At 50.0% G+C, this 70,946-nt stretch overlaps 2 protein-coding genes across 2 annotated transcripts in view; both read left to right on the top strand.

Moving 5' to 3' along the window:
- The first annotated feature begins 3,934 nt into the window (after positions 1-3,934).
- On the top strand, positions 3,935-15,467 carry LOC120404796 (maestro heat-like repeat family member 5). Its single transcript, XM_039537792.1, has 12 exons — positions 3,935-3,964; positions 5,041-5,231; positions 5,645-5,782; positions 5,944-6,061; positions 6,520-6,663; positions 7,055-7,231; positions 9,512-9,667; positions 10,737-10,859; positions 11,232-11,334; positions 11,839-11,913; positions 12,729-12,882; positions 14,408-15,467. Exons 2-11 carry the CDS (start codon positions 5,044-5,046, stop codon positions 12,839-12,841), a joined length of 1,335 nt encoding a protein of 444 aa, XP_039393726.1. The 5' UTR covers positions 3,935-3,964; positions 5,041-5,043; the 3' UTR covers positions 12,842-12,882; positions 14,408-15,467.
- Positions 15,468-70,161: 54,694 nt separating this feature from the next.
- The window catches only part of LOC120404793 (zinc finger protein 850-like), a gene marked incomplete at its 5' end in the record, with an annotated part of 508,632 nt that continues 507,847 nt past the window's right edge, over positions 70,162-70,946 (top strand). The window contains 2 exons of the mRNA XM_039537789.1: positions 70,162-70,657; positions 70,742-70,946. The exon at positions 70,742-70,946 is cut by the window's right edge and continues 799 nt beyond it. Coding sequence (XP_039393723.1) covers positions 70,162-70,657; positions 70,742-70,946 — 701 coding nt within the window. The remainder of the gene's footprint in view (positions 70,658-70,741) is intronic.

The following is a 70,946-nucleotide window of genomic DNA, read 5'->3' on the forward strand; positions in this document are numbered from 1 at the left end:
CTCAGACATGCTGCGGGGCCTTGTTTTTCCAGCTGAAGGATCAGGAGGAATTTGGCTTTGCACTTTTCTCTCTCTCTCTCCCTAGCTCTGATCCTGTTGCCCATCCCCACAGCATTTAATTCCCCCCCCCCCCCGTGAATTAGATTGGCCTAGGGAGGTTTCTGGCAGACTTCATTTCTACATCCCCTGGGTAGGAGGCTCTCAGAGTCATTATTCCCTCTGATTAATGAAGCTCCACCGCCCTCCTGGGAGGTAGGAATTCAACCCATTTGACACCTGGGGAAACTGAAGCCCAGAGAGCTCCTTGACTTGCCCAAGCCTGTGCAGGTGGGGTTATCGAGAAAGGAATCAGCGTTCACATTCCCTACAGGCCTTTAAATGTTGCCTTCAGTCGCTCGGCCTGGAAATAGGTGACATTCCTGCCCTTCCCCAGATACCACCTGCCCATGGCACGTAGGTGCAGACTTATTCCCCTCCTGGGCTTTGGCTTTCCTGGAAACTCAGAGACTAATAAACGAACACAATCCTCAGCCTGAGCTTCCTCCCCAAACCTGCCTGTTCCTGGGGTTTCCTGCAGGTCGTCCCTGTCTCTGGCCGAGTTCCCTGTTTCCAGCAGGTCCCAGCGGGAAGTTAACAAGTGGCCCCTCAATCAGCAGATTGATTTGTGCAGGGCTCTAACTCCTGCTAGCAGAACAGGGCATCAGAATCCAGCCACCCGGGTTGGAGATCCTGCTCCTTGTTCGAGAGAGGAAAAAGCAATGACCAATTCCTCATGGAAGAGCCGTAGGGGGCGGCTTGTCCCTTTCAGGTCTGTCTACCCTGTGCTGCAAACTCTGCAGCAGGAGCCGTAAAGCCTGGCCCTACGGACTTGGGCTCCCAGGGCTGGCACTGTGGGGCCAAACGGCAATGCAGCCTCTTCTGGGCTTGGGCTGGAACTTGAGCCATAGCCTGAGCCTCAGGTTAGAGACCCAGCTCTGAGATTTGTTACGGCAGGTTTTAAAATCCTGCGGTGTAGAGGTTCTCCTTAGGGCTGGGGCCTGGAGCTGGCTAGCCCCTTCCAACTAGTCCTGCCTGCCATCTCTGGGATGGGCTCTGGGGTACATCAGTAGAACCAGCTGGGTCTGGAGCAGCGCTTCTCTACCTGGGACATCCTCAGGGCCAAGCAGGTGGTATTGGATGTGCCCCACACAACACATCTGGGGCCCACAATGGAAACTAGGTTGAGAAGCACTGGCCTGGAGGAACTGATTGTGCTAGAAAGAGCAAGAGGAAGTTGCAGAGATGGAGGAAAGGCTCCTGCAGAGAAGCCCTTTAGAGCAGGACTGAGAGCAGTTTGCTAAGGCAGGGAAGGCCCTGGGACATCAGAGGAGTTTGGGCTGTGCCCACGGTAAGGTTTTGGGGAAGGCTTTTGTGTGTGTTTCTGAGCTTTAAGGTGCTAAACCAGACCTCAGGAAGACTGGGGTTCCTGGACTTGTCAAAGCCTCTTTCTTGAGATTATGGAGGAGCCAAGATGGGCAACCGAGGTGAGAGGCGGCTTGCAGGGCTGCCAGGAGGGGTTACCTGGGAGGAGGCCACTCATTGATAAATCCATCCCTCAATTTTCTGGCATTCTTCCAGGTTCGAGATGTCGTGGGACGTATCTTAATCTGGCTGGACAACGTCTGTGATCCCAGAGCCAGAAAAGCAGCGCTGAGGGCCACGGCCTTGCTGGCTCGTTCCCACCCCCAGGACGTGGTTCTGAGCTGTGTGGCGCACACGCTGTCATCGGACAGGTAGGGAGTAGCTCTGTTATCACCTCAGGCCATTATTTCTCTTCCTGCTCCTACTGACAGGCCACAGTCCGGGAAGGGTCCGTCGGGCTCACACAGTTGGAGAGAGTTTCCTGCTGTGCAGAGAGCTGTCCATGCTCACTAAGAGGAGATGCCCAGGCCCAACCACTGAGGAGCCAACCCTCCTCCTGCACTCCCCAGGATGGAGAAGTGCCAGTTTTCTGGAGAATTCCAGCATTGTCCTGATTTCTATGGGTCACCCCACTTCCTCTCCCATCCAGTACAGGGCCAATAAATGACTTTGGGGCTCATTCCACATCCTTGGGTCATGAGGTCTGGCTGATCCCTATTGTGTGAGAGAAGGGAGAGATGGAAAAGGCCCATGAGGTCCATCTGTCTGTCCCCTGGGGACCAGTGCAGGATTGGTACCTGTAGACAGTTCCCTATTTATTCCATGGCTGAGGAAGTGGTGAAAAAACACACTCATCCTTATGGAGCTGCACAGCAGAGGTAAATCTCTTAAGACAGAAAGTTCCAGCCCTAATTGTTGCAAAATAAATAAATAAATAAAGAATCCACACATGACCAGAGCGTAAATGCAGTGCAGCCTGCCTGAGTCTGCAGACAGCCAGCAATAACAGCTCTGAGAGGGGTGAGTGCCTCTTTTCATCTCAAGATGTTGTGAACCCTGAGTCCTGCTGGTTATTGCCGATCACTTTGCAGAGTCATCCAGCTGAGGTGTTTATAACACAGTCCCCATGTGCCTAGGGGCCGTGAAACCCAACTGGACCCTCGCCAGAGGTCAAAACTCTGGCTTTCCTCAGCATCCTCTGCAATGCAGTTCTGCACTGACCATAGACAAATCTGTGTCACACTGGAGAGCAAATTGAAGAGCAGCATGAAAGAAACTGAATTTCTTACCCAGTTCAGTTACCAGAGGAATACAGTGTTGGTTTTCATATTGATTTGTGTTTGAATTGTAAACCTTTCAGGTTTGAATTCCTTGAAGCAGCCCCAGTGCTTTGCAGGGTCTGTGCTCAGAAGCTACAGAAACCCAGCAGCGTTGGCACAGAATTTCAGTCAAGCTTCTGGAACACCTTAAATCCAGACCATTTGCTCTTGGTTTGTCCAACCTAGTTCTCAGTGTCCCCAGGGCTTGACCACCATGTCCGACCTTCCTCACCAAACTTGGAAGTCAAATGACTGGAAGCCTTTTGGATCTATCTGCAGTCTTCCTCTGCAGATGCCTGGGGGGACCAGCAGTGCTTAGATCAGCAAGAATGGAGAGAAGAGAGGAGGGGGATTTCAGTACTAGTTTCCTTCCAGTTCTGTCACACTGGGCAGTACAATCTCCCCTTCCAAGCTCCCGAATCCTCTCCTGTCAGGGCATGTTCTGATTCAGTGTCCGACAGTAGCATTGAGCTGCTGAGAGAAACTTGGCCAAATGCTGGGTCTCAGTTACACCCCCAAATAGCCAGAGTAACTCCAATGAGGTCAGGCAAGTTCCTTGGAACTGACCCTAGTGTAGCAGAGCAGAATGTTGCACAGTCTGGTGGTCACAGTGTGGTGGTCACTCTGTGGTCAGTGCATGGTCACTGTCCTGGAAACAGCGGTGCTAGCTTCAGGAACAATAACCCATTAGGGGAAAGGAATAAATACAACCTTCTCTGACGGGACTTGCCCTGCCTCAGCCTCCCTGCACCAATCGGTGTCTCCTCTGAGAGACGCCTTTCCTGACCACTTTCCAAGCCTCTCCCTGGGGAGGGCAAGATTTGGCCAAGCAGGGAAGGTCTGATTTCTCTTTCTGAATCTGCAGATGTGCCATTGAGCTGTGGAAGGCCTTGGGTGAAGAACCACAGCTCCCCAGGGAGGTGCTGCAGCAGCTGCTGGACAAGCTCCAGCAGAGACGCCGGGAGGAGAAGAGCGGCAATCAGGGGCAGCTCCTGGCCCCAGCACGCCAAGCGCCATGCCTGCGGAGGGTCCGCTGGTCCCGCGGCTTCGGTGGAGCATCCGCAGGCGTGCCTGCGGGAGGTACACCCGAGCCGCAGGACCAGCAGACCCTCCGCAGGCACGTCTGCAGGAGGTCCACCAGAGCCGCGGGACCAGCGACCGGCAGAACGCCCCCCGTCACGTGCCGCCGTGCTTGGGGCGGCGAAATTGCTAGAGCCGCCCCTGGCGGCAATGTGTCTCTGGCTGTAAGTGAGATTTGAGATGTCACTTTGAGAACCCGCCACCACAGGGAGGATGGTGCATCTGGGTGTGTTGGCGGGGGGAGCTTCACCCGTTCTTAACTTCAGGCCACGGCTCCACTACACAATAAAGCCGACCTGCGTTACCTCAGCATACAGCCGCCACAGCAATTCCATCCCTTGTGTGTGTCTTCACTTTGCTGCTTGTGTCGGCAGTGCACGTCCTCAGCAGAAGCGCTCGTCTCGATTGTACGGTCAGGGTGGGGCATTGTGGGAAGGCTCCTGAAAGCCAGTTGATGTACGCGACGTTGTGTCTACACTGACACTGCATCGTCGTAACTGCATCGACCTGGACTCTCTGCCACTTGTGGAGGTGAAATTATGAATTTGGCACCAAGGGGCAGTTCTGCCAATGGGGAGGAAATTCCATAGTTAGGGTGATGCTGGGTGAGGGGCCTTGCATTGACATAACTCTGTAATGCAGACCAGGCCTTAGTGTGTCCTGGCCACCTCCTAGCAAACCCAAGAGGTGTAAATAAAGTTTCACCCAGGAAAAGTTACGGATCTGAAGTGGTTTATCTGCTGGTACCCTGGCTCTGTTGTCTTCTGCTCTAGGTGGCGCTTTAGTGAGCAGGTGCAGTTCGGGTGTCCCTTGGAAGTATCCAGGTTTCTGGCTCTGTACATTGTGACTAGAAATCTTCCCACCAGGGGATCATGAGCTGTCCGGTACTTTTGACTGGGCCAGAAACACTGGGGCTATGAGAACGGATCTCCTCAGGATGGTTTCAGCCCGTCCAGTCATGGCTGGAAAGCCAAAGCACAGGGTCTGCACCATTAAGAGAAATAATGCGGAATAACATCACCCATACTCTTCTGACCTTTCCGTAGGGCTCCATCCTGCTTCCGTTCCAGGAATGGGTGAAGGTTCAGGACCCTCCCAATGTCTCCTCCCCTCTGAGGAGCCAATCCTGTTTTGTAATAGGCTGGGGAGGAAATGAGACATGACAAAAGGACAATAGCGAATGGCAATGGGGGCAGGTGGCAGATTGGGATAGTTGAGTGAAATTCTTTCCCCCCTCCAGGCAATGAGGATCATTTACGAGGTCCTTTTCCTATGGGGATACCGAGAAGCCATCCTGGAAATGTATCCCCAGATGCTCATCCTCTGCGTCAGGCAAGTGCAGTATGTGATGGATCTGCACTTGCCAGGGACCTACATGGCCAGCACGACATCCAGCCCCGAGGAGGGATCCAGCCGCCTCGACCCCCTAAGGTAATGACTGAAAGGAAAAGGAAGAACAGATTTGTTCTGCTAAACACATGTGGTCTGTTCATGGCCATCATTTGTTTGGGTGCTATAGTTAGCCCAGGCTCGCTTACACCAACTAAGGATCTGGTCCCACATGCCCGCTTGAGTCCTGTTACCTGTCACAGTAAAGAATCAAGTATTCAACTGCATTGAGTGATGACATCAACCATCTTAAGAAGCTACAGTGTCACTAACTGGTTACAAACTCAATGAAACTGCAGTGTCGACAGGGCCCATTGGGCAGGGAAGCACCATGATATCACACTGGATCTATCCTCGGAGGCTAGCTCCTGCTGTCCATGCTGTGTGTGCCAGGACTTGTGCAGATTTGCCATGCTTGGGGCTCGTTATCTGACACTGGTATTTTTTATCTTTAGCATGTCGGTGGAGGCTGTGAAGACTCTCTTTTCAATGCCCGGATACTGGAAGGAATTTGCCAGCATCCAATTTCAGCAGGGTTGGGACATGATATCTTCACGATATTACTACTCGCAGGGTGTTGTCCTGATTGCAAGGTAGGAGCCCAAAGTTTCCTCTTCATTGGGTCTCTCTCTTGGGAATGGGATTGCCGTGTGAAATGTTCCTCTGTTCCAGGCTGCCATCTCAGCCCAGCAACTAGAGAGGAACTCTCTCTCCCCCTTGATAACCACAAGGGACTTTCTGCTTCATGTTCCAGAGCCATGATCGAGTTTGAGAACCCTCAGCTCCCTGCAGTCTTCAGAGAGGCCGTCACCATTGTCCAGAGTGAGAAGGAGGAGGAGCAGAGAAATATTGCCATGACTTTCTGCACTGAGGTGAGATTCATTAGTTGACAGGCACAAGACAGCCTTACAGCCAGCTAGCTCCTCTCCACACATGGATGGTCGTGGGGCATGGCAAAGAGAGGGTGAGATCGCTCTGGCTGGATTTGCCTAGATAGGATCATGTGACAAGAGGAGATGTTTCTCCCGTGCCCCAAGGCCATGCTTCTCTCCTCCCCTTTTCCTGGGGTTCTGCTTTCTTCTGCCCCAGGGGTCGCTCCATGGCACTCAATGGGGCCTGGAGATTCCCCTTTCCCTGGGGGTTTATTTGTGACTTGTGCATTAGTCTAAGTTCTGGGAATGAACCAACTGAAAGAGCAGCACCTGGTTCCCTACACACCACAGACTTTGTATGGGAGTAAGTGGCCATTTGGTCAAGATGAGTGTCCAGGGAACACACCTCACAGGAAGATCTCTGCTCCTCAACTGGATGTTGATTTGGCTCTTTCCAGTTTCTCCAGAGTCCTTCCATTGAGACAATACTGACAAAATCAGAGCTCCAGGCGCAGCTCATGGAATGGACCCAAGATAAAAATCCAGTTGTACGTCGGCTCAGTCTGCGAGGCCTTGGCAGTATTGTGCTCCAACCAAAAAAGGTGAGAGGTGTGGATTGCCTGGGGGACCGAGGAAGCCGATGTCTATTGAATAGCTCAGAAATGAGAGCAAGATCCCCACACAAGCCTTGTTGTTTAACGCACAGCACTCAAATGTTGGAGGTGCTTTAGTGAGCAAATCAAGGCACGACGTGGTCCCTGCTCCCGTGAGCTGGTGCAATGGGGGAGGTGCAATGGGGTGCAATGGGGGAGGCGGGTGAGCAAAGACAAAGGTTACAGTAAGCAGCAGGCAGAGAGTGACAGGAGAAGGACTTTGTGCCCCGTTGGGGGGCTGTGCCAGCCGTGGTTTCTCATAGGTGAGAGTGGGATGGGCCAGCATATGCCCCAGGGTGTCACCCAGGATAGTAATGAGCTGCCTTCTTCATTCCTGCAGGTGCAATCGTTACGAGCCCAGCTGCCAGCGATCATGGACATGTTCTGTGACAGGGATGGAGTGTGTGTCATGGGGGCCATGCATAAAGCTGGAGACATCATCTACCTCCTGGATGGGGAGGGGCTTGGCTCCATCTCCCAGGACATTGCAGTCAGCCTTCGCCCCTTCATTGATGACGTAAGGCTGGGAAACACAGGAGAACCCCATTCCCCCTTGTCAAGGTTTCGTCCCCCACTTTGAACTTTAGAGTACAAATGTGGGGACCTGCATGAACACTTCTAAGCTTAATTCCTAGCTTAGATTTGGTAACACTGCCACCAGCCAGAAATCAGTGTCTGGCACACTTACTGTCCCCCCAAAACCTTCCCTGGGGAACACAGATCCAAACCCCTTGGATCTTAAATCAAGGAGAAATTAACCATCCCCCCTCACCAATCCCTGGTGAGTTCAGACCCAATCCCCTTGGATATTAAAACAAGGAAAAATCAATCAGGTTCTTATAAAAGAAAGCTTGTAATTAAAGAAACAGAAAGGTAAGAACATAAGAACATAAGAACATAAGAAAGGCCGTACCGGGTCAGATCAAAGGTCCATCTAGCCCAGTATCTGTCTACCGACAGTGGCCAATGCCAGGTGCCCCTGAGGGAGTGAACCTAACAGGCAATGATCAAATGATCTCTCTCCTGCCATCCATCTCCATCCTCTGACGAACAGAGGCTAGGGACACCATTCTTACCCATCCTGGCTAATAGCCATTTATGGACTTAGCCACCATGAATTTATCCAGTCCCCTTTTAAACATTGTTATAGTCCTAGCCTTCACAACCTCCTCAGGTAAGGAGTTCCACAAGTTGACTGTGCGCTGCGTGAAGAAGAACTTCCTTTTATTTGTTTTAAACCTGCTGCCTATTAATTTCATTTGGTGACCCCTAGTTCTTGTATTATGGGAATAAGTAAATAACTTTTCCTTATCCACTTTCTCAACATCACTCATGATTTTATATACCTCTATCATGTCCCCCCTTAGTCTTCTCTTTTCCAAACTGAAGAGTCCTAGCCTCTTTAATCTTTCCTCATATGGGACCTTCTCTAAACCCCTAATCATTTTAGTTGCTCTTTTCTGAACCTTTTCTAGTGCTAGAATATATTTTTTGAGGTGAGGAGACCACATCTGTACACAGTATTCGAGATGTGGGCGTACCATGGATTTATATAAGGGCAATAATATATTCTCAGTCTTATTCTCTATCCCCTTTTTAATGATTCCTAACATCCTGTTTGCTTTTTTGACCGCCTCTGCACACTGCATGGACAGGTAAAAATCATCTCTGTAAAATCAGGATGGAAAATGCTTTACAGGGTACTTAGATTTATATAGCCCAGAGGAAACCCCCTCTAGCCTCAGATTCAAAGCAAACAGCAAACAGAGGTAAAAATCCTTCCAGCAAAAAGAAACATTTACAGGTTGAGAAAACAAACATAAGACTAACACGCCTTGCCTGTGCTACTTACAAGTTTGAACATGAGAGACTGATTCAGAAAGATTTGGAGAGCCTGGATTGATGTCTGGTCCCTCTCAGTCCCGAGAACGAACAACCCCCAAAACAAAGAACACAAACAAAGAATTCCCTCCACCAAGATTTGAAAGTATCTTGTCCCCTTATTGGTCCTCTGATCAGGTGTCAGCCAGGTTTACTGAGCTTCTTAACCCTTTACAGGTAAAAGAGACATTAACCCTTAACTATCTGTTTATGACACCCCCCACTCTGCCTGTCTCTGGTGCCCTTGTCGCTCTCTCCCCATCCCCTTTCCTCCCACCCCTCAGCCCTGCCATGGAGCCTCCAAGGGGTGCCCCTGCCATGGGTGGGGAATCTCCTGCTCAGCCACCTCCCTTTCAGAGCTCTTCTCCGCAAACCTCAACCCCAGCGCCGTGCTCCCAGCCCCTGCTGCAGCCTGGCCTGGGGGAGAGGGGCCTGGCACTGGGCAGATGACCAGCTGTCTGGAGAACACCGGCGCCTAAAGAGATGGAGATTCTCAGCAGGAAAGAGGTGGGTCGGGAATGGCCCAGCTCTCAGGGGCACCAAAGAGCAAAAGAACTGCTGTGTTTTGTAGCAGCACCTCCCTGAAAGGCTCCAGCAGCTGCTCCTCCCCTTCCCCAGACCGGTCTCCAGCAGCCTTCCCTCCCTCTCCCCTCATCGTCTAGGGGTCTAGGATTCTGTGCTCTCCAGACAGACATTGCGTCTAGGACACCATGGGACTGCAGTCCTGCACAGCGTCTCAGGCTCTGTTCTGTACAAGATGTCTATGGCGCTGGCCTGATGGCCTCACAGCTCCCACGAGCCAAGTCAGTTAACACGGGGCAACCGGAGCAGCGTGCGGATTATGACTCTGTCGCGTTATGCTCTGATCCTGCCTGGTTTTAACCGGGCTTCCCCACTCCCTGTGTGTCATTGCCAGGAGAGGGGCAGTGTGCGCTCCGCTGCCATTTTACTGCTTGGCAACGTGGTGAGCAGCGTGAAGGACCCGGACAAACCCATGGTGCAGCAGGAAATGATCCACTGCTTGCTCCCGCTGCTGCTGCATCTTGAAGACCAGGATGAGAGTGTGACACTGGTAAGTGCCACGGTCATGATTTTCTTAAGCCGCAAAGAGCCAGAATCCCCTGGGGCCCCCACTCCATTCATGGCCAGAGCCCCTTACCCAAATAGAGTCTTCTCCTCCCTGCTTCACTCCATGCTGGGGCCTAGTGTCTCACCCATTCTCACAGCACACAGCACAATTTGGAAGAAAAGCCTTCTTCTGGGAAAGAGTCCTGACAGGCCTCAGGTCTTTGGGCTGCTGCATCCAAAGGTTCACAACAAGAGGCAGCAAAAGAAAAGGGAGCATAGATCTGTAAGTGCCCTTCAGTTCAGGGAGCTGATATCTGCCCACAGCCTTCTGGAAAGTGGGTGCAGCTGCCCTGACTTCTTCCCTGGAGCTCCTGAGAGACCTTCTCCAGGTCCCAGCTTCCCAGACTGCACCGGACGTTGCCCTCTTTCATTGGGCCAACTGGGATGTGGAGGGAAGCCTGATCTGGGGCCCCTTTGCTCCGACTCTTTGGGATCCCAAAGCTGACTCACGCTCTCATGCAGTCTCTTTGCGCCTAAGGACTGAGCTGTGGAGATCTCTTATGAATCTTTCCAGGGCCATCCATAGAGGTACACAGGGCCTGGAACAACACACCCTACTCTGCCCTAAGCCCCACCCTCACTCCATCCCTTCCCCCAAGTGCCACCCCACCTCTTCCCACCCCTGCTCCACCCCCCGCTCCATCCCTATTCCTCCCCTCCCCCCAACCCCTCACCCCCTCATTTCCCAAATGATGCTGGGAGCTGGTGAGGTGGGGCATAACATAGTGGGACTGGAAGTTCTGCTCCTGGCCCCAGCATGGCCCACGTCCTGTATCCCCCTGAAATGCAGGGCCCCCCAAAGTGCAGGGTGCTGATCAACCACCCCAAACCATCCAAAGACCATCTGACTCTCTCCAGCCAATTCCCTCTCCTGAGCACACTCCTGTATACAACAAATGACAGGAATCTCCACTAGCAGGAAAAGCAGGAGAACAAGGGACGGGGAAGGTCCCATGTCCCCCAGACTATCCCTCTCTCAGTGAGAACCCTCTTGGTCTCACCTTCTCTTGCAGAGATGCAAACTGACGCTTTTCCGCTGCGCAGTGTTTCTCAGGTGGGTTCATTTGAAGACGCTGTTCCGCAGCATGGCCTGGGATGGCTCCTCACAGCTCCTGAAGTGTGCCTGGAAGTGCTTGGTAGGTCAATTCCTTGTGCCTTGAGAGTGGTGAATGGGGACTTGAGGGATACCTTTCTAACCCCACACCCTGAGTATCCATCCGCTTCCGTCGGGTGGGAGGACTCTATTCCAGGCTCTCTGCTGGTTCATTTCTGCAGGAATTTTTGAAATTTTTCTCCTCAACTGTCAGTCCTGCAAACTTTTGTCTTTAAAAATGAAAGCTGAGATTCTGGAGAACACAATAGTAGCTCCAGAGAGGTGCTGCTATGGTGTATGGGCTCATACTGGCTGTTGCCATGCCATGGCTCTATGCTTTGGCTTCCCTGGACTAGTCGTTGTGGGAAGAACATGTCATTTGTATATTGTGCGTTTCTTCCTTCTTTCTTCCTAGATGCAGAACAACAAAAGCCACATCCCCAAATTCCTGTTCCAGGCTTTAGAGTACCTGGAAAGCTCACAGACAACAATCAGACATTCTGCAGCCCTGTTCATTGGTAAGCTGAGCAACTTCACTTGATCTTTTTTGAACTGCTTCCTTCAAAGCCCTTTTTAAGACTGCTGCTCTGTTCCCTCCGACAGCCCCAGAATCCTGAAAGTAAGTGTGTGTGTGTGTGTGTGTGTGTGTGTGTGTGTGTGTGTGTGTGTGTGTGTGTGTGTGTGAGAGAGAGAGAGAGAGAGAGAGAGAGAGAGAGAGAGAGAGAGAGAGAGAGAAATTAACATGACTTCCAAGATGAAGGGAGCAACTTAACTGTATCGACCGCACCAACTTCCCCTGCCCACAACTCCTCTTTGGCTGCGCCTTAGGGAAACCAGCATGATGTGAATTCAATCTCCTTTGGAAATCAGTCTCTCAGTGACTTCTAGGCTTCTGATGCTTTATCTAATGTGCTTTAGATAAATGTATTTAATTTCCCAAGGGCGGTCTTGGGAGAAAGGCTGCATCTTTTGCAGTTTTCAGAGAAGGATTTGAAAAGTAATGAGATTCATTATCTGTCTAGGAAATACCATCCATCATTACTGCGACTTGTTGTCTGAAACAGTGAATGAAGATGGCATCTCCCGCCTGTATGAAGGTAAGGAAATACCTCTGTGTGTTTGTGCCTCTGTGGGAAGTACAGGGGTGCAGCACAGGGCCTGAACACAGGTTTGAATGTGTCCCTCTCTGTCTAAGGACAGTGTTTAAGGAAGAAGGATGGTCACGCGAGCTTTCATTGAGGTGCCACAATATGTGTATGGGAGTAGGGGAATTCCATCCCTAGCTCCTAGAATAGACGTAGCCTTAGAGCTGTGTGGGGAGACTGTCTTCATAAAGGTCAGAACGTCTCTAAAGGAAGGCCTGACTGAATTGAAAAGGGCTGTTGTTATTATTAAGGATGATGATGATGATGACAATTACCCTCTGTAGGGAAAGATTCATCACTTGCCCTCCCTGTAATGGAGAGATTTCAGGCCAGGGAACCAGGAAATCCCCTGAGTGCACATTGGAAACATCTTTTCCTGTGACCTCTTAAGGAACGAAGGCACAGGGCCACAAAGGATTTCAGTAGATGCTAGGAGTCTAAATCCCTTTGCGGATCTGTGCGTAAATGTTGGATCATCTAACAGCTCTGCTGTTGTCACTTTTCTGTTCCATCCCAAGAACAGTTGCCCCCACCTGCCTGTGTTTTAGCGTGTGGAGGTGTGTATGCTGGGGGAGGGGGAAGTTACGCACGGAATGGGGTCTCCTCTCTGTCCAGGGCTATTTTGGGAGTAGCAGAGTTGTTGTTTCTTGCCCCCAGACTCTTGGGTAGCTAATAGCATGTGGCAATGGCCATCTGAAGGGGAGGTTTCCTAGGCATCAGTCACATCAGCACCATGGGGCTTTCAACCTGTTTCCTTTTTGTTTCAGCTTTTCAGGAAGCGCCTTTGACATCTGACAGGACCACAGGGCACATCCTCAATAGATATTACAAATGGCTGCAGAAGCTTGGAAATCTCGTGTCGGGTTCCACATTTGACTAGGGAAGCGGGACCGACACAGAAGACCTCTTTGTCCTGCTATGGTACGTACAACAGTGTCTTTGGAACAGGGACTGAACAACGAGGTGGATATCGGCAGATGACAGAAAATTATGTAGGTCAGTGAGGCGTAGAGAAGACTTTGAAGAAGTTGAAAGGGATCTAATAAAGCCATGTGACTGGGCAGCACAATGGCAGATGAAAACCAGAGCTGACAAAAGCAGGGCCATATGCATGGAAAGCAGTGAGGTGAACGAGTCCTGCATATCACTGGTGTCGGACACCAAAGCACGGATGGTTGGGCCCAGTGGCTGGAGTAGTGGGGGTGGGGCCTAGTGGTCAGGGTGGTGGAGGTCGAGCCGAGGGGAGCCAAGGGTTGGAGCCGGAGTCAGGAGTCAAGAGCAGGATTGGAACAGGCTAGGACAGAGATCGGCAATCTTTCAGAAGTGGTTTGCCGAATCTTCATTTACTCACTCTAATTTAGGATTTTGCGTGCCGGTAATACATTTTAAAGTTTTTAGAAAGTCTATTTCTAGAAGTCTATAATATAGAACTAAACTATTGTTGTATGTAAAGTAAATAAGGTTTTTAAAATGTTTAAGCAGCTTCATTTAAAATTAAATTAAAATGCAGAGCCCCCAGACTGCTGGCCAGGACCCAGGCAGCGTGAGTGCCACTGAAAACCACCTTGTGTGCTGCCTTCAGCACCCATGCCATAGGTTGCCTACCCGTGGGCTAGGAATAGGGCCAGGGCAGGATTAATGATTCCCAGCCAATGGGAGCTGTAGCCTACAGACAAGAGAAGCTCATAGACAATCACTATCAGGGTTGGAAGAGTCCTCAGGAGGTCATTTAGTCCAATCCACTGCTCAACACAAGAGCGATCACCAACTAAATCCCCAAATGGCCCCCTCAAGGGTTGAGCTCGACAATGCTCAAACCACTGAGCTATCTCCCAGGACAGAGACTCCTGGTGTGGTGCTTGTCGTGGTGTCGCGGCTGGGGGGCAGGGGGAGGAACGGCAGCACGCGGAGCTGCCTCACCCCACCCCAGCCAGGCAGAGCCGGCCTGGCTGGAATGCAGCACGCAGGGGCTTTAGTGCCTGTACCACGGGGCCCCCCTTAGCCCTACTCCTTTCATGAGTGCATCACTGCCCCACTTCTGCCCCATCCCCACACCTGTTTACAGGGCAGAACCTGTAGCTGAGCTCTGAAATCTCTCTCACTTTAATGAAGTTACTGCAGTCAGTTACCCCACCTTTGGGCTCCATGTCTGACATCTCTTCCCACTGCACAGAGCCCTACATTCACAGAGCTTCTCGCATGTGATTCCCTCACTCATCAGAGCCAGGCGGAGAGAGGAGAAATTCTCCCAGACTCCTTTATCCATTGCCAGCCCACAGGGTAGCGGAGGTGGTGGGGGTTGGGTTCTCTCTTTACGCAATGCCAGCTCTCAGGGAAGTTACAAATGAGCATTACCATAGTGGGTTGGTTTTGTGCTGTGGAAAACTACCCTGCTTGAAAGGTTTGTTCTTCTGATTTGTGTTCCTGCCCTTTCTCCCTCTTACAGACATCTAGAGGCTAACAGGAGCCAACTGAGCCCACCACTGATCACATCTCTTGGGAGACGCCAAAGCAGCTGTTGCATGGGAAGGAGGAGACAGAAGAGTCAGAGCAGGATGTGCCGGGGTGCACCAGTCACACATAACCCCACAGTCTAGGCGGAAGAAGCCAAGCCCCTCCCCAGCCCTGCCAGACATGCTACACCAGTGTGAAAGGGAGCAGCTCAGCTCAGTCTAGACAGATGCCAAAAATGGAGGATGCACATTGTAGGCTCCAGTCCAGAAGCAGCTGAAGCCCCTGACTGCAGAGCCCCGAGGTGCCGAGACCCAACCCCATCCCCGGGTGCCTGCAGACGTGCAAGGGAGCTCGCAGTCTCTGGGAGTTTCCCACGCCGGGAGCCCAGAGACCCCCAGCCCCATGGCCTAGAGACATCTCGTAGGAAGTAACCTGGGAGAACTAGCCTCTGTCATGCTGAGTGACATCAGATGTTCTGGTTGGATCCCCACTGACCTAATGCCAAACACATTGGCCATGGACAAGGCCCTGGGCTAGGACCCGGGAGGGAGTAACAAGGGCCTGGGTCCCCCTGCCCCGGCCACCATCCATCCTTGGGTGGCAGCCCACCTCCTCAACGTGCCACTAGACTATACAGTCCCAAGAAGAGGGGCAGCCATCTTGTCTCTGAACTCTCAGCCAAACAACCCTGCGCTGAAGGGCAGCGATATTGACTCTGGCCGTTGCACTGAGGGAGAGAGCAGCCATATTTTCTGTAGCCATCGGGCCACACAGGCATGAGAGACAGGATAGCAGCACAGACTCTGGTCTCTGGGCTACACAGCCCCACCGGAGAGGACAAACGCACGGACTCTGGTCGTTGGGCCACACAGCCCCGATGGAGAGGGCGGCCGCACTGACTCTGGTCGCTGGGCTACACAGCTCTGAGTGGGAGGGCGGCCGCACTGACTCTGGTCGTTGGGCCACACAGCCCCGACGGAGCGGGCGGCCGCACGGACTCTGGTCTTTGGGCCCCACTGCCCCGACGGAGAGGGTGGCCGCACGGACTCTGGTCGTTGGGCCACACAGCCCCAACAGAGAGGGCGGCCGCACGGACTCTGGTCGTTGGGCCACACAGCCCCGACGGAGAGGGTGGCCACTTGTACTCTGGTCGTTGGGCCACACAGCCCCGACGGAGAGGGCAGCCGCATGGACTCTGGTCGCTGGGCCACACAGCCCCGACGGAGCGGGCGGCCGCACGGACTCTGGTCTTTGGGCCACACAGCCCCGACGGAGCAGGTGGCCGCACGGACTCTGGTCGCTGGGCCACACAGCCCCGACGGAGAGGGCGGCCGCACGGACTCTGGTCGTTGGGCCACACAGCCCCAACAGAGAGGGCGGCCGCACGGACTCTGGTCGTTGGGCCACACAGCCCCGACGGAGAGGGCGGCCACTTGTACTCTGGTCGTTGGGCCACACAGCCCCGACGGAGAGGGCGGCCGCATGGACTCTGGTCGTTGGGCCACATAGCCCCGACGGAGAGGGCAGCTGCATGGACTCTGGTCGCTGGGCCACACAGCCCCAACAGAGAGGGCAGCCGCACGGACTCTGGTCGTTGGGCCACACAGCCCCGACGGAGAGGGCGGCCGCACGGACTCTGGTCGTTGGGCCTACAGCCCCAACAGAGAGGGTGGCCGCACGGACTCTGGTCGTTGGGCCACACAGCCCCGACAGAGAGGGCGGCCACTTGTACTCTGGTCGTTGGGCCACACAGCCCCGACGGAGAGGGCGGCCGCACGGACTCTGGTCGTTGGGCCACATAGCCCTGACGGAGAGGACAAACGCACGGACTCTGGTCGCTGGGCCACACACCCCCGACGGAGAGGGCAGCCGCATGGACTCTGGTCGCTGGGCCACATACCCCTGAGTGGGAGGGCGGCCACATGGACTCTGGTCATTGGGCCACACAGCCCCGATGGAGAGGGTGGCTGCATGGACTCTGGTCGTTGGGCCACAAAGCCCCGATGGAGAGGGCCGCCATTTTGACTCTGGCCATTAGGCCAAACCACACTGAGGCTAAGGGCAGTTATTTGGTTTCAGCCATGGGACCTCACCCCTTGACCACTAAGGCATCGCTCGTCTGTCTCCATGAGAATGACCCCATGACATGAGACTTTCGGGGTGAAGATGCAAACATGAGCAGAAGCAAGGAGTGGCACGTGATCCCTCTAAGAGCTCCTCCCACTCTACCATTCTGGGAGTGTTTTATTGCCATCAGTCTGGATTAGGAATGGATTTGAGCAATGGGGGGAAGTTCTGGGGCAGAGTGACCCATCCGGAAGTGGGTCATGTGACCCCTCCAAGAACTCACCCCAGTTGGGGTGGGCCTCATCCCCTTAGGACCAGCCAGAGAGGGGATTTCACCAGATAGGGTAAGTGCCGTGGTGGGGTGACCTGCCCGTAAGAGGGGCCCATCACCCCTCCATGAAATCCCCCCACTGTCCTCTACTAATCGGTCAGGGTTTCACACTCACCCCTTAGGCCATCCCAGAAGGGAAACGTACCAATCAGAATAAGTAGCACCTGAAGGCCTAGGCCAGAAGCCGCTGATCTCCGGAGCTCCATGTTTGCGTGGCTGGCAGCATCGTCCTGAAAGTTGCAACCCAACACTGCAGGGAAGAGGCTGTCTCGTTCCAAGGATGTGTTTTGTGGAAATCATGGCCTAGACCTTCGAGCTATATCTGTTCTGATTGGTACATGTTTCCCTTGTGTGATGGCCCAAGGTGGGAGTGAAACCGTTGCCAATTGGTAGAGGATGGTGGTGGTGTGGGGACTTTTTAGAGGGACCACGGGATCCTGTTGTGGGCAGGTCACTCTGCTACATCACTTCCGTGTTTGGTCAAATCCCCTCTCGGGGTGGTCCTACAGGGCTGATGCCCACTTTAATTGGAGAGGACAGAGGGAGGAGTTCTCAGAGGAGATACACAAACCCTTTCTGGATGAGTCACCCTGTCCCGGAACATCCCCCGATCGGTCAAATCCAGTCTCCGGGTTGTAAAATGCTGGTTGCCCCTGCCAAATTTTAGTAAAAGAAGGGAAGAAAGGCATCAATGTTTTGGGTTATCTAAAGGGGGCCATCTTGGACTTGGGAAAATAATGTGGTGACCTTTTGCCATGTGCTCTGTTCTTTTGGGTTGGGAAGCACACTCCCACGCACAGATTGAATCCGGGTAGATAGGGTCTAACATCCAGGCAGAGACGACGCAAAGAGGGATAGGGAGGGGATTTAGTTAGGTCTACTCACCCGTTCCTGTGTCCATCATCAAAGTCTGTCCCTGACATCCAATGTCAAAAGAGCAGCAGTCATCCATCGCTGCCCCTGCATGAGTAGAGAGAGAATATCAACATTACTTCATGGGTGTAACTGTTATTGAGAGTGGAGCATTTCCAGAGATTTGTTTTGTTAATCTGCCCCTTCTCTATCCTATCCTAGCCCTTTTCCCCGTAGTAAATAAAGTCTTGTTTGTGTGGTTACTACTGCATGGCCTTATTTTCTTGTGCTAAGGGAAGCTCCGATAGACGGGCTTTACAAAGGGGACCATGTGGGAACAGTTTATTGTAAGATTCCATGTATCTTCTGAATGGGGTTTGGGTTCTGCCCTCTTTAAAGGAAGGAAAAATCCTTACAGGTGATCCCATGGGGCTGAAACCTACTGTGATTAGTAATCTGTCCTATTCACCATGATGTTTATGACCCTGTGTATCACAGGGAAGTAGCGCACTGGGCATTATGAATTCTCTGATTTAAAATGGACACTTGTGGAGTACAGACGAAGAAGGACAACTTTTCAAATCCAACGTGCACCGAGATTGTATCTGACGAAGTGGGTATTCACCCACGGAAGCTCATGCTCCAAGATGTCTATAAGGTGCCACGGGACTCTTTGCTGCTTTTGCAGATCCAGACTAACACAGCTACCCCTCTGAAACGAGATTGTATGGACACTGAACATATTGAGTACAATGCTTTTATCTGTAATCAGTTCATTAAACAAAGCCAAAGGAGCAGGGTTGGGAGGCTGGGCACTGACTTCCCCAGGATCATTCCTCTCCTTGTAATTCCCATTACAAATCTCCAGTCAAGGAAGAGCCTGAGGAAGTGTGATCAGTGGGACTACCCAGAGCACCAGAGAAATCAGGGCCCTGAGCTGAGAAAAAACAAGCCTCAGCCAGTTCACATTCATTCCCTGTCCTCAGCACAGAAAGCCCAGAGGCACCTGAGGGTTACTGGAAAGGTTTTGAGAGGGCTGGCTCTGCAGAGCTAGAGATGAAGCCTATTACGGCTGGTAAATCAATGACAAGATGGAAAGACACAGGGACACACAGTTCTCTGGTTAAGTCGAGTGTGTTTCCAAAATGTGACCCGTTGCCTGGCGCAATGGCAGAGCTTGTGTTAAGAAGACGATCTAGGAGTTTTGTCCCTTTAGCCATGGTGCACACAGAAGATGATGGTTTACAAAGTGATTGACAAGTGGGGACGGTGGACGACTTCCCCGCTGACATGCTTATTGGGAATACTTTTTTTATGTGGCTAAGGGTGTGGATGTGGTCACCCGCAGCAAAAATGCATCTTTTGTTGAGATCGCAGGAAGAAGGGGGGAAATCCCAGAAGCTACTAAGGGAGACAGAGAAAGTCTCTCTGACACCCCGGCAGTCGAGAGAAGCGGCGTGTCTCCAGCAGCAAAGGGGGGTGCGGAGATGAACTCCTGCCGCGCAGCAGAAGGCAGCCTGCCCAGTGCCCTCAGAGACAAAGGGGTCGAAGAGGCACCTGTCACTGAACAAGCTGTTCCAATTGTTCACAGCCAGAGTTTTGCAGGTGAGGAAAGCCTAGACCTGGCCCTAGAGAGCACCAGGGATGGCGGCTGAGAGGGGCCTCCAGGAAAGGAAAATAGGGAAAGGCCTTTTGAAGAAGATGGAAAATGTCTAGGAAAGCTCCAGTGGGATAGAACCAAAGCCCTGAGCAATTCTCTCAGCAGGTGAGTGTGCCCAGCAGCACCCTGGGGAAGTCATGTGATTAGCACAGGAACACCCTCATGCCGGTCACTTGGGGATGGACACCCCACACAGAGGGGCTGACTCAACCTCTCCCTGCCCCCAACACTCCCCCAGGCCACCAGCCTGGAACTCAGCCTCAGAGAGTGAACTGTGTAGCTGACTTTTCGGAGGAAAGCAGTCACACAGCCAACCCCTCGGGGACATGGGGTGGTGGCAGACGGGCCCTCCCTCCAGGCCCCAGAGCATATGTCCCATTTTACCCTGCTGGGCTCAGGCACATCTGATCCCCAGGGGGAGCGGGAGTTGGGATTCACCATTTTGACATACTACTTGTGGAAAAGGATGGTATCTCTTTAAGGCAAAATTTAAGGCCTCTGTAACAGCCAAGGATTTGAATCCAAGGAGCCTTCATGTGTGTGAAGCTGGAAATGACCCTGTTACCAGATTTGCCCATTACTTTGGGGTATGCTCATTTATTCGGGTTACTCTTCTGGAGAAGGGGACTCTGTAATTCTATCAATGTACTGCTTGCGTCCCTTGTGTTTTCATATGGAGCTCTACTCCCTTCTGCAAGTCCCCTCCCAATGGAGCTATCCTGCAGGACCTAGGTTCCCCAGGGCTGGCTTCCTTCAGCCCCAGAACCGGATGAACATCCACCCACCCACACATACATTAACAGAGCAAGTCTGAGCGGACCGGGTCAATCAGCACTGTCAAGCTGACCCCTTATATGTCTCTGGACTCACTGGGCTGGATGAAGCAGCACTTTCAAGCTGCCTCTCCTTATCTGCCCCTGGGCTCCATGGACTGGGTCAAGCAGCACTTTCAAGCTGTTACCCTTATGCATCCCAGATTCAGCATGTCCCTATCCCCACTCTCACATCACACTTGTACTGGCAGTAACCTACCTGATGAGCAAACCCCACAGGATTTGGGGCACTGCAGGGATCTTTAGCTTAGGTGAAAGAAGCGTTGCTGTAGAGTGAATGGGGGAAGCTAAAAACACAAAAGAGTAAAGTTCAGCAAGAGAGAGAGAAGCAACCAACTTCACCATACTGACCCTGCCAGCAGGTAGGGGATCTTGGGGGACAACTACTGCACTGGTGGGGTGCAAAATAAACTTTATTAAGAAAATGCAAAAACAGGGAAAATTCAATAGTGAGGGGTATGGGGTTTGTTAAGGTAGACAATTGGGGAGGGGTTTCTTTTAGTAAATAGTATAGGGGGTTTCAATAGTGGAGTACAATACAGTGGGGTACAATACAGTTGGTAACCAATTAACACTGAAGTATAAATGTAACAGGTAGCTAACAATTTCTATGTAAAGGGTGTGTCACAGCAGCATATAACCAACTAACAGTTATGGGTAAAATGTGTTAAATAACCAACAACTCTAGGTAAAAATGTGTTACAGTGGTGTAAATGTAAAATGTGAGGTGTGTCAGAGAGAAAGAGGGTAACCAATGGGGCTTTATGCTAGATTTCAGCAATACAATTGAGGTTTGGCAGCAGTAGGAATGGGGTGAACACGTGGGGGAAGGGATTAAAAGAGAGAGAGAGAGAGAAAGGCAGTGGTAGAGGAATGAGGTTGGGGGATGGGGGAAGAGGAGCACGTGGTGGAGCAGAGACCAAAGGCAGAGGCGCTGCGGAGGGAGATTTAAACTCAGGGAGACACAGAGAGCAGACAGGCTGCAAGTTTAAACAGCAGAGGGACTGCAACGAGTGACTGGGGAGCTCGTGGGGAGACACGGGCAAGCTCGGGGGGGGGGGTTAGGGCAGCGGGAAGACAGACTTAACCACAATTATACAGAACACAGCAAAATCTTATCTATGATCTAACTTAACCAAGACTACACAAATTAGCAAGCAACAGAACACAATGCAACAATTTTTTAAACTTAACTTACAGAGCACAATACCAACAATTCTTTAAACCTAACTTAACCACAGCTATGCAAAATGAAATTACAACTTATCTAGACTAAGAACCTGATTTTAATAGGTGCACCTTACACTATGCCGATTCTTTGATCGGGAGGGGGAGCAGTTCCAGAGGGCAGAGTGTTGTGTGCCCAGGGTACAGCCCCCCCGGGGGGGCGGGGGTTAACTAGTGGTGGCTGCAGCAGTGGGGCAGCTGCAAGCCGGCAGCCCAGGATACAGTCCAGGAAGGCACAGCTTAGCAGCGGCACAGGCTTATTTTTAGCAGCAAAGGCGCTGTGGAGCAAGAAACAGATTACAGATACAGACCAAGGAGTTAGCTTGGGTCTGTCTGCTGGGGAAACAAGGCCAGCAGCTAGGACAGGGGGAGTTTGCAAGAGGGAGTTCTTACCAATCCCCAGGACAGCAGCAAGCACAGAGGCAGGAACAGCAGTAGCATCGGAGGATGGAGAGAGGACTCGATTCGCTTACAGTAATCAGGAGATCTCCAGGCACAAATTCGTTGTTCATGGGAGGGGAGTTTAAAAACGGGGGTACACTCAAAAACAAATGAGAGCAGGGAGAGGGCCCCCCAAAGGCCCCTAGCTGATCAGACCAGGTGGCAAAGCAAGGACGTTCTCTGAGGTCTGATCAGAAAATGTCCGGCTTGAAAGGCAAACTTAGGCAGTTTCCCACCAGTACTTTTGATTGGCTCCTCTTGATACAGGGGAGGAGAGAAGGCAGGGAAAGGCTGCAGGTAAGCATAGGCATGCCTGGGCATGTTCTGAGCCATAGGTATGACTCATATGCTTAATTAGTTGGCCACTTCAGGTCTTGCATTTCTGGGCAGCGCCCCCCACACCGAGCCCGGGTCTGAACAAAGGAGCCAAACAAAGAAGCAAGAAGCCCCCTCCCTAGGCAGAGCAATGGCTCCAGTTAGTCTGTACAGGCCATTCCTATGAATAGGGCTGTGACTTTAGTTAGCACAATGGCTGGGAGGGGCGGCCACACAGGACAAACAGAAAGGAGAGGGGAAGTAAAAGGAATGCAGCAGGGGGACAGCTGTAACAGACACATACAAGTTATTTATTGAATACTAATGATAACTACACAAGGAGGCTAAGCCAACACAACCTACATTATTAAAGGTTAATACCTATGGTAGAAAGGAAAATGAAGAGAGAGAGAGAGAGAAAAGGAGAAGTAGATCTCACTGCTCCCTGAAGCTTGAACTGGTCGGGGTTCCCAGATGATAGTGGTAGCTCAGGGTCCTGAGGGCAGGAGACAGGCAGAGTCCCCAGCACGATCAGTCAGGAGAAGATGGAGTTCCAGTGGAACCGATGCCTAGTTTGGATCTAAGGGTATGGCTACACTTGAGATTTGCAATGCTGTGAGTTACAGCGCTGGTCGTACAGCTGTGTAGGGAAAGCGCTGGTGTGTGGCCACAGTGACAGGTACCAGTGCTGCAGTGTGGCCACATTTGCAGCATTTGCAGCACTGTATTGAGAGGTGCATTGTGGGCAGCTATCCCACAGAGCACCTCGTCCCATTTTGGCGCTGAGTATTGTGGGAAGGGGAAGGAAGGGTGTGGGTCATTCAGCTTCCTGTCCCAACACCCCATGGTGCATCGCTTCACATCCTAGCAGTCACAGTTTTCCTGTCCACATTTCTTGCCATTGTGAGTTCAGCGCGATTTCTGTGTGAAATGGAGCCTGAGCTGCTGAGGACTTTGCTCATGAGGGTCGCCAGCACATCACGTTTGGCAGTTGAGCTATTCCTTCAGCTCCAAAGTGACAGTGAGGAGTCCGACGATGATCTGGAGTCGCCTGACGCGTGTGACATGAAATTGCTTGTGGCGGCAATGGAAATGCTCAGCACCGTGGAATGCCACTTTTGGGCTCGGGAAACAAGCACTGAGTGGTGGGATCACATCGTCATGGAAGTCTGGGATGACGAGCAGTGGCTGCAGAACTTTCGCATGAGAAAAGCCACTTTCATGGGACTGTGTGCTGAGCTCGCCCCCACCCTGCGGTGCAAGGACACGAGATTGAGAGCTGCCCTGACAGTGGAGAAGCATGTGGCTATTGCAATCTGGAAGCTGGCAACTCCAGACAGCTACCAATGGGTCGTGAACCAGTTTGGAGTGGGAAAGTCGACCGTTGGAATCGTTTTGATGCAAGTTTGCAGGGCCATTAATCGCATCCTGCTAAGGAGAACCGTGACTCTGGGGAACGTGCAGGACATTGTGGATGGCTTTGCAGAAATGGGTTTCCCTAACTGTGGAGGGGCGATAGATGGGACGCATATTCCTATTCTGGCACCACCCCACCTAGCTTCCGAGTACATTAATCGGAAGGGGTATTTCTCTATGGTTCTCCAGGCACTTGTGGATCACCATGGGCGTTTCATTGACATTTACACGGGCTGGCCTGGAAAGGTGCATGATGCACGCATCTTTCGGAACAGTGGCCTGTTCAGGAAGCTGCAGGACGGGACATTTTTCCCAGACCGGAAGATCACAGTAGGGGACATTGAAATGCCCATTGTGATCCTTGGGGACCCCGCTTACCCGTTAATGCCTTGGCTCATGAAACCCTATACAGGGAAGCTGGACAGGAGCAAGGACCGTTTCAACTACAGGCTGAGCCGGTGCCGAATGACTGTGGAGCGTGCTTTCGGCCATTTAAAAGGACGCTGGAGAGCGCTTTATGGGAAGCTAGATGTGACGTTATTGATATAAATTGGGACCATATAGAACATGGGTTGCAACCAAGATCCTGTAGTGGCACCAAATCTTAGGTAAAGGGGGTCATATAAGGTGTCTAAGATCAGGTTATGGGTTTGCTGGTTATTATTATGCTGTCTGTGTGCATGTATCATTTTTAGTTGAAGTTATGTATATTGGCTCTATACTGTCTGTATTTCAAGTTGGTGATGTGCTTCTGGGTGATATCCCAGACAAGTTGGTGTTAGCTCTGCTTAGCCTGCTTGATGGCCCATTAAGGACCATCAGCTACACAGTTGACCCATGGAGAGAAGGCAAACACGCCTTATGACTCAGCGAAGTATGCAGGGACTGGCCCATGTGACTCCAAACTCCATTTTGCTGTAATTTTCCACAGTAAGGACAATGAGGTTCTTACACCTGGAAAAGCCTATATAAGGCTGATGCATCATCTCCATCTGGTCTTCAGTCCTGCTTCTTACCTCTGGAGGGACTTTGCTACAACCTGAAGCTCTGCACAAAGGACTGAATGACCCATCCCAGTGGGGGATGTTCCAGAGACTTGATTTGAACCTGCAGTTTATTCCATCACTGCTGCAAGCCTGAACTAAGAACTTTGCCATTACTGTATGTAATTGATTCTATTTAACCAATTCTACCTCTCATCTCTACCTTTTTCCCTTCGTAAATAAACCTTTAGATTTTAGATTCTAAAGGATTGGCAACAGTGTGATTTGTGGATAAGATCTGATGTGTATATTGACCTGGGTCTGGGGCTTGGTCCTTTGGGATCGAGAGAACCTTTTTCTTTTATTGGGGTGTTGGTTTTCATAACCATTCATCCCCGGGACGAGTGCACTGGTGGTGATACTGGGAGACTGGGGTGTCTACGGAAATTGCTTGTGTGACTTGTGGTTAGCCAGTGGGGTGAAACCGAAGTCCTTTTTGTCTGGCTGGTTTGGTTTGCCTTAGAGATGGAAAAACCCCAGCCTAGGGATCTGACTGCCCTGTTTGAGTGATTTGTCCTGAATTGGCACTCTCAGTTGGGTCCCGCCAGAACCGCACCGTCACACTAGACTTGGGGGAAAGCAGCATCCCTGCAGTTATATCCGCGTGCTGTACCCTCCATAATAATTGTGAAGGGAAGGGTGAAACATTCAGCCAGGCATGGACCAACGAGGTACAAGTCCTGGAGACTGAATTTGCACAGCCAGAGAGCAGGGCTACTAGAGATGCCCACAACAGGGCTACAAGGATTAGGGATGCCTTGAGGGAGGAATTTGAGGCTGAAAGCCAACAGTAATGGTTTTTGCCTTAAACGGGAGTGAAGTGCAGTGGGTACAGTGATTTTAAGTGCCTGTGTTTTCCTTGGGGTTTGTTATCTTTCACTTTATGCAAAAATAAAAACTGTTTCATATGCCAAGAAATCATTTATTTATTTAAAAAAAAAGTAAAAGGGCAGGGGGGTTGGTTGTTGAACTGTACATTCATAGGTTTGCAAATGTACTGCCAGGAGTGCTGTGCACTTCAGGATTATAATGCTGCATGGTGATGGGGGTTCAGTGCAGAGGGTAAGGGTCGTAGTTCTCTGGGCTCATAGGTGACCGTACAGGTGTCGGGGGCAGCTGGTGGTGGTGTAGGTAAGAACCTGGATGCTGGGGAACGAGGTTTGGAGCTGACATTGGTGCACAAGGGCAAGAGGTTGGGGAAGGTTGGCACGGTAGTGCTCTGCCTGCATGGCTATCAGTGACTGGATACAGTCCGCTTGGTGCGCCATGAGGCTTATAAGCTGCCTTGTGGTTTTCTTCAGCGACAACTCCTTTCTCCTGGTTTGTGTTTCCTTCCACTGCTGAATTTTGTCTCTCCATTCCTGCATAGTTTTACTATCTCTGGCACACTGATTCATAACTGCCTTCACCAAATCTTCCTTGCTTTTTTTAGGTTTCCTTCTTAGGTTTTGAAGCTTTTTTTCAGTCTCTGATAAGGCCGGTCCATTTCTAGGACTAGTCAAGGACACTAAAAAATACAACAAATGATACATTTTAAGAGAGCCAGCATTGTGTATAATCTCAGTGAGGTAGTTTCCAGTCTCACACTGTAGCATTCCTCACACATTCAAAACACAACTCAGAGAATTCACAGCCTCGCAGACATGGTGAGTAAGGGTAAAACATTAGTGCAGAAGTTCATAAATCCTGGAAGATATGTTCCTGCCGCGGGTTGCCTGGGAAGGGGGGCTGATTGGTTCAGGGCTGCACTGGTGTTTGTGCTTTGGGAAAAGCAGAAAGCTGCTAGTGGGACCTGCAATGAACACTGTACCTCCATTTCCCACAGGAGTTAATCCTTGAAGATATCTCCCTGCTGCAGGTTACCTGGGAAGCAAGGGAGGGTCTTCTACAACAATGCGGATTCTGCCCTGGCCACTATGCAGCTTGCCTGTGTGCAGCAATGGTCCCCCCACCCCTCCTAGAACAGTGGCGCGGACGCATTAGCCTGACTGGGACAGGGACCACACTGGCTCTCCCTTTAAACTTGCTCAAGCGCATTGCCCATGCTCTTGCTGAAACTTTTGAAGAGATTACCGAGGCCAATTACCGCGACATGATAGACCACATCAATGGGATATTCCACGTCTAGGCATGCATGCAGCCATACCCTCCCCCCTCCTCTCCCAAAACATTTCCATTGCAATAAAAGCTGCTTACCTGGGACCTGCTCCTGTGATTCTTCTTCACCAAGTTCCAGGTGCTGCGACTGGCTAGCTTCCTCCTGGCTTGAGAAGAGCTCCTGACTGCATGCCTCCTGGGACTCCGGGGTGTCTCCCCCCACGCCAGTACCCTCACTGTCTATTTCACTCCCACCCTCCACCTCCCTCTCCTCTCCCTGCTCTGAACTGTCCATCATGGTCCTCGGATTTACAGTGGGGTCACCCCCATAAATCGCGTCCAGCTCCTTGTAAAAACGGCAGGTCGTGGGGGCAGCGCTGGAGCGGCGGTTTCCCTCGCGTGCTTTGCAATAGGCACTCCGCAGCTCCTTTACTTTAACCCTGCACTGCAGTGCGTCCTGGTCATGGCCCCTTTCCAGCATGGCCTTTGATACCTGGGCAAAGGTATCATAATTCTTATGGCTAGAGCGCAGCTGTGCCTGCACAGATTCCTCACCAAAAACACTGATGAGGTCCATCAGCTCACCATTGCTCCATGCTGGGGCTCGTTTGGCACGTGGAGGCATGGTCACCTGGAAGGATTCACTGATTGCACTCCACACCTGGCTGAGCAAACAGGAAGTGGATTTTTAAAATTCCCGGGGCATTTAAAGGGCGGGTCACCTGAGGCCAGGGCAGTAGAGTCCGAGCTGATGAGCAGAGTGGCTGAACAGGCATTCTGGGATATATCCTTATACCCTGGAGGCCAACAACGCTGGGGTGTGGCCACACTTTACGACCAGCGCTGCAGCACCAGCGTTGCAATACTTATTCCCCAAGCAGACCCAGGTGTACGGCCAGCGCTGCAGCCAGGGAGTTGCAGCGCTGGATGTACCCTGCAGGTGTGGACAGTTACTAATTGCAGCGCTGGAAAGCCTCCACCAGCGCTGCAAATCTCAAGTGAAGCCATACCCTAAGCATCAGAAGAACTGATTGGAGGGTGAATGGGGATTTTTGTAGAGAAATTACAATGATTGAAAGGAGAACACTAGATTTGTTTAGAGGTAAGATGATGAGTCAAGGGGTTTTTTTAGGCTAGACAACAGGAGCTGATCACTCTTGGCTATGGGTGTTGTTTTCTTCCAGGGCGCTCACAATGCAACTAGGCTGCTTCACTATTTGGGTATCAGTTAAGGATTCATGTCTAGAATTGGTCTGATAATTGCTGAGCTGGGTGTGGGCAGACATAGGTTCATTAGCATCTGGAGCAGAGATTCCCATGATGCAGTGCTTCCCTGCTTTTTCTGGTCCCAGAGTTCAGCGTGGTTCTCTGTTCTCCATTCTTTATGTAAATTGAGATGGCTTCCTGTCCCATCTTCCATGCAGATGAGTCTGGGGGAGTTCTCTGTTCTTCATTCTGTATGCTAATGGAGATGTCTTAATTTTGTCACCCTTGTCAGGAGGGGTCTAGGTGTGTCTCCCAATGCCCTTCACCGCTCTCTGCGAGTTTTCTCCTCTAATGGGTTTTGGTTTAAGCAGAGGTGGCTGGGGGAGGGGTGTCTTTCCTGAGTCAGGCTGGATACTGCACCCTGGTTGTCCAAGAACACAGAGGTGTCTGGTATTAACCCTCCTGGCTGGGGGGGTGTCTTCCCCCTGTCTGGCAGCACAAAGGAAGCAGCGGAAATATTGCTGCTGGTGTTAGGGACACCTGGACAGAGGGAGGATTTTCTTAACCCCCAGGCCCACGTCACAGCCCTTCAGGAAAGGGGGCTGGAGAAGAACTCAGTCCTGGGGGTGAGGGTGTCTGGTTGACCCCAAGAGGGGAGATGGGCTTTTTGCATATGTGCAGCCCTGGAGTTGGGAGACAGCTTCAGACAGGGCCTGCCAATGTGCAGGAGCCCCCTGCATCCTCCCCTCACCAGAGTCTGCGACACCCAGGGCTGTCCCTCATCTTTTGTCCCGGTGGGGCCCCAAAGTATGGTGATGTGAACATGCAAACACTGGGGGGAGAGGTTCCTGGTTACCACGACCAGGGCCATCCCCAGGGGATGCAGGGCCTGGGCCATCCCCTCGCTCCAAGCCAGGCCCAGCCCCACCTCTTCCTGCCCCTCAGCACTCCACCCCTTTCCCAAGCTCCCGCCACTGCTCTGCCTCCACCCCACCTCTTCCCACCCTGATCCACCCCCATTCCACCCTTCCCTCAAGCCCCCTTTTCCGAGCGACGCTGGGAGCCGGCAGAGTGGAGCAGGCTTCATTGCCCACTTGCCAGCACACAGGTATACAGGAAGACTTACAGGTAAAACACACTCATCTGCAGACAATTGTCCTGGTTAATGGGAGTCATCAAGATTCCAAAGCACCATTAATGGCCTACACTTTGCATAATTGCAATAGGCCCTCAGAGTTATATTTCAGATTTCTACTTTCAGATACAAGAGTGGTACATTTATACAAATAGGATGATCACCCTCAGTAGATTGCGACAGAGAGTCCCGTGCCACCATATAGACTAACAGATGTATTGGAGCATAAGCTTTCGTGGGTGAATACCCACTTCGTCAGACTCATGGAGATTATAAGCTTTGTAATGATACCTTACAAGAGACCTTTTGTATGAAACATATTCCAGTCACATTATATTCACTCATTAGCATATTTTTATAAAATCATGTAGACTGCAATGTCACACAAGCAGGAGGGTTGGAACCCTGACCCCCCAGATTATTTATCCTGGCTCCGGGAGCAGAGTGGGGGCTGTTACTTGCTCCTGCAAACCCAGCAGTTTTATCTTTGAATGTTTTTTTCTCCACTCCCCTAGGACCAAGCCCCAGCACCTGTCTCTTAAGGAGGCCTCTTAACTGCTACTGACTCCAAACCCTGTTGTATCAAATTATCCTTAACTTCCCCTGACTCCAATCCACAATCCTTCAGCAGCTCTCAAGCTGCTGGATCAGCACCAAACCCGAAAGACCACGGACAGTCTCCCACAATGCTCCATTTATGTTAAACCCCTTACAAGTGGACTAAAGTGCCTCCCTTCCCTGGAAGGCATCCTGTCCCCATAGACACCTTCTTCCACTCCCCATGTACCAAGAAGGGTGGGCTCCTCGGCCACCCCCATCCCTCTGGGTCCCCTAATGCTGCCCCCCATTTCCTTCTTAATCTCATCCCAGGTTGACCCCCGTAACTGGAATGGGTCCTGATTCTTCCATATCCCTTAATCCAAAATATCCATTACTCCATGTAGATGGGTTGAACTCACCCCTGCGGCTCCTCCTGCTGGTGACTCTGGGAATTAGCTCTGTCCAGCACTGGAGCGCCCTCTGCAGGCCAGTGATCTACCTGTCTTCAGGCCCCCGTGTCCCTCCCTGGACCCGGTGCCCTTTTACATGGGGGTGCTGCCCCCGGCAGTAACCCCTTTTCTCTCAGGGTCTCCCCTCTAAGGGAACCCCCACCCTCTATCCCCACCTTGCCTCAGTGTATAGCTACTGCCAGTCATTGTCTAGCCCCACATCCTGGGGCAGACTGCAGTATCAGCCAACTCATCATAGGCAAAAGGGTTTGGACCTGCTGCTTTGGCCTACGCCTGGGCTGCCTTCTGCAACCCCAGTACCTATTAGCCCTCTGCTAGGCCGCAGCCTGGGGCTTTCCAGGCTGGAGCTCCCCAGCTCCTCAGCCTTTCCCCAGCCCTGCTTCACTCAGGTATCCAGTCTCAAGCTTCCTACAGCTAGGCCCTTCTCTCTCTGAAGGCAGAGAGAGACTGTCTTGGGCTTCTGGCTTCTCTGCCTCTTATAGGGGCCAGCTGTGGCCTGATTGGGGCATGGCCCCAGCTGCAGCCACTTCCCCAATCAGCCCAGCACAAAAGCTGCTTTCTCAAGCCTCGGCCCCTTCCCAGGGCTGTTTTTAACCCCTTGAGGGCAGGAGCAGAGGTCCACCCTGCTACACTCCGGCTTGCCAGAACCCACAACTCCCATCACGAGAGTCTGCCAGAATAACCCCCTCTAAGCAGCTGCACACACTGTTGGGGAGGGGGACTGTAGTGGGGTGCTGTCATAAACAGATAGCTAAGGGTTAAGGTCTCTTTTACCTGTAAAGGGTTAAAAAGCTCAGTAACCTGATGAACACCTGACCAGAGGACCAATCAAGGGACAAGATAATTTCAAATCTCTGTGGAGGGAAGTCTTTGTCTGTGTCCTTTTGTTGGTGTCACTAGGCCTAAGTGAACCAAAGTTGTGACTGTAGGCCTGAGTGAACCAAAGTTCTTCCATGCTGTAAACTTTAACCAGCCTAAAATGCTAATAAACAGCAAGCAAAATGTGTAACTGTCAGCTTTCTTAGCTTGCAGTTGCAGGACAGCTTAAAACAGCAAAAAGCGGCAGTAAGACGGGGGAGAAGGGGGAGAAAAGTCTGCATGCATCTGTGCTGTAAAGGCCATATATAAATATGCAAATGAGAACAGTTCTAACAAGCTACATTATAGTGTTAAGTGTAACTGTTGCAAGGGGGGAGGGAGAAAGGGGGGAAAAACAAGGGGGGTATAAATGCTGGGACCCCGCCTGCGTGCGGGTGTGCAGGATTTGAGATTGTAATTTCTCCCTTGCACCTTTTTTTGGTCTCAAATAAACTTGGTTTGCTTCTCCACCCTCGTGTGTTAATTAGTGCGACGCACACCGGGCAACGAACCCCACTGTTGCTGTCCTCAGGCCCTCTGGGCCGGCAACAGTTTTGGCATCCCTGGGTGGGCTCGAGGCAAAATTGTGCCTTACCCGGACTCCTCCAATGACCAGCGGACGACGGTCACAGCCGATGCCCAGCGCGCACCGGTGCCTTTACCGGGGGCCTCGGCAGAGACGCGTCAGGCTGACCTTGGGAGGACACAACGGTGCAACGCACTTGGATAGTGGAGAAGCAGTTGCAGGCGACGGTGAGGAACCGGTCCTGTGGATAAGGTAGGAACAGTCCAGTGGTGTGGACTTTTGCCTGAGGTTGGGGACGCCCAGCCATTGTAATTCCCATTAGACAATAGAGCATCCTATCATGGGTCAAGGGCAAGCCCGTAGTATGGGGCAGGGACAGAGTATAGGTAGGGCACGGTGTACACCCTTAGAATGCATTCTGACGAATTGGAAAGTGTTTGAATCAGATCCATTGGCTAAAAGCAAACTGAAAAGATTCTGTACAGTAGACTGGCCTCAGTATCAGTTAGAGAGCCAGGAAAGGTGGCCACCAGAAGGATCACTTAATTACAACATGATCCTCCAATTACTCCTGTTTTGTCAGCGAACGGATAGTTTCTGAAGCTGTTTGTATGGAGAGCTCTTATAAAAATCCCCCATCATATGCCCCAGAGTTGCACTGGGAGGACTGTCCGCGGGGACATTTGTCTCTGTTGGGCTCATGCCATCTGAATGTATTGACTGTGCAGCAAGATAAGATGCATCGTGGTAATAGGAAATAATGGCCTTGGTGTGTGTGTGTGTGTGTGTGTATACCAGTGTGAGTGACTGTTACCGGAAGACGCCCAGAGTACCCTGTGAAGCAAAAGCTCGTAACAAGGACTACTCTAACGCAAGCCCGGTAACTAGTGGATCTTTAGGAGATCCGACCCACGGTGGGCTGACTCGGCCCGGCGAGGAAGCTACCTGGGTCTAGGAGTGTGTGAACCCATCTTCCCTCCCCTTTCCTTTCCGTGTGGGCTACTGACAGTCTGATCATCTCACTGGATGCAATCAGAGTAAGCGGCGCCATCTCCCAGAGACTAGCCGACACTCTTTGCTGAAGGGAGGTGTAGGAGAGTTGTGGTCATCCTTGTTAGTCTCTCCTGTGTGAGTACCCTGTAGGGAGAGATCCTTAGTTTATGAGCTGCTAGTGCGGACAGGGCACCCTCCCTGTGTGTGTGAGTGGAAAATGGGTAAGGGACAGTCTAAACATTCCACCTCACCCCCTCAGAGTACCCCAGCATATTACATGTACGTACATTATGGTCCTAAAACCTGCAGGTATTTAGAGAATTGGAATATTCACACGCGTGAAGATCCATCTAAACAATGCCCATTAGAAGGTACCTTCAATCTAGATAAGATCATACATCTTAGAGGAGCTTTTAATCACCAAAAAAAGGCCTCTGACACAGTGTGAGCAATTTGTCTAGGAACGGGTTAATTTGAAATTCAGCTTGGCCCAGAGATAAAAAAAGTTGCTCTGTGTTCAAGGTCAAAATCAGTGCAGACTATGCTAAGTACAAAGAAAAACTGCTTTCGGCCCCAGCTGGCTGTGGAAAAATAGAGACAGGCAAACCAAAGGCAATACAAGTTACAGAACTGAGATTGCATTTGCAAAGCTTAACTGTCCAGTGAGATCCAACAGTCTTTGCAACCCCGGAGCCGGTGTGGCTTGGTGACACTGGAGAAGCCACAGGCAGCTGACCTGGACTGGAATCTCTGAAAAAAGACACCGCAGGAGATTCCAGAGTGTAAAAGAACAGCCATCCCAAGAGCGGAAGTATGTTGAAAATTCTGGACAAGCTGTATACAGGATAATCTCCCGTCCACCTATTCCCCTTCTCTGAACGTTATGCACAGACGTGGCCAGTCTGGACATGTGTGAGTATTAAAGTGGCTTAAGGCTTAGGGCATTCATATTTTTCCTGAGTGATGTGGGAGCGTTCCCAACACTCTCCATTGTTGTTTTATTATTTTCAATGAAGCTTTAAAATTTGGTTATATGGTGTGTTTTCTCTATCCTCCCCCAACGTCCTGCAGTGTCAGCCTGATCATCTGACATAAGGGATAAATTGGTAACAGAAATTTGTTACAGTTTGGTGAGCAATTAAAAATGGGGAAGCCCTGCAAAATTTACACCATCTATCTGTTTTACCCTTGTTATTTTATGTTTGCTTTGTTTGGTATTGTTGGTGTTATATGTTAAGAATTGCATGATTAAAGGTGAGCCCTAATAGAATAAGGAAACACTATCTGGTTTTGGTGCACTATCTGGTTCTGGTTCTGTTCTGTTTAATCGGTTACTGTTGTTTTTCTGCTCTGTTCATTTGGGCGTTAGGTGTGTGGGCGAAACTGAACTTCTCCTTCGTAATTCCTCAGGGTTAAAGCCATGTGTGCAATGAAGCTCTAAGGTTGTATTGAGATCCTTCTGTCCCGTCCTCTGTAACGGACAGTGTAATAAAAGTGGAAAAATCTGGCTTAGACTGTAATTCTCTCTGCTCTCTGTGTAATTTTCTTTTCTGTTTAAGTGTCAGCAGACAAATGGGTGGGTGTCTGGGTAAACCCCCTAAAGGGGTTTGGATTATATGTTAAGTAAATGGTCTTTATCCAATGGCCATGTATTTTTGCCCAGGTGGCAAGCCTCACAAGGGAGGACTCGGGTAGTCTTGTGAGTAAAAATGTTTTAGGGAAAAGACCAGAAGGGTGGGGGCTAGTTAAGAAGCCCACCCTCCTAGCTAAACTGGTAGTGGAACAAGTTGGTGCCCATGGAAGGGACAGCAGGATCAGGCCCAGGCGGGCAGGCAACAGACAGAGAAATTGGAAAACAGGTTGAAAACTTTTGAGGGTGTAGTGGAAGGAAGAAGTAAGTAAGTATAAGCATGGGAATTTCAAATACTCAAAAGGATATTTGGAATGGTGATTTAAATTGGTAAGTGGCTGTTGAAAGACAAGCAAGTGATTTAAGGGAAGAGCAAGTGATTTAAGGGAGAGTGAAAAGTTAACTCTGTAGTTGCTGGAGGGAATAGCAGTTAAACTTTGTAAAAATGCTAAAGAGAAAAGTTCTTGGTGTCTTTAAAATGTTTGTAAATAAATTTAGGCAAAGAAATTATTAAATTGCAATCATTTGGCTATGAACAATTTCGCTGAATTAGCTAAAAATGTATACAGTGCTATGTAATTAAAATTTTATTAAGGTCTAAGGGCACTATAAGTGGTAATGTTTTCTTTCAGTGTTTAAAAGCAGGAGTTAAAAGTAAAAAGCAAGCCAAAAAGCATCTGTATTAATGCAAATTATCTAACTGATAAGGTAGAAGCCACTGAAACCTGGGCTGCCTATGAAACACATACAAGAAAATATGGGGTAATTCCCCTGTTTTGCCTAAAATCAACAAGGGTATTTGTATATTTTAAGCAATGATTAACTGCCCAGAAGGGGTAGACCTCTGTTTTTGTCTTTCAGATAATCAAAGAAAACTAATGCCAGCTGAACAGCATTCAACGTACCATGATTTACTGGCACAGTAAAAATTATGTTTTGTGTTGTATGTTCTGTCTTGTGGTGTTTGTCTCGTGGCCAGAATTGTTGTGTTTAATGTTTTCATGGAATGGTCTGATCTGAAATCAAGCGGAAGTGTTGGATTGAAATGCAGATACTTGTTTTGTTCAACTTAAAATACAAAGTGTTTGGATACATCAGAAAAATGTAATATACTAAAGTCTAATACATTGTCTTAAGTAAGAGAAAAAAACTTCATTGGCCAAATCTTTTAATTAAAAATTGTTATTAAAATTTGCATACCAACAGTCTTTGAAAGCAAGGACATAAAAAGTTAACCCACTCCCCATCTTGTACATGGGATCCTTCTGGCTACCTCAGACTTCTAGCCAAAGGACTGGGGATGGTGGGAAGCTATTAAACTAGAGGTTGTATTAAATAAACTCATCAAAGTGGGTGTGCTTGTCCTGGCTTGTTGTTCCAAAGCTCTGTAATAAGGTTATTTTAGTGGAAGGGTATATGTGGCATACATTAAATAATAAGACTAATGTACTGTATAATGGCAATGTGTATGTGTTCATTGTTAACAAAAGGTATATAAGTAAAAAGTAAAAGTTTCCTTTGTAGGTTAAAAGAAGGGAAAAATGAAAAAAGAAAAAAAAACAAGTTAACTGAAAAAAAATAGCTAACATGCTCAGTCTAAGAATAAGGCGCTGGCCCCATTCAAGGACACTGCTCACAGCTAAGACTTGGCTAACAACCAAGAAAAGGGGGGCTTAAATGTGCCCAAGCAGCTGTAAAGTCTGCAAATCACTGACAGGCACTAATAAAATGTGTTAGGTTTCTTTTTTTCACAGGTAAAGAAGTGCTACCCAAAGACCCTAGCAGCCCTACCACTCCTTGGAACCAGGAGATTGGATCAATGTAAAAGTCCACCAACAAAATACTGCTTTGGCTCCATGCTGGAAAGGCCCTTATTAAGTCCTGCTAACTACCAACACCGCTGTAAAGTGCCAAAAACTGACTGCCTGGACCCATGATTCTCACTGCAAAAAGACCCCTCCACATCAGAAAAATTCTCCTACTGATAATTAGCCTATTCCTTCTTCTAGTTCCACTGTGCCTTCTGGACAGCAGGAAAAAAGAACAAGGTAACGTGCTAGTTAACCTCTCCCTTGTCCACTGACAGACCAACTGTGCCTTTGAACTTTTCTAGAAAAAGCAAAACCATTACAGGGTAATGTGCTGGTAAACCTCTCCCCTGTAGAATGCTAAACCACAACTGTTTCGAAAAAGATAAAACACTCACTCCACTAAAATTGCCAAAGTCCAGGAATTCCTGACTAAAAGGACATTAAAACTAACCCTGGTAAAAAAACAAAGAATTATACACTGGCAGAAAACAAATTTGTGGAACCCCTGCTTGAAAATGTGGTATTAATTGAATTTTGGGGTTTATTCTACAGGCTGCGCCCTGTGTTTTGGATAAATCCTTCAGCATGTATTGCCCTCCCTAATTGAATTTTAAATGACATTGTCCTTATCCAGTTTTCAGATCACTTTTACATACCCAAATTGCTCACAAGGGGCTGCCATTAAATTAGCACAACAAAAAGCCTGGGTTATTTCCTCTGGAAAAAGGGAAAATTAACCAGATCCCTGTGGGCTGGGGCCAATAGTGCAGCAGCCATTTGGAATATTCTTAAAAGCCAAAAATGTAATAAAAAATTGGGCCAACTAGACAAGGCCACTAGCCTTATTTTTAAAGCTCAGCTATCTTAAGTACAGGCTAAAATTGGTAAGTTATATGTCATTTCCACCATTAGTTCTATGACCCAAAAGCTACTGACAGAGATGGTATTAAATATCACTAAGGCTGGAAAGGCATTGCAGTGGAATCTAGTATGTTTAAAACCTCAGGATTTCCTGAATAACCAGCTGATGGCCATTCCAAGTAATCTTGAGCACCAGACTTGGCCCACTGCCCTTACAGACGCATCAGGAGTACCATCTGATCTGTGGTCATGAAAACATACTTGGACACTTTCTGGATGAAAGTGTGGACATTCACAGTGCTCCTTCCAAGCATATGGACCGGTTAGGGTGGGTGTGGGCTCCCACATACCGAATCCTGCCGGGTCCATGGGGAGGATGCATATGGGACTAAATTATTCACCGAGACATCTGGAAAATTAAACCACTGGGTATACCTACCTGATTTATAGTCAGTGCCCCGATCCCTTAGTTGTTAAATGAACAAGATTCCACTCTTTTGTCCATGCATTCATTCCTGGGTTGGGGGCGACTAATCTCAAAAGAGCAGTTGTAAATATTTCTGCAAAGCTTCATTGCTTTTTGTCTTTGTTTTAAAAAAACTCGCCAAAAGTTTGTTAAGTATTCTCAAAGGGGAAAGTTGTTGGTGTCACTAGGCCTAAGTAAACCAAAGTTGTGACTGTAGGCCTAAGTGAACCAAAGTTCTTCCATGCTGTAAACTTTAACCAGCCTAAAATGCTAATAAACAGCAAGCAAAATGTGTAACTGTCAGCTTTCTTAGCTTGCAGTTGCAGGACAGCTTAAAACAGCAAAAAGCGGCAGTAAAACGGGGGAAAAAAGTCTGCATGCGTCTCTGCTGTAAAGGCCATAAATAAATATGCAAATAAAAACAGTTCTAACAAGCTACATTATAGTGTTAAGTGTAACTGTTGCAAGGGGGGAGGGAGAAAGGGGGAAAAAACAAGGGGGGTATAAATGCTGAAACCCCGCCTGCGTGTGGGTGTGCAGGATTTGAAATTGTAATTTCTCCCTTGCACCTTTTTTTGGGCTCAAATAAACTTGGTTTGCTTCTCCACCCTGGTGTGTTAATTAGTGCAACGCACACCGGCAACGAACCCCCACTGTTGCTGTCCTCGGGTCCTCTGGGCCGGCAACACTTTGTTTGGGTTGCTGTTCTCTCTTTGGATTTAAGAGAAGCCAGACATATTTTTCAGGCTCTCCAAGTTTCCTGAAGTATTTTCTTCTATTCAGTATAGTGAGTATTAGAAAGGCGGTTTAGTCTTATAATTAATTTCTACATTTGCAATTGTGTGTCTGCTGAAGAAATATCTTTATTTCTGTTTGCTGTTACTTTGATTATTCTGAGAAGGGGGGGGGGAGCCTCTCCAGGTTTATAGCTAGACCCTGTATATTTTCCATCTTGGTGTTACAGTGATAGTGTACTTTTTCTTTCTTTTAATAAAATATTTTCTTTTTAGAACTTGATTGATTTCTTCCCTTGTTTGGATTTTCAGGGGAAGGGGAGGGGGGAAAAGTGAATCCCTCTTTGTTTGAGTCAATGAGTTTGAATCAAGGTATCTCTCCTAAGGACTAGGAGAGGGGAGGGGGGAAGGAGGTGGGGGAAATAGGTTATTTCCCTTTGTATTGAGATTCAAGGAGTTTGGATCTGTGTTCCCCAGGGAAAGTTTGGGGGAACAGGGAGTGTGCCAGACACTAACAAACTGGCTGGTGGCAGCGTACCAGATCTAAACTAGGATTTTAGTTTAGAGGAGTCCATGCAGGTCCCCATCTTGTGGACGCTAAAGTTCAAAGTGGGGAATAAACCTATGACAGGTGCTTACCCCACTCCTACCCTGAAGGGCTTAAAACAGCCCTGGGAGAGGCCTGTGGCAGGGAAAGCAGCTACTAGGCTGATTGGGGGAGCAGCCACAGCTGGGCCATGCCCCAATCAGGCCTCAGCTAGCCCTATAGAAGAGGCTGGGAGCTAGGAGCTCAGCAGTCTCTCTCTGTGTTCAGGGAGAGTAACCAGGTATCTGGAGTGGAGCCGGGCTGGGAAAGGGCAAGGGAGCCGGGGAACTCTGGTCTAGGAAAGCCCCAGGCTGCAGGCCTGGTAAGGCCTATTAGATACTGGGTTGCAGGGGCAGCCAGTGATGACCTGCCCAAATCTTAACAACCGGTTCCCAACCGGGGGCCTGCGCTGGAACTCCAACTGGAAGCAAGGTGAGTGGGGCTGTGGAGGGGACCCCAGCTGGCAAGGGGCCAGCAGCCAGAACCCCAGAGCAGTGGGGGGCTGACCGCCACAGCTCGGGGGTTTCCACCACTGACTCCTGCCAGCTGGGGTCTCAGCCTGCTGCCAGCCTGGGGTTCCTTCCCCCAGGCCAGCAGAGGGTGCTGAGAGGGACCCCGGCTGGCAAAGGGCCAGCAGTGGGAACCCCAGAGCGGCGGCGGGCTGAGCAGCTCAGTCTGCCCCACGTGCCATGAAAAATCGGCTCATGTGCCACCTTTAGCACACGTGCCGTAGGTTGCCGACCCCTGGTTTAAACTCAGCTGTTCCCTGTGCGGTTCAATAACATTTCAAAGAGGATCTGCAAGCACTTTGGACATCACAACCATGATCCTCTGCTGGGGCGGGAATTGGATAGATTTGAACTTGGAAATGGTTCCTGATTTTGATTGTGTTTTTTGGGTATAGGAGATCCCCTCATCTTGAGGGCAGAAAAGAACTGCCCCTGCCATGGTGTCACACACCCTCCCCTCCCCAACAACAACAACTGGGAGTGAAATTAACAAGGATGCCAGAAATGGCTTCTAACCCTGGGGGCTGAACTGCGCAGGGAACAGCTGAGTTTAAACTGTTCTTATGCAGGCAGCAGCAGCAGGCATCTCAGCCAGTGTCCCTGCTGCAAGCTAGAGCCTAAAGGAGAACCCCTGCTGGGGGCGAGGAATGCAGAGCCTTGTCTGCAGCCTGGCTGGAGGAGGGGGAGGGAGGAGATGAGAAACCAATGTGACAGTGAGTTTTCCCCTTCCACCTGCTTTTATTAGCTCTGGATTTCAGCTGTGCAGCCAAATGCTTTTATTTGTTGTGTATATTAGTATTGGAGACAAGATCCCCTCATCCCAGGAGCAGACAAGGCCTGACCCTGCCATGGTCAAACACACCCTCCCCATTCCCCCCAGCTACTGTGAGTGAAATTAACAAGGATGCCAGAATCTGCTCCTAACCCTGAGGGAACAGCTGAGTTTAAACTATTCTTATGCAGGGGGCAGGCTTTTCCCTCCCTCAGCCAGTCTCCTTTTCTTACCAGCCCGTACCAGCTTACTTTCACCTCTGGAGAAAGGTACAAAAATACATACTGTGGATGAACATCCCTTAAATCCGGTTATTATTTTGTGTTTGCTTTGTTTGGTATTGTTGGTGTTATATGATAAGGATTGCATGATTAAAGGTGAGCTCTAATAGAATAAGGAAACACTATTTGGTTTTGGTGCACTATTTAGCTTTGGCTCTGTTTTGTTTGACCGGTTACTGTTGTTTTTCTGCTCTGTTCATTTGGGCGTTAGGTGTGTGAGCGGAACTGAACTTCTCGTTCGTAATTCCTCAGGGTGGAAGCCATGTGTGCGATGAAGCTCTGAGGTTGTATTGAGATCTTTCTGTCCCGCCCCCTGTAACGGACAAGGTAATAGAAGTAGAAAAATCTGGCTTAGACTGTAATTTTCTTTGCTCTCTGTGTAATTTTCTTTTCTGTTTAAGTGTCAGCAGACAAATGGGTGGGTCTCTGGGTAGACCCCCAAAGGAGTTTGGATTGTGTGTTAAGTAAATGGCCTTTACCCAATGGCCAAGTATTTTTGCCCAGGTGGCAAGCCTTACTAGGGAGGACTCAAGTAGTTTTGGGAGTAAAAATGTTTTAGGGACAAGACCAGAAGGGTGGGGGCTAGTCGTGAAGCCCACCCTCCTAGCTAAACTGGTAGTGGAACAAGTTTGTGTCCAGGATAGGGCCGATTCAGCGAGAAAAAAAGGATTGGGCCCAGGCGGACAGGCAACAGACAGAGTGATTGGAAAACAGGTTGGAAACTTTTGAGGGTGTAGTGGAAAGAAGGAGTAAGTGAATATAAGCATGAGGATTTCAAATACTCAAGAAGATATTTGGAATGGTGATTTGAGTTGATAAAAGTGGCTGTTGGAAGGGAAAAGCAAGTGATTTTTAAGAGAACAGTTTTTGGTGTCTTTGAAATGTTTGTAAATAAATTCAGGCAAAGAAATTATTCGATTGCAATCATTTGGCTATGAACAATTTTGTTAAATCAGTTGCAGAATGTATACAGTGCTATGTAATGAAAATTTTATCAGGCTCTACAGGCACTATAAGTGGTGATGTTTTCTTTCAGTGTTTAAAAGCAGGAGTTAAAAGTAAAAAAAAAGCAAGCCAGAAAGCATCTGTGTTAATGCAAATTAACTAACTGATAAGGTAGAGGCCGCTGAACCAGGGCTGTCTAAGAAACACATACGAGAAAATATGGGGTAATTCCTCTGTTTTGCCTAGAATCAACAAGAGTATTTGTATATTTTAAGTATTTAACTGCCCAGAAGGGGTGGACCTCTGTTTTTGTCTTTCAGATATTCAAAGAAAACTGATGCCAGCTGCACAGCATTCAACGTACCATGATTTACTGGCACAGTAAAAATTATGTTGTGTGTTCTATGTTCTGTCTTGTGGTGTTTGTCTCGTGGCCAGAATTGTTGTGTTTAATATTTTCATGAGATGGTCTGATTTGAACTCAAGCGGAAGTGTTGGATTGAAATGCAGATACTTGTTTTGTTCAACTTAGAATACAAAGTGTTTGGTTACATCAGAAAAATGTGATATACTAAATTCTAATACATTTTCTTCAGTAAGAGAAGGAAACTACATTGGCCAAATCTTTTAATTAGAATTGTTGTTAAAATTTGCATACTGACAGTCTTTGGAAGCAAGGACATGAAAAGTTAACCCACTCCCCATATTGTACAAGGGATCCTTCTGGCTACCTCAGACTTTTAGCCAGAGGGCTGGGGATGGTGGATAGCTATTGGACTAGAGGTTATATTAAGTGAACTTCTCACAGTGGGTGTGCTTGTCCTGGCTTGTTGTTCCAAAGTTCTGTAATAAGGTTATTTTAGTGAAAGGGTATATGTGGCATACATTGAATAATAAGACTAATGTACTGTATAACAGTAATGTTTATGTGTTCATGGTATAAAAGAAGGTGTATAAGTAAAGAGTAAAAGTTTCCTTTGTAGGTTAAAAAAAAAAAGCCAAGAAGGGAGAACCTGGAATAAGAGGACATTGGGCAGATCCCTATGGGCTGGGGCTAATAGTGTCGTAGCCATTTGGACTATTCTTAAAGGCCACTAGCCTTATTCTTAAAACTCAGCTATCTTAAGTACGGGCTGGAGTTGGTGAGTTACATGTCATTTCCACCCTTAGTTCTATGACCCAGAAGTTACTGATAGAGATGGTATTGCAATATCACTGAGGCTGGGAAGGCATTGCAGTGGGATCTAGACCAGACTTGGCCCACTGCCCTTACAGACACGTCAGGAATACCATGTGATTTGTGGTCATGAAGACATACTTGGACACTTTCTGGATGGAAGTGTGGACATTCACAGTGCTCCTTCCAAGCATATGGACCAGTTAGGGTGGGTGTGGGCTCCCACATACCGAATCCTGCTGGGTCCATGGGGAGGATGCATGTGGAACTGCATATTTACCGAGACATCTGGGAAATTAGACCACCTGGTATAACTACCTGATTTATAGACAGTACCCCTAGAATAACACCTGACAAGATATACATATACATATTGATTTTACCACTGCTGCAGGCAATTATATCATTTACTGGCCTGCAGATAGAATGTTGCAAGTAGCTTTTAGATTTCAGGTATATTTTCCTTGGACTAGAGTAGTGCCTGATCGGTTTCAAAATTTGCTTTCATTGTTACCAGAGGTTCGAAGAATCTCTGCATTGCAAGGGCAAATTCATATGCTTCAGGATATGTATATCATGCTGAATAGTATGCCTTTCATACAGCTTATAGAGTGTCTATTTTAGGTACTGAGTATGGTGTATTGTGCTTTGTAACCAAAATTGTACGACACCACCATTATTTTATTCCTATGGGAATGTTATTGTTTGTGGTGTTGTTAGTTAGTTTAGGATTGTGTTCTTGTTGTTGTAAAGGATATAATGCTAGTAATAATACCTTTCATGTTCGTGCTGATCATGCATTGTCATTACATCCCATGAAAACCCCTAAGATTGACATATTTGCTGTAGAATTTGACATCCATGGTTTGATGCAAATTGAGATTTGAAATATTTGTTGTACTAGAAGTACAAAAGGGGGGAGTGTGGAAGCCAGTAAGTAATTAACAAGGTTTTGAAGAGATCTTAATGAATGTTAGTTAGCATGAGTTAGGCTAACTGTGACCCTGGTGACGTGAGGAAGCAAGATAATGTAAGACAGAGTGAATTGTGTGAAAGTTATTACGACCTTGCAATATGCAGTCTTGCAGTCTTGTTTTTCTAGTGAGATAGCAGAAAAGCTTATGTATAAACAAAATGTATTTGTTGCTTTTTACTGTCTCCATGATTGCTAGAAATTGTCTGTAACAAAGGTATAAAGGCTTGATGTAATTGTTTACCAGTTGAGAGACCTGTCCAGGACCCTGTGACCTATGGCACTCTCTCCCTCCATGGTAATTACTGGAGAAATAATAAAGTATTTAATTTTGCTGCACCCAAACAAAAAGCGAGAACTAAGTTTTTCTTCGACACACTGTACACAGCCCTCCTCCTCCCATACATACCATAAGTGACCTGAACTGCACAACCCCAAGTATTATACATCCCTCCGCAGTGCACAACCCCCAGCCCTCACCCACCACTGTGCAGATCCTCTCCCAGCCATGGAACTCCCCTGCTACACAGCCACCCTGCAACACGCAACTCTGTCCGGCGCACACACTATACAGACGTCTCCACTACAGCACCCCCCGAACTAAAAAATGCACAATGCTCTGAGCCAGGGGATGGGGGAAGGTGAAGTCAGGGCTGGGACGGGGGACATCCTTGTGGGGCAGAGGGCCCCTACAGGGCCCAGGGCAAATTGCCCCACTTGCCCCCCAGGCGGCCCTGGAGCTCCCAGTCCCCCCTTACCTTGGCAGCAGCAGGACAAAGCTGCAGCTGGCCATGCTGTGGCTCTCCGGGGGAGGGGCTGGGGCAAGAGGGCATCCTTGTGGGGCAGGGGGGCCCTGCAGGGCCCAGGGCAAATTGCCCCACTTGCCCCCGGGTGGCCCTGGAGCTCCCAGCCCCCCCTTACCTTTTGGCGGCTGCTCACCGACTGTTGTTAACGGGCAAGGCGGAAAGGCCTCAATTTACAACAATGGCCTAATTTTGGGTACCTCAGTTCCTCTCTTTGAACTACAGGACTGCAGGGAACTTGTTCCAACTGCAGCCACAGCTGCATGTGGAGTCCGTGGGCACTGCAGGTGTCCAGCCCTACGCACTTAAAGGCAGGATCCCATATTTGGACCCTACATCAAGAGACATTCTTGAAATCTGGCCCCAGCCCACCACTGTGCTCTGCCTCCCATGCTGCCCAGCATGGGCCAAAGGGGCTGTAGGAAAGGTATAAAGCCCTCCCCTGGGAAATTCCTCCCACACAGGTGCCACTTGTGCCTCCCCCCAGCAGCTGCAGGCACAAGGAGTGTTCAGGGGGGGCATGGACAGGCTTGGGGGAAAGGGGTGCAGCAGGGATAGAGGGGTGTGACCAGGATGAAGCTGCACCTCAGTTTTATACCCTGGCAAAGCCCCTAAAACCATTAAAATGGGTGCAGCATATTACTCAGCTGAGCTGCAACCTCTGTATTAACCATGTAGTTAAAGTGCTGCAGCGTCGTACCCAGGGAACTAGCTGTATCTGCAGCAGCATCTCTGCTCAGCCCAGCTTCCCCAGCACAGATGAATTCCCTCCTTCTCCCAGACGGCTGCTTTCCCGACTCCTGCCCCAGGCCACCGTGGGCTGCTCCCAGATCCCCTCCTGCAGTGGAATGGACACGTGGCCTGAGAGCCCTGGACACTGGAGTTCTCTGTTCATCCCACACCATGGACCCTGCAGGAGTGCTAGTGCAAGCTCCCCTCACCCGCTGACCTTGACCACTGGTTTGCAGCCCCCAGCTGGGGGAGAGGAGCTCATTCTCCATGGACCAATGAGTCCCTGGTCTCTCTGCTGGGACTCAGAGACAGAGAGAAAATCGGTGCAGGCCTTGCTGGGGGTGGTTGTGTGTCACGGGGTCACCTACCCCACTAGGGCCCAGGCCGAGATCCCAGCACATTCCACGTCAGTCCCTGACCCGCCATCAGATGGACTTTCAGCCTCTGTCCCTGTGCTGGGGGGAGGCATTGGGTCATTGCCCTGGGGGAGCTGCTGGGCGAGGGAGGCGATTTACCAGCTAACAGACCCAATGGGCTAGTTTTACTTTGGTTATTTATAGTTGAAAAGTCATGGAAGATGGGAGAGATTCCAGCAGACTGGAAAAGGGCAAATGTAGTTCCCATATATAAAAAGCGAAAGAAGGACAAGCCAGGCAGTTACAGACCAGTCAGCTTAACTTCTGCACCAGGAAAGATAATGCAGCAAACAATTCAGGAATCCATCTGAAAACATCTAGAAGATAATAGGGAGAGAAGCAATAGCCAGCTTGGATTTATCAAGGACAAGTTGTGTCAAACCAGCCCCTGATAGCTTTCTTTGACTGGGTAACAAACCTTGTGGATGGGGGGGAAGTGGCAGATATGCTATAACTAGACTTTAGTAACTGCAGTCTCACATGACCTTCTCATTAACAAACTAGGGAAATACAACCTAGATGGAGCTACTCTAAGGTGGGTGCATAACTGGTTGGGAAACTGTTCCAGAGAGTAGTTATCAGTGGTTCACAGTCAGGCCGGAAAAGCATAACAAGTGGGGTCCCACCGTGCTCACGTCTGGGTCTGGTTCTGTTCAATATCTTCATTAATGATTTAGATTGTGGCATAGAGAGTACAGTTACATAGTTTCACATGATAGCAAGTTGGGAGGGGTTGCAAATGCTTTGGAGGATAGAATGAATCTTCAAAATGATCTGGACAAACTGGAGAAATGGTCTGAGATAAATAGGATGAAATTCAATAAGGACAAATGAAAAGTGCTCCACGTAGTAAGGGACAATCAGTTGCACACATACAGAATGGGAAATGATTGCCTAGGAAGGAGCACTGCGGAAAAGGATTCAAGGGTCATAGTGGACCACAAGCTAAATAAGAGTGAACAATGTAAAGCCGTTGAAAAGAAGCCAACATCATTCTACTCCACGCTGATTAGGCCTCAACTGGATTATTGTGTACAGTCCAGAGAAGAGCAACAAATATGATTAAAGTCTAGAAAACATGACCTATGAGAGAAGATTGAAATAATTGGGTTTGTTTAGTCTGGAGAAGAGAAGACTGAGAGGGGACATGAAAAACAGTTTTCAAGTACGTAAAAAATTTTTACAAGGAGGAGGAAGAAAAAAATATTCTCCTTAACCTCTGATGATAGGACAAGAAGCAACGGGCTTAAATTGCAGCAAGGAAGGTTTAGGTTGGATATTAGGAAAAACTTCCTCACTGTCAGGGTGGTTCAGCACTGGAATAAATTGCCTAGGGAGATTGTGGAATCTCCATCATTGGAGATTTTTGAGAGCAGGTTAGACAAACACCTGTCAGAGACGATCTATATAGTATTTACTCTTGCCTTGAGTGCAAGCAACTGGACTCGATGATCTCTTGGGGTCCCTTCCAGTCCTATGATTCTATGATTGGATGATCCAAAGGTCTCTTCTTGCCTTAACATCTACAAATCTCTGCAAAACTAAGTGTGGCACATTGAGCAGCCTCTGATGTCTTCATGTGTCACCTGCTTGATCTCCAGAACTAACACTGAGTGAGTGGGGCTGGGGGTGTGACACAGCAGGAGCAGCTCAAACATGCAAAGGGGCTGGCCAGGGCAGTGACATCACAGAAGCCTTTTGCAGGACCTCAGCTGATTGGTCAAAGGCGGTTGGGAGGCAGTGACCTCACAGAGAGTCTATGACACTGGGCAGGTAAAAGAGGCTGCAGGGTGGGGGAAATGGCTTTTCTGCAGGGAGTCTCCTTCTCAAGGTCTCCCCTTGAGGACTGTGAGAGATACAGGGTCATGCCTGTGAGCATGAGGAGGAGCCTCCTTGGGGTTTTCCCCTTTCCCACTGCTAATTTAGCGAGAAGACAGACGTCCTGTGGAGCAGGTAAGAGCCCCAGAGAGGTTTGGTACCTAGGCAGCCTGACCCACCTGGTGCAAGACATGGAAAACACTAGGTTAAGGTGTGAGAATTCCCCCCCACACACACACCTTAGGCCATTGTCCCTCAGAATTACTGGCAGGGGCAGCTCTAGACATTTCACCACCCCAAGCACGGCAGCATGCCGCAGGGGGCGCTCTGCTGGTCGCTGGTCCCGCGGCTCCGGTGGACCTCCTGCAGGCGTGCCTGCGGAGGGTGCGCTGGTCCTGTGGCTTTGGTGGACCCTCCACCGGAGCCGCAGGACCAGCGGACCCTCCGCAGGCATGCTGCCGAAGGCTGGCATGCCACCCCAAATACGCGCTTGGCGTGCTGGGGCCTGGAGCCGTCCCTGATTACTGGGGACATTGGGGTTTGTCAGTTTTGGTTTCCCTTTACCCTGCTTCCCTCCCTCCACTGCTCTCTAGCCTTCGTTGCGCTGTGGGAAGCCCTCACAAAGAGATGGGGCAGGAAGGCTGCTCGGAGACCTGAGCCATCCCTGGGCCATCTGGGGAGAAATATCAGTTTCCCACCCCTCAGAGTCAGTGTGATTGGCTGAGCTGGCGGCTAAAGCTCTCCCCTTTCTACACCTTCAGCTTCCCTGACAGCTTAGGGAGTTTAACAGGCTGTGGGTCTCCTTTTCCTGCAGCAACAGAGAGCTCCTGTCCCCAAGAGCCCCTCCTGGCCACAGAGTCCTGATGGCCTTTGAGCAGGGCAGGCCATCCTTTCTGTCGTGGGGTGCCCCAAACTGGGCCATCTAGCAGGCACAGGAGAAATCGCCAGCTTCTGGACCCGTGTACACTGGTGGTTTGGTTAATATGGAAAGCTGCATCCTGGAGCCTGGCCAAGATCCTGCTCCTTATTTTTAGCTTCCAGACTTCCTCGTTCATCCAGTGGGAGAGGACAGCTTTCAAGGTCCTGGCTTGGAGCCTTGCTAATGGTCGTGTGTTCCATGGATCCCCTGCTACATGGCATGAAAAGACTCCCTGGGTGGGTGAGTTACTGCAGGATTTTGTCTCTGGAGACCTAGCTCCTGTCCCTGTCTCCCTGGCTGGCCCATGAGTGTCTGAGAGGTGAGCTGGTGGGTTGGTGAGTGGGCAGGACACACCCAGCGATTGCCTGAGCAGATGCTTGTGGGAGTCCCAGAAAGGGTGGGGTTTGCCCAGTGCCACCACAAGTCAGGGAGCAGACTCCCCGTCCTCTTCCAGGGGCCTATTGGGTGAGGCCACATTGTCCTTGTCGTGCTGCAGTTTGACTTCCCCTTGGAACAAATCCATGGGCTGCAGCTGCCAGACCCAGTGACTAGAGACATCCCTAAGGGGAGGGGAATAGACCTTTGGTCTGTCAGCTCCAAAAGCCCCAGACCCTAAGCCAGAGGTGGTGAGTTATATGGGCCCATGGTGCTGGGCACCCGGGATATTCCTGGCCCAGGGGCCTGACTCCCGCAAATTTTGGGGCCAGGTCTCTCCCCCGGCCCCACCTGCCGCCCCTGTGCATCCCCCAGCCCTGCCAGCTGCTCCTGGGCGATTGAAAATGGCCCCACTGCCACCACTGGCAGTACAGCAGGCCTGAGTGGCTTCCTGCACGCTCGCCCCACGTGTCTGGTGCCACGTCCCTGTGGCCTGGAGGGGATGGGGGGGCTGTGCCTCTGCATGCTGCCCCGCGCCGAATCTCCTGTGGCCAATGAGATGTTGCGGGGGCTATGGAGACAGGAGCGCATGGAGACCTCCTGGCCTGCTCCACCTAGGAACCACTGCCGGAGGGGTGCCCCAGGTAAGCACCGAACCCCCCCGCCCCCTTCCAGAACCTGCACCCACACCCTCCCCCCACACACCCTCCTGTCCCCAAATTCCCTGCTGCACACCCACCCCCAAACTCCCTCCCAGAGCCCACACCCCTCACCCCTCCGCCACACCCACCTCTTGCCTCAGCCCAGAGCCTACATCCAGCACCCAAACTTCCTCCCAGAGCCTGACCCCTCACCCCCCTACACCCAAACTCCCTCCCAGATCCCGCACCCCAGAGCCCCACCCAAACCCAAAGCCTTAGGCAGGTGAGTGGAGGGGTGAAGGGAATATGGAGGGGCAGGTTCTGGACACCACTGAAATTTCTACAAACCTGCCGCCCTTGGGCATTATTAGCACACAGGCTGAGCTAGCCGGCCCACAGAAAACAGCCTGCCAAGCGGCCCTTTCGGAAAGGAGCCATGGGCAACCACAGGGTCGTTCTTGGCCGCTGGAATGAGACGGGTGGCTGAGGACATCTACTTGTGTACAGTAGTGTTGGTGTCTCTAGGCCTGAGTAAACCAAAGTTTTTTCATGTTGTGAATTTTAACCAACCTAAAATGCTAACAGCCAGAAAGCAAAATTTGTAACCGTCAGCTTTTTAGCTAGCAGCTGCAGTACGGCTCCAACCAGCAAAAAGCGGTAATAATAAAAGGGAAAAGAGGGCGGGGGGGGGGGGGGAAGAATGCATGCGTCTGTGTCGTGAAAGCCAAAAATTAACATGCAGACAAAAAAGTTTTTAACAAGCTACAGTTTATTGCCTAATGTATTTGCTGCAAGGAAAAAAAAAGGCTAATACAAACAACTTAAAATATAAAAAAGGGAACTTGCTTGTATCAGTGCACTTAATTTAAAATATTGCTTCTCCTGGTACCTTTTTCAAGATCTTAAATAAACTTGGTTTGCTTCTCCACCCTGGTATGTTAATTAGTGTGATGCACACCGGGCAACGAACCCCGCTGTTGCCCCCTTGGGCCCGCAACAGTAGAATGAGTTCAAGCGGTTGAGCGCTCGCTTTGCATGCGAGAGGCAGTGGGCTCAATGGCCCCATTCCCCACTGGCAGGAGTGTTCCCATCCTCTGCCTTCCTTTTAAAAGCACTGACCGTTCAAACCCCTCCCCCGCAACTCCGGCTTCTCCCTTCCCCGCCCGACACCCCTCTCCCGCCACGGACCTCCCGCCGGGGCCCAGGCTCCGCACCCCCATCCCAGCGGGGCCGGGGCGGATCCTGCTGCAGCTCCACTGGGGCCGAGGCAGCTCCGCGGCTTCTCCCAGGTTCCCCCGGGGGCAGAGAGTCACTTGTCCCCCCCCCGGGGGTCTCTCACTCACCGGGGGCTCCGGGCCGGGGCTGGGGCGAGCAGAGCCCGGGGCTGCCCAGGGGGCGGGTCCCAGCTGGAGAAAGCCCCCGGCCGGGCACGGAGGGGTTAATACCAGGCCCCTCCCCGCACAGACCCGGGAACAGCAGCTGCTCAGCCCAGGTCTGGCTCACACGGAGACAGCGGCGGCGGCAGCAGCAGCTTTGATCTCCCGCTCTCATCGGGGCTAGCACGGAACATGCGCAACTTCACCTGCTGAACCCCTCCCTTACCTGGGCTGGAGAGGGCGGAAGCGCCCCGGGGCAGGTTGGGAAATGTAGTTCGGGTTGTGTTTCCCGTCTCTGGGCATGCGCAGATCGGGGGGCGGCGCGGGGCGGGGCGGAGTGTGATCAGCTGCTCCATTGTGAGCTGGGAGTCCGGGCGGAGCAGCGGGGTCTGTGCCGGGGAGACCCATTAACCCCCCCGTGCCCGGCCCGGGCCCTGCTCTCGTTGGAGCCGCCCTGAGGCCGTCCTGGGCTCTGCCCCCGCTGGAGCCGCCCCGGGCTCTGCCCCCGCTGCGGAGCTGCGGCCTCCAGGTACCGGAGCGAGCCCGAGGGGGGAGCGGGGCCGGGCGGTGACTCTGCCCCAGTGTCCGGGGGGGACCCGGCATCTCGCAGCTCTGGGATCTGCTCCCTGGGGCCGCGCCCGCGGGGGGCTCGGAGCTGCTGCCCCCGCCGGAGCCCAGCGCCCCCGGGCCCGGCCAGGCTCCGTCCTGGAGCCCCACGGGGGGCCCTGCCCCACGGGGTCCCGGCGTGGGGCCAAGCGGGGGCTGCCGGGGGGAGTGAGAGCGGGCGGGGGGATCCCGAGGGGCGACCTGGGAAAGGGGCGGATGGAAAGTGTCTGTACAGCCCAGACATGGCCACGGGGAAGAGCCGGTGACCTCCGAGGAGCGGGGAGAACAGAGCACTTCTCAGGGATTTGAGGATGAGGGTCGCCCTGGATGTTGCTCGTTGCTCTCTAGAGAGAAAGGGGGCAGGACTGGAGGGGACGGGGGGTCCCCACGGGAGGGGCAGCGGTAAATCCGAGGGGATCTCAGCCCCCTCCCCCCAATTCTCAAAAATCTTCCAGTTTTTCTTTCCAGGGGTGTGACTGAGATCAGGGCTCTTATCGTACTGAGCATGGCCCTGTTCTGCCAGGTGCTGCAGAGACCCCAACTGAGATCTGGGCCCTGTTCTGCCAGGCACTGAAGAGACCCCAGGTGAGATCAGACCCCACTGTTGTGCCAGGTAAAACTGAGACCTGGACTGAGATCACGGCCCCCCCCCTCGTGCCGGGCAGCGCACAACTGCGACCCAAACTGCTGCCTCCATAGTGCTGGGCGCTTCAGAGGCCTCGACTAAGATCTGTGTCCCCGATGGGCCTGGCACTGCACTGACCCCAAACAAAATCAGAGATCCTGTAATGCTGGGAGTTGCAGAGTCCCCAACTGAGATCAGGGGACTGTTGTGTCCTCTGTTGTGCAGGGCTCTGCACAGACACCGACCAAGATCAGGGTCCCTATTGTGACAGGTGCTGAACAGACACCAAGGGTATCTCTACCCTGCTGTTTAAAAACCCCCAGCTGGCCCATGGTAGCTGCCTCAGGCTCTCAGGGCTCAGGCAAAGGGGCTGGTTAATTGCTGTGTAGATGTCTGGGCTTGGGCTGGAGCCAGGCTATAGGACCCTGTGAGGTGGGAGGGTGCCAGACATCCAGCTCCAGCGCAAGCCGGAACATCTACACCACCATTAAACAGCCCTGCAGCCTGAGCCGTGTGAGCCCAAGTCAGCGGGCACGGGCCAGCCGCCGGTGTCTGACTGCAGTGTAGACATGCCCACAGTGACACAGAGGCCTTGCCACAAAAAACTCAAAGCCTAAATAGGCCAATGGTGGGAGGCGACTCTCCATTTTACAGATGGGGAAACTGAAGCTCCGAGAGCTGAAGTAATTTGCTCAAGTTTGCATGGAGAATTTGGGGCAGAACCAGGAACTGAACCCAGATTGTTTGAATTCTTTCCTCTCCCCTTTACTCCAAGCCCAGCGTGTGCGTGTACAGCTTGTTTTGGTCTGTGTTTGCCTTGCATTGGCTTCCAAGGGAGGCTGTGGCATTTTCTTCATTGGAGGTTTCTAAGACCAGGTTAGAGGTTCACCAGTCTGGGAATGTCTAGGGACACTTGGTCCTGCTTCAGCCCAGGAGGCTTGAGTAGATGCCCTCTCAAGATCCCTTCCAGGCCTACATTGAAATCATTCTTTCCTGCTGTTGTGTTCTACGCCGAGCTGTTTTGCATGGTGCTGTTTGGAACTGGGATCGCCCCGTGCTGTGCTGCAGAGTTTTATGGTGCATTGTTTTGCTTCAGCTTGTTTGGTGTCTGTTGTGTTGGTTTGAGCTGAGCTTTTTTGCATTGTGTACTTTTGTCCTAGGGTGTGTTAGTTTGCATTGTGTTGCTTTCTTCTCCTTTGTATTGTGTCATTTTAGGCTGTGGAGTGTCGTTTTTTTGGGTTTTGATGTTTTTCTGAATTGCCTGACACTATGTTGTGGTGGGTTTTTTCTGTACGTTGTGTTTTATACGTATCTATTGCATAGCATCAGAGACATGTAGGGCTGGATGTCATCAAGTCCAGCGCTCTCTGCCGCGGCAGGACCAAGTCTATGTAGATTATCTCTGCCAGAGGTTTGTCCAACCTGTTCTTAAAAACTTCCAGGGACAGAGACTCCACAGCCCCCCTTGTAAGACCATTCCAGAGCTGAACTATCTTAGCTCTGGTGACCCCCCCACAGATTTGAGTGGTGAGCAGCTGTGGAGAGAGGAGACCCCAGTGAGTGGGCACCTGGGTAAAGAGACTAAAGTTGGGAGGAGAAACATTGACGTGTCTAAGGTCACGCAGGCTGTCCCTGACAGAGCTAGAAGTAGATCCCAGTTCTAGTGCCACCATACTGCTGTTTTGGGCACTGAAGGGCTCTGCCACACTGGTGTTCTAGGCACTGGTGTAAACCCTTAGTATAGACAGAATTTACACTAGTGCACTTGGATTGGCACTGGTGCACCGTGTCCGAGTTTGAAGGTTTGGGGTGTGGGGGGACAGTGACCTCACTAAGGCCTGGGGCTGGCTGAACAGTGCAGCTGGTAACGGAGGGGTAGCAGGGAGTGCTGGAGGTGTGAGCCAGGAGCACAGGGCTGTGTGCAGGGACTACAGCTGAGCTCCCTGCCAAGACAGCCTGTGCATCCATGGGCAAACCACCTCTTCCTGCAGCCTAATACAATGGGGTCTGGGGACCGTTCTGGGCTGCGGGTGACGGGGCTCTGGCATTAACAGGGTATGTTCCGGGGTCTGTCACTGACCTGCTTGGTGACTTTGGGGAAGTCACAGCCCCTCTCTGTTTTCCTCCTACTCGTTGTCTACTTGGATTGTGATCTGTTTGGGGCAAGGACTGTCCCTCTCTGTCTGCAGTGCCCAGCACAATGGTGATGCTGATCTCAGTCAGGTTCTCTGCCATGCGCAGCACGATGGGGCCCAGATCTCCACCAGTGTCTGTGCAACGCAAGGCACAGTTTATAGACTCACAGACTTTAAGGCCAGAAGGGACCATCATGATCATCTAGTCTGAGCTCCTGCACAACACAGGCCAGAGAACCTCACTCACCCACTCCTGTAATAGACCCCTAACCTCTGGCTGAGTTAATGAAGTCCTCAGATCATTATTTAAAGACTTCAAGTTACAAATAAATCCACCATTTACACTAGTTTAAACCTGCAAATGACCCAGGCCATGCCCCATGCTGCAGAGGAAGGCAAAAAAAACCAAAACCCCAGGATCTCTGCCAATCTGAGTCTGGGCAAAATTCCTTCCCATCCCCAAATCTGGTGATCAATTAGACCCTGAGCATGTGGGCAAGACCCAGCAGCCAGACACCTGGGAAAGAATTCTCTGTAGTAACTCAGAGCCCTCCCCATCTAGTGTCCCATCACCGGCCGTTGGAGATATTTGCTGCTAGCAGTTGCAGATCAGCTACATGCCATTGTAGGCAGCCCCATCATACCACCCCCTCCATGAAGGTATCGAGCTCAGTCTTGAAGCCAGTTAGGTTTTTTTGCCCCCACTGCTTCCCTTGAAAGGCTGTTCCAAAACTTCACTTTGATGGTTAGAAACCTTAGCCTAATGTCAAGCCAAAACGTGTTGATGGCCAATATCCGTTTGTTCTAGTGCCAACATTGGTGCTTAACCTAAATAACTCCTCTCCTTCCCTGGTATTTATCCTTCTGATGTATTTCTAGAGAGCGATCATATCTCTCCTCAGCCTTCTTTTGGTTAGGCTAAACAAGCCAAGCTCTTTGAGTCTCCTCTCATGGGGCAGATTTTCCATTCCTCAGATCATCCTAGTATCATACAATCATAGAATATCAGGGTTGGAAGGGACCTCAGGAGGTTATCTAGTCCAACCCCCTGCTCAAAGCAGGACGAATCCCCAAATAAATCATCCCAGCCAGGGCTTTGTCAAGCCTGACCTAGTAGCCCTTCTCTGCACCTGTTCCACTTTGAATTCATCCTTCTTAAACATGGGAGACCAGAATTGCCCACAGTATTTCAGATGAGGTCTCATCAGTGCCTTGTATAACATTATTAACCCTTCCCTGTGTCTATTGGAAATACCTCGCCTGATGCATCCTAGGACTGCATTAACCTATATCACGGCTGCAGCACATTGGCAGCTCATAATTATCCTGTCATCAACCAGTACACCCAGGTCTTTCTCCTCCTCTGTCACTTCCAACTGATAAGTCCCCAGCTTCTTGCAAAAATTCTTGTCCTTTGTCTCTAAGTGCATAATTTTGCACTATTAATTTTCATCCCATTTCTATTACTCCAGCTTTCAAGGTCATGCAGATCTTCTTGTATGATATTCCTGTCCTCCATCTTGGCAATACCTCCTAGTTTTGTGTCACACTCCCACTTTTTGTGCCAAGGTCACTAATAAAAAGAGTGAATAAGATTGGTCCCAAGACTGATCTCTGAGGAACTCCACTAGTAACCTCCCTCCAGCCTGACAGCTCACCGTTCAGTATGACCCCTTGTAGTCTCCCCTGTAACCTTTCAGTTCTCATATTAATCCCCGTCTTCTCCAATGTAACGAACAGTTTCCCATGTGGAACTCTATCAAATGCCTTATTGACATCCACATAGATGAGAGCTACTGCATTTCCTTTGTGCAAAAAATTAGTTTCCTTCTCACAGAAGGAGAACAGGTTTCTCTGACATGATCTACCTTTCGTAACACCATGTTTTATTTATTTATAGTGCTGAAGGCTGGAAGGAACTGTTAGCAATGGGCTGAAAATGGCCATGTGGAGGTGTGGGAGGGGATGGGATGCTGGAGGTGTATCTGGGATTTTATTTTGTAGGAGTCCATGTCTCTGCTCCCTGTGGCCGTGGTGCCTTCCGTACCAAAGCAGCACGTCAGCAGAGCAGACACACACACCGTAACTCCGTCTGGAACACGCAGCATTCGCTGCCAGGCGGGATGGGCGATTTTTTCAGTGGCCCAGCTTGATGTGCCTGGCTGGGGTGGGTTCAGTTGGATGGGGGTCTGGGGCTCTGATAGTTTGCGATGTTCCTTTTTGCATAGTTAGTTCTTTCCCTTTATTGTTGTCACTCTCTTCTTAACTTGCTTTGGCTATTTCAGTTCCAGTTTTTAAATGGGATCTAAGAATTGCAAAGCTGAATGAAAGATAAAACAAACAGAACCATTTGAATTTTGGCACATAGCTGGTAGAACGATACCTAGTGAAGGTCTCCTGTAATGACCTGGTTACCTACAGCCTTTTCTGGTGGGGTGCATAAAGCAATGTCAGAGAGCCAAAAACGCTTTTAGGGCAAAAGGGCTCCTCAGGTGTTTGCTCTCTAGGGAGCAAGTCACCGACCGGGGCTTGCGGTCTTTCAGGAGTAGTGCGGTGGGTTGTATTTAGTAATCTCAAAATAAAAGGTTAAGACGGCTGGTTCACAATATCCAGTGAAATCTTGCAAACAATTATACAAATAGATTCTGATGATATTTAAACAACATAGTGTTAACACTGATTCAAAGCTAAAATTAAAATTGAGATGAATGCATGAGAAATGAACTGGCACCTAATTTCAATTTCTTAATGCCTGAAATTTTGACATTGGCTCATGCCATCTTTTTTTTTTTTAAGCGATGCACAGCACACAGTCAAGTTAATTCATGAAAGCGCACCAATTATTGACTGCTTTGTGTTGCATAAGCATCTGATTAAGCACCTAATTAAAACTGTACCACTGTAATTGGAAATGCATCAAAACAGCTTAGCTCTAATGCGTTTAAATGTGAATGAAAAGTTTCTAAATTAAATACATGTCAGGATGGTAAACAGGGGGAAAATACACATAAGTGCCTCTACCCAGTCCTGTTCACTTCTTGTCCCAACCCCCCATGAGTTCTGGCCTCTTGGTCAACTCAGCTCCCAGTCCCACATCAGCTGTGCCCTCTCCCAGCCTAACCCTTTTGTACTGCACTTCTTCATCCCCCTCCTCCAGGCAGGGGTTAGCGCTGCAGCCCCTAAGGCACCTGTGTTAATCACTGTCTCACCTACTGGGACTATTTAGATTTCAGGGAAGGATTATCAGAGTTACTGACTGGGAGGTGGAGAGAGGAGAGGCTCACAGGGAGTTTGCTCCTCACACTCTGTAGGGCCATGTTCAACCCTGGTAACCTCCATGTTACCTCATCCTCCACCCTCCCCCATGGGTCTCTGCTCATGTGTCAGTGTCACCTTCTGATCAGAATGCCACTGGCCTCAGCAGAGCTCCCAGACAGGAGCTACATCACGATGAGGTTACAGTACTGAGAGTAAAATATATCATGAAGGGTGTAATTATCCTCAAAGCAAGCATTACAGTCTAGGAAGTGAAAGAATTAAAGTACTTCATTACTTAAATGTACGCTTGAAAGGATTGGATTTTTATTAATAAATTGCAATAAATGTTGATTTCACTGTAGACACAGAGATGAAAGATATTTATATATAATTAATAAAGGTTTGGCTTTCTGACACTCAACAGTTACTGTTATTAAATAATTGTTGCCTGGTCACCCCCATAATTTCCCACAGCTCTGAACATTGAAATTGTAAACATTGAAAAAAAGGGTTTAAAAATAAATATTGATACCATCAACTGAAATTTAAAAAAAGAAAGACAAAATGAATTTTGTCAAACCCACTTAACAGCAATCGCAATATGCTAGGGAATGGAAATTCACAGCTATGACACCCAACCTTAATTCTGCCCCGTAGTGACACCAGGCAATCACCATAGGGCTTCGAATAAGGCATTTTAGTGTATAAAGTTCCAGATTAGATTATACCAATTTATAAAGACACATGAGATCTTTATCTCAGGGTATCAACTTCATTGGGTTGTTTCCTTTATTGGTACTTCCCAGAAGTCAACAGATAAATAACATTCTATCAGTTATGAACTGGGTATTTCAGATTTCTGGGGAGTGTCTATTATTTTGAACTAGGGTCCAGGTGGTTTGAAAGACGGAACCTTGGTTTAATTTTAACTTGTCCATGCTTAGCAGCTTCTCTCTTCTAATTCTCATAACCCACTAATTATCCCTGACTGCCCCCAGGAGTCTGGGGAGGGAATACTAGTAAACTCCTGTGGCCAGTGTGGAACTGAAGGCACAAGGGTCTTTCAGTGGCTGGCTCAAAGTCACCCAGAGTGAAATTCACTTCACTACCCCTAGGTGCTGAGACTTCAGCTTTCTGCCCTGGGCCTCAGCGAGTCTAATGCCGGCCTTGGTTGGCGGCACCTCTGAAAGCTGCTTGCAGTCCCCAGGGGGCCAGAGACCCCTGGTTGAGAACCACTGCCTTACACCATGAATCACAGCAATGTTCAGGTTACTGCCAGTCCCTGCCAGTACCTATTTCAAAAGGTAATAGAAGCTTCTATAATAAGCAAGCTCTAGATCTTCCTTAGGACTAACACAGGCTAATCAGCTGGGGATCTCTTGCTTATGCCTAAAAACATTTCCTCCCAGAGTCCAAGCAGCATACGGATAATCGGTTCCTTCTGTATGGGGTTTTTATCAGCTTCCCCGCCTCCCCCCTCTCCCAGAGCCTCAGTGTGCCACGTCCAGGAGCGGCCCTGGACAGTGCTGCAGCAGTGTATCTTCAGCAGGACCTGAGCTCCAACCAGATGACCCGGAGCTCGCAGCCCCTTCCCTTTACCACGTGGCTCTGAGTGAGAGGAGCTCATCAAGCCCTGCTGGAGCCATGCTATGCTGCAGCGTTGTCCAGGGCGGCCCCTGGACGCGGTGCACTGAGGCTCTGGGAGACGGGGGAGGCAGGGGTAAGGGGCTGGGGCTGGGGGGCGTTGGATCAGGGGCAGGGAGTCCCGGGGACAGGGAGTGGGGTGGGGGGGGTTGGATGGGGCAGAGGTTCTGGGGGTACGATCAGGAGACGGGGAACAAGGGGGTTAGATGGGGGAAGGTGGAGGCGGGGCCAGTGCTGGGGGGGAGCCTCAGAAGCCCCACTTCCTCCCCCCAGGTGGCCTTGCCAACCCCTCCTTCCAGCCCTGGCCTGGCTCCCTTACTATGCCCCTCAAAGCTCTAAGAGCTGCGCTGGTGGCTCGGCATGCTGCGGCTCTGCGAGGGGGGGGGAGCCTCCCCCGCTGGGAGCTCAGGCAGGCCAGTCAATACGGTCCTGCGGACCGGATATGACCTGCAGACCAGAATTTGCCCACACGCCCGCCTCTTTAGCAACCGGTAGTTTCTAAATTTAACAACCGATTCTTGCGAGCCGGTGCGAACTGGCTCCAGCTCACAACTGCAAAAATCCCATTTGAATTCTCTCACATTGCGCTTCTCGCCCTGGCAGGTTACAGAATAACATCCACATTTCCCTCCAGGTCATCCCATCCTCCCAGGGGAAGGAACTGGCTGCAATGGAGCTGGCTCAGGTAAGAGATTATCAGGGAGCTGGTGGTAGGTTCTGCTTGGAGGGAGAGGAGCAGTAAATGCATAGGAGGCTGGGAGCTGCTGGAGGTGGTGGGAGGCAGGAAATATCTAGGGTGGAGAAAGGGAGGGGAAAGGATGTGACAAACCTGCTCAGGCTTGTGTAATAGAGGGTTTGATGGGTTGTCACCCTGGGGTGCAGTCTGGGGGGGCTTCTGGGAACCACTGTGCCCTCTAACCCTCAAGCTGGGCTGGCCTTTCTCACACTGCTTTGCTGGAGATTCTCCCAGCCTCTCTGGACCCTATCACCAACATGACAGCACGTGGCGCCATGCACCCAACTAAGCTACCTGAATGCTTTACCTAAGCCACTAAAGGAGAGAGAGAAAACAGCCTATTTCCCAGCTCCCCAACCAACCTTGCACATCTGCTGTAGTATAAATCCAGAATTATACCATCTTATAGTACACAGGGATCGGTATAATGTAAGATCATTAATATAGTTCGCCTTCCCCTCGATATGGGAAAGATATGCACAACAAGCTTCTGCTAACCAAGCTGAGATTTTCCCCGGACACTTCACTCAAAATACGCTGGTTAAGATAAAGCATAAAAGAAGTTTATTAACTACAGAAAGATAGATTTTAAGTGATTATAACTGATGGCAAACTGATCAAAGCAGATTACTTAGTAAATAACCAAAACCTCAAACTAAGCCTAACGTACTAGATGGATAGAATTTGAATTAGTAATTTCTCACCCTGACTGATGATACAAGCAGTCCACCAAGTTTCCATACACAAGCTAGAAATTCGTTTACCCTGGGACCAACACTTCCCCCAGTTCAGTCTTTGTTCCTTAGGTGTTTCCAGTTCTCTTGTGTGGGGAATGATGTAGCAATGAATGAAGCCAAGTCAGTCAGTCTGTTCCGGTGGAGTGCCGTGGAGCCGCCCCCAACGGGGCTGTCCACGTCTATTTATTATAAGTGGTTACATAAATCATTCTATTATGCACATGTGCTAACATAATCCAACTACTTCGCCCCCTCCCCTGATTGGTGCCTTATGCCCTGTGTATTCCAGTGGTATGCACCTGGTCAGCGCTTTATCTGTGTGTCTCCTGATCGGGAGTGTGGGGGTGTGGGAATCACTTCAGCCGCTCTAAATCCGGGGGCGGCATTCCAACCCCCTTAGCGCTTAGGAAGTGTAACATTCCTACATCCCCTCCTTTTCTGTTTTGTGGACCCGTGCCTGGTCCGCATGTTTCATGATTCTATGGGCATACATGACGGCTTGGAATGTAGGCAGGGGTTTGCGCCGACAGGGTGTATAGCACATCCTAATTATATTAGGAATACACTGAGCAAAGCAACAAAAACCAATCAAGCAGGCGATAACAATCAAAGCATATTGCAAAACAGTTCGGACCCATCCCATGGATGGCAGCCACGCCCAGAGGTCATCCCACCATGGTGGGTTCCTGTCCTGCTAAATATGTTGTGCCAGTTCTTGGAGGTTGTCTATGTGTGCTTAAATCCGTTTAGAATTGTCTGTCAGATTAAAACAACACATGCCATATACCTCCTCACAACCCACATGGCTAAGCAATAGCAGGTAATCAATTACCGCTCTATTATCTAATATGGCATTTATAAAATTAAACATCCCCGTTGCATGTGCAGCATCGCCTGGTGCCTTACATACTGGGACCAGGCAGGTGCCCAACAGGCCATGCATCTCAGGGGCCTGCTGTAAACAAAAGGAAAATTAATTGGCAAAAATCGCAAATCGAGCCCACATATTATAACGCATGCGGCTATGCTATTCAAATTCGGCCCTAGCCTGTAACACACAAAAACAACACAACAATATGGTAAAAGAATTAGCAATCAAACAAGCAAAGATAACAGCAGTAAATTTCTCGGGGGTAGGCTTGGCCTTGTTATTCTCCAGCGTTTGCTGAGCCTGCTGCGCCAGTCGTTTCACCTGCCCCCAGGTAACCTTTGGTGCCGTCTTTGTGGCTCGGCACACTGGAAAGGTCTCGGTTAGTGTCAGATTGAAGTTGGGTATCGGGTTCTTGAGGCTTTGATGCCACGTCATTGTGCCACGGTCGCACATTCTTGGCAGGGACCCACAACGGACCTGTGGGAGTAAGCACAGCGGCATGCCCCCGTCCCCAAATTCTCAATGGAACGGGGCCATGTCAATTAGGGTCTGGGCTCTGCCTATATTTGACAGATGGGCGTGGAAGCGGGGTTTCCATCTTAAATGTCATTCAGTGACTGTAAAATTCTGAAAGATATTTAAAATATTTAGGGTAAACAATACTATCGCTAGTTGATTTTGCTTGGCTCCCATGGTTGGCCCATCATCCCCCACTATTTTGTTTTGCTTTTGCAGGTACTCTTTAAGTGTACAATTGGTCCATTCCACAATGGCTTGACCTGTGGGATTGTACGGAATACCAAAAACGTGGTTAATTTGCCACTGCGTGCAAAAATCTGCAAATCTGTAAAAAATGTAGGCGGGGCCGTTATCGGTGTTTATCTGTCGGGGGCGGCCCATAACGGCCACCGCAGCAAAAACATGATTAATCACGTGTTTGGCCTATTCGCCCCGTTGGGGGGTGGCCCAAATGTAATGAGAGTAGATATCAATGGTAACATGTAATTATTTCCAGGGAAAGAAAAAAAAAGGGGGATAAAGCGTGACATCCATTTGCCAAATTTGATTAAATAAAAGGCTGCGGGGGTTAACACCCAGTTTGGAATAATAAAGAAAACTTGCACAATGATTACAGGTTTGAACAATACATTGGGCTTGAATTAGAGGGATCATAAAATGCTGCACTAAAAATTTAGCATTTTAATAAAAAAATGCATGACTATCAATGGGATCCAAAAAAAACCAGAATGGGTTAACTAAAAAAAGCTAAAAAAAAAAACACTTGCAACTGAAACTTGGCGGACAGCCAAGAGAAAGGGGGGGCTTGGCAAACAGCCAAGAAGAAGGGAAACTTGGCGAACATCCAAGAAAAGCTGCAATAAAAACGACAGGACTCGGCCAGGCAATAGCAAAATATATTGGCCAAAAGGAAAAGGAAAAAATCACCATCTGGGCCCATGAGTCCCCTTGGTGCAGCTGTTTTGGCATAAGAGCCCAATTTTAAACATAAATTCTTCCCACATAATTACTATCTATTACCCTGAGGACTATCTAAATGCCATATTTTCCGGCATGGGAACGAGGGAGAATCAGCCCCATCGTGCCCGGGGGAAGGGGTCCAAAAAATTAAATAAAAACCACCACCACCTCCCCGGGGAAAATAAGCTCCCTATCTTTAAAACAAGAAAAAATCATTAAAAAAAACAATCTTTAAAACCTATTATCATAAGCTAATAATCATATGGGATAAAACTGGAATTTGGGGTTCCACACTGCAGGGGTCCCATGGATTAAATGCAGGTGTTAATCGCTCTAAAATCATGGAGCATTTGCCATTTACCAAATTTTTACTTGATAACAAAAACTGGCGAATTCCAGGGGCTAGTGGATTCTTCCACATGGCTCGCCTGGTATCGTTCCTCACATAAGTGATACAATGCAAAAAGCTTCTCCTGGGGCAGTGGCCGCTATTCCACCCACACAGGGGTACTGGTTAGCCATACAAGGGAAAGGGCAGTAAACTCAGTCATGAATGGTAAAATATAAGCAAAATGAATTAACTGAAAAAGGCTGAAGATAAATTTCTGGCCTCAGTCAAAAACACCACTAGCTACCAAAACTTGGTGAACAGCCAAGAGAAAGGGGGGCTTAACTACACCCAAACACAAGCGGCAAAACTTGGCCAGGCACTAACAGCACTGGCCTCAATCATAAACAGTAAAATGCAATCCAAATTTGCTTAACAAGTCTCTTCCCCATAGGGATACAGCAATATCCATAATATAGGGCTTAAGGAAAATCTCCTTTCCCCCTTCTCGCGGAGTAAGAGCAATCCATCGGGTGCTTTATTGAGCAGCCTGCAATCCGCCCACTCCCCAAATGGCTGGCACTTCAAACTTGTCCCAGGTGGACGGCCACTACCAAGCGGAGATGACTGTAACATCAGCTCCAGTATCTACCAGTCCCTCAAGGGGGATACCGATAAGCGAGTTTCCTCATTAATTCCCACTGGGCATCAGGATTATCTGCCTGCTCTCGTTTAGCGGCGAACTGTCCTGCTCCATACAATTGCTCGGGAGTATAGGCCCCCCCCAATGCCTGCCCCTGTTGAAATTCACTATCCCAAATAACATACTGCGTGGGGCTTAAAGGCATCCTACAAAAATCCTTCCAATCTCGGGGGAGCATGCTATACCCATTTACAGTTCCTTCTAACATGCCTCAGGTAAAGGTGGATTCCAATCCAGACTCAGTAACTGCTCGTCTCGCCTCTCGGAGAACAGGATAGGGGAGGGCTGTGATCTCCCCTTCAGCCAGCCCCTCTGCGTTGCCAGGGCGATGTGTTACTGGGAAGGCAGCCAGTAGCTCCCTTATCTCTTCGGAGCTCTGTCCTCCCTCCTCCTTCCCCCCCTGTATCATTGCCTGAAAAGGGGACAGCTGAAAATTCAGCTGTGAAGAGCCATCCGTACCCGGACATGCATCATGGCATTCGGGTACCGCCTCAAGCGGCTTAGGGGGCAAGATCCGAGGGTAAGGAGGGGGGGCCAAAGGCGCGGGGGTGAGAAGGATAGCCCTGGATAACGCTCCAACCCTGATTGAATCCAGAGCCTCTGTACATCGCTGCCAAAGCAGGAGCCATTGCACCGCAGCTCTAGGCTCTGCGTGCAGTGTCGCCCCTACCTTTATCCAGTCGTCTACTGACAGTGACCTGTGATCCGGGTACCAAGGACATTGGCGATTGATTTCAATTAATAGCTTTTCTAACTGACCCAGGGAAACTGGCCTGCCAGTCTGTCGTATGATATCTTGCAGCTCTTTTGCATGAAACTTCTGCTGAGCTGACAATTTCCCACCCATACTCACGAAACGGGGCTATTTAGCGAGGGTCGATGCATCGGAGGCTTTTCCAGCCGGTGAGCAGGGGGTATCACGTCGGGGTCACCAGATGTAGCAATGAATGAAGCCAAGTCAGTCAGTCTGTTCCGGTGGAGTGCCGTGGAGCCGCCCCCAACGGGGCTGTCCACGTCTATTTATTATAAGTGGTTACATAAATCATTCTATTATGCGCATGTGCTAACATAATCCAACTACTTCGCCCCCTCCCCTGATTGGTGCCTTATGCCCTGTGTATTCCAGTGGTATGCACCTGGTCAGCGCTTTATCTGTGTGTCTCCTGATCGGGAGTGTGGGGGTGTGGGAATCACTTCAGCCGCTCTAAATCCGGGGGCGGCATTCCAACCCCCTTAGCGCTTAGGAAGTGTAACATTCCTACAGAATGAGGCCAAGAGATGATGTCACACCCCACCTTACGTAGCTTTTCCATATGGCAGGAACCCTTTGTTCCAAACTCAATTCCCAGTCCAGTTTGTGGAAAAATACAGGTAACAAAATGGAATTCAGTGTCATGTGGTCTGGTCACCATAGTATAGTAAAGAGAGTCTTGCACTGTGCATACTTATAAGTTATGGACACCACTGGAACCAAAGATCGAGAGGCAAGGGAGCCCATCAGAAGAAGGCCTCCTTCAGTTTACACTGTCTCGGTGACCTGCAAAAATGGTAACTAAGAGCGGTGTTTTATCCACTTCCTTATGGTAATAGGATGGCTATATACCATATCTGCTCCTTTACTCTGATTACAGCAATGTCAATAGCTGCCCCAACACATATGTGGCCTTTGGGAAGTCCATAATTAAGCATCAAGGATTAATACTCATGATTTACATCACTTATTTATTAATAATTCTAATATATGAATGCGGCCCAACTGCTGAGATACTGCATAGCAACCTAACTGCTAAAGCCCGCCCCTTCGTTCAGAATCCTGTGGGGTATTGCACCTCTTGGTGATTACTTGTTAGTTTTTCAAAATGTGGAGTCAAAATATCTCACCTGAGATTCTCTCCTTATCCTGAGGCCTATTCAGGTAAATCCCAGACTTCAGCAGAATCACTCCCACAAAGCCTCAACCTAATATAAGGCCCTTAACTGTAGCAAGCTCAGGCTGTGTTTACAGTACCGTGGCCAGCTGACCTACGCTGCGCAACTCCAGCTGCGTGAATAATGTAGCCGGAGTGAACATAACTTAGGTTGAGTTACTGCCGGGTGTGCACTGCGGGGGGTCGACGGGAGAGCATTGGGGTAGAGTACAGGGGTTAACTGACTGCAGATGGCTGTCCAATCTGCGGTTGATTTGGTGGGTCCGAACTAGACCCACAGAATCGACCACCAGTGGCTCAATCTCAGAGCGTCGATCCTGGCTGTAATGTGGACCTGCCCTTAATAGCCCATTTATCTATGTTCACTTCCATGCATGTTCCAAGCTAATAAGCAATTTTCTGATAATGACATTTTATCTCTAGCGAGTATAAAATTGCCCATGAGACGTGAGACTAGGTCAAAGATCAGGTCGGTGTCAACAGGGGTGAGAGTTTGGAGAGACTCTTGGCCCCTCACTCCCCATCTGCAGCAGCCACAAGCTGTCTTCCCTCCGGGGTCCTGGGATCTTCGAGCCAGTCCCTCCTGAGGTTGCGTGGCCCAGTTCTTGTTTCTTACATTCTCCTTTTCCGGAAGAATTAGAGGCTGTTGCTCCTGAATTTCAGTGTTTAATTCCCCAGCCTTCTCCACACACTGGGGGAGTTTAATTCTCCCTCCCATTACACCTGAATCACTAGATTTCCTAATTCCCCAGAATGTGCTTTTGCAATATCACAGTTCTGGGACAGCTAAGCCTCTGACCTGCCTCCATGGGGTGCTCAAGGAATGGCCTCTCGTGTATCAGGCCTCTAGCCAGCCCCTCTCTGTGGGTAGGGACCCACATGCCTCTCCTTTTTGACCAGGTTTGAGGATTGCAGCTTCTCCTACACTGTGTTCACTGACTAACCTCCAGTTCCTGTGCTTTGCTGTCTCTCCAAGGAGTGTGAGCAGTGTGTGTGTGTGATAGAGGTGGGAATTTTGGCGATACTTCTATGATGCCAATACACACCTCAGTTTCCCTCTGTGATTGGTATTGCTATGATTAGAAAGAGCAGGAGACATGAGGTGTTTTGTCACGTAGCTGTCATGGGGTGATATGAATGGGTGGGTCATTAAGACTGGCTGGGGCCAACCTACATCAGTGGAATACGTGACTGAGACAAGGGAATAATTGTCACCTGTCCATGGGAGGATCTCAGCTTGGCTAAGTGTGAAGCATTTATGGACTCGTTATGTTTTTGGGAGCAGGAAGAACTGGGTTTGCAGATGCAGGGAGCTCTACTGGAGTGAAGACAAATGGACAGGCACAGTGAAAGGAAACCAAACTGTTTTCTGCAGCAGCATGGCTCAAGGGCATTGGCCAGTATGGACTATATTGTCTTCTTTGCATCTCTGTGCTAATCTAAGGACTTTCCAATGCTGTGTTTCAGTTGCCTAATAAACCCTGCTCTGTTTTAAAAGTCTGCCCAGTGCCACAGCAAGAACTTGCTGAGGTGCATCGAAGCATGAGTGAGGAACTGTTTCTGCACAGGAGTGTCGTTCAGCTGGACCTGCTGGGCAGAGCTCACAGATTGAAATAGGAGTGTTGAAGCCAGAGGCTCAGTCATAGGTGTTGAAGCTACATAGCCTATCCTTGTGGAAGAGTGGGGGTCTAGCGCACTCAAGGGGCACCTCCCAAGGACTGTTTAAAAGCCAGGGTATTGCACAGATCCTGTGGATCCATGACAGTGCTCCAGAGGTTAAGCCTTATGGGGAAAAGATATAAAACAAGAAAAGGATCTAAATGTGTATTTACCATTGCCCCCTCATCAGTATTCGTGGGAATCCCTAATCCGTTCCAAAGTGTATTAAAGCCTTCCTTAAAGGCTTACCTCTTGGTTATCAGGTCATGTCAGTTTTGTTAGAGGGCTTTCCCTTCCCCAGCCCACTTTCATGGTTCTTGTCATGCAGACAGCAAGCAGCAAAGGATCAGAAGTCTGAAGCGCAGACAAAGTGATGTTTACTGGGGATAGTGTCCAAGCAAGCAGATTCCGAAGCCCTTCACACTAGTCAGGCTTATCTCTATATGGCGATAGAGTCTGTTCCCCAGCGTCCCCCTTCCCAGCTCTGACGCCGCAGAGCGTTTACGCAGCATCCCCCTTCCCAGCTCTGATGCCGCAGAGCCTTGCCTGTGTCCCTGTTCCCTGTCTCACCCCCTTAACAAACATGATTCCAATTTCCTTTCCCCCTCCTGTCTGACCCCAGTTTATACAGTAATATTCTCAGCTATACCGTAACCAATCATTTTACTGAAATTTAACTAACCAATTCTAACATATTGTAACATAATTCTCTAGCCAATTATATTCCACTACGCTAATTAACTTACACCCAGCAAAATTAATTGTACAGCAGACAGAAACAATTAGAGAACGAGACAGATTGACAATAGAAAAGTGGGGGCCATAAAGATAAAACCTACAGAAATGAGGGTTTCACAACCACAACCATTGAGAAGGGATTTCTTGCCAGACCGGATGCTCTCTTAAGATCTGTTTCTTTATCTGGTGGTGATGGGCACTATTGGGACAGGATCGTCTTCCTAACAGCCCAACCCCACCTTACTTCAGTGTGACGGGTTTGGGAGGTGAGGATGTGACCGTTCGCTTCCCAGCTTGTGGCTGCTCCTGCTGCTTAGCCAAAGGCCTTAGCCTATGAACAAGGGCTCAGACTCTCTTAGGGAGAGAAGGCCCAGACACAGGCAGACTGGGATTTTGATTCTTTGTTTTATACCCCTGTCACTAGCTAAGTGATAAAAATACACCTAAGTTCTTAAAGTCTAGGCCTGTACAGGCAGCCTGAATATCTCTATTCTAACAGTGGGTTCTACCCCTTCCCCCATTCTGTGTCTGTCTTGTCTATTTAGATTGTAAATTCTTCAGGGCATGGGCCAGCTACTATTCTGGGTTTGTACTTTGCCTAACACAATGGGGACCCACTGTTAATTGGTCCATAGGCACTACGGTAATGAATAGATGGCCTTGGGATGTTACTGCTTAAAAATGAGCTGGGCTTAAAGCCATGGACTATTCCCTGTGACAAGTATCCCACAAACTCCACTGACCTCCCTTCTTTTCTTTGCCTGGAGTAGAGTTTCCAGTTTCCAAACTGAATGTGACCTCGTGGTTGGAAGGAGGGGAAGAGCCGTGGGTCCCACACCTCCAGGGCTCTGAGAAAGAAGTGCTCCCGAGAGCTACCTGTACAGGTGAGAGTAGTGGTTCCTCACTCTCCCGCTCGGAGGGAGGCCACTCGGTCTAGTTGCCTTTGAGCTTGTTTGGCCCAGGCACGAAGCTGCAGGACAGTCTAGGGCCCCTGTCTCCACCCAAGGTGGAGCAAGGCCCCCCAGGTCCTCTCGTTCCCAGCCCCACAAAGTCACAGCCGGGCTTTAGCCTGGGCTTGGGGAGGCTCAAGCTGCCAGCTTGACTTAAGGCTGGCTTTAGCCTGGGCGGGGCTCAGGCAGCCAGCAAAGCAACAGTCTATAAGGGAGCTGGTAAGGGAGGCTCCTTCTCCAGATCAGGAGCTTCCCTGCACAGTGTAAAAAGTCGGCTACCCCAGGGTGGGGTGGCAGGGGGACGTGAGCCCACCCTACTCCACCACGTCCCAGCCCAGGGCCCTGGCAGAGGCAGGATTGGCTGCTCCTGCGTCGGCGGGTATCCAGCCGCAACATGCAAACAGAGCTACACCCAGCTCCACAGCTGGCTGCTCCGTGGCTGCCCCTGGGCCACTTCCTGCCTCCCCGGGGTTTGGTACCTCTCTCTTCCAGGGCTCCTCAGGCTTCTTGCGGTACACTGTGGCCAGTGGTCTGGGCTAGTCCTTGTCGGGATCTCCCACTTCTGTGGCTATGGGACAGCCAGGTGTAAGTTCCCCTCCTGGGGAACTTACACCCAGCTGGAGTGTCCTTCTCCTCCGGGGATTCTGCCCCAACTGGGCTGCAGGGCCTGCCTCTTATACTTCCGGCCTAGCCCCGGCATTTCCGGCAAGGGAGCGGGGCAGGCTAGGCTCCGCCCACCAAGGGGAGTGTAGTGGTCCCTCGCTCTCCCGTTCAGAGGGAGGCCACTTGGCCTCACTACGGTGAGGAATTGGTTAAACCAACTCAAAAACTGTCTGTGAATACAGGAAACATTTGGGATGCCCTACAAAGACCTTGTGAGCTCTCCAAGTTCAGGATTGTTCTCTGCAGATGTGGAACCATTATGGCAGATGTCACTCATGGCTTCCTACCTATTCTGACTGACAACTGGAAGCAGGTCCCTCCCCAATCTCGCTTTCTCCTGAATGATCTCATGAGATACAGACCAGAACTGATCCCTTCCTCTCTCCTCTGGGGAAGGGTTTGGGAAAAATCAGATCCTGATAGGTTTGATCTCTCCTGCACATATTTTGGTTTGTTCATCCCTTTTCCATTCCTCTCTCTGAGATTCCTTTCTCTCCGGCATAGGGAGTGACCTATGTCTGGATTCTCTCTATCTCCCATCAGGTGATGGGATGGCGAGTGAGAATGAGGAGGAGAAAGCCCAGCAGGAAGATGCTGAGCAAGTAGAACCACATGGAACATTATCAGGAAGATCCAAAGGGAATGTTTCCGGGAGTTGTGCACTCTCAGAAAAAGCAAAAGACTGTGAGACTCAGCACAGGCCAGAGGAAAACTTCAGTAGCCACTCAGACCTTATTACACGCAAGAGAATCAACCTGGAAGAGACACGCTACAGATGCCATAAGTGTGGGAAAAGCTTCAATCGGAGCTCAACCCTTCTCACACATTGGAGAACCCACACTGGAGAGAAACCCTACACGTGCTCTGAGTGCAGGAAAAGCTTCAATCGGAGCTCTGCCCTGATCACACATCGGAGAATCCACACAGGTGAGAAACCTTATGGATGCTCTGAGTGTGGGAAACACTTCAGTCAGAGGCCACACCTTACCGCACATCAGACAATCCACACGGGCGAGAAACCTTATGAATGCTCTGAGTGTGGGAAACGCTTCATTGATAGCTCAACCCTCATCTCACATCAGCGAATCCACACAGGAGAGACGCCCTACACATGCTCTGAGTGCGGGAAAAGCTTTAATCAGCACTCTCACCTTATCACACATCATAGAATCCACACAGGAGAGATGCCCTACACATGCGCTGAATGCGGGAAAAGCTTCAATCAGAGCTCAAACCTTATCAAACATAGGAGAATCCACACAGGTGAGAAACCTCATGGATGCTCTGAGTGTGGGAAACACTTCATTCATCATTCAGCCCTCATCTCACATCAGAGAATCCACACGGGTGAGAAACCTCATGGATGCTCTGTGTGTGGGAAACGCTTCAGTGATAGTTCAGCCCTCGTTTCACATCAGCGAATCCACACAGGAGAGACGCCCTACACATGCTTGGAGTGTGGGAAAAGTTTTAGTCGGCACTCAGCCCTCATCACACATCGTAGAATCCACACAGGAGAGAGACCCTACACGTGCTCTGAGTGCGGGAAGAGCTTCAATCGGAGCTCAAACCTTATCACACATAGGAAAATCCACACGGGTGAGAAACCTTATGGATGCTCTGAGTGTGGGAAACG

Source organism: Mauremys reevesii, linkage group 4, assembly GCF_016161935.1.
Source record: "Mauremys reevesii isolate NIE-2019 linkage group 4, ASM1616193v1, whole genome shotgun sequence".
Classification (NCBI taxonomy): domain Eukaryota; kingdom Metazoa; phylum Chordata; order Testudines; family Geoemydidae; genus Mauremys; species Mauremys reevesii.

Bases quoted from the DNA above. Each gene is read 5' to 3' on its own strand.
- LOC120404796 (XM_039537792.1), top strand. From the start codon at position 5,044: ATGAGGATCATTTACGAGGTCCTTTTCCTATGGGGATACCGAGAAGCC. The intron at 9,668-10,736 runs GTAAGTGCCACG...CTTCTCTTGCAG, and splicing joins AGGATGAGAGTGTGACACTG to AGATGCAAACTGACGCTTTT. The intron at 10,860-11,231 runs GTAGGTCAATTC...CTTTCTTCCTAG, and splicing joins AGTGTGCCTGGAAGTGCTTG to ATGCAGAACAACAAAAGCCA.